The sequence below is a fragment of the Lathyrus oleraceus genome, chromosome 6 (genome assembly GCF_024323335.1).
Source record: "Lathyrus oleraceus cultivar Zhongwan6 chromosome 6, CAAS_Psat_ZW6_1.0, whole genome shotgun sequence".
Lineage (NCBI taxonomy): Eukaryota > Viridiplantae > Streptophyta > Magnoliopsida > Fabales > Fabaceae > Lathyrus > Lathyrus oleraceus.
The window spans coordinates 467949030-468021118 of NC_066584.1; the positions used below are offsets into that span (position 1 = coordinate 467949030).

The 72089-nt window shown below is 35.3% G+C and overlaps 4 protein-coding genes across 5 annotated transcripts in view; 3 read left to right on the forward strand and 1 right to left on the reverse strand.

Moving 5' to 3' along the window:
* Nucleotides 1–7589, reverse strand: part of LOC127096285 (uncharacterized) — an 18174-nt gene extending 10585 nt beyond the window's left edge. Inside the window, exons 1-3 of the mRNA XM_051034873.1 lie at nt 7386–7589; nt 6975–7292; nt 6775–6891 (exon numbers count right to left, since the gene is read on the reverse strand). Of these exons, the coding sequence (XP_050890830.1) occupies nt 6775–6891; nt 6975–7292; nt 7386–7589 (639 nt within the window). The remainder of the gene's footprint in view (nt 1–6774; nt 6892–6974; nt 7293–7385) is intronic.
* Nucleotides 7590–30836: 23247 nt separating this feature from the next.
* LOC127096286 (uncharacterized mitochondrial protein AtMg00810-like) lies at nt 30837–31295 on the forward strand. The gene has a single exon (XM_051034874.1). It carries the CDS (start codon nt 30837–30839, stop codon nt 31293–31295), a length of 459 nt encoding a protein of 152 aa, XP_050890831.1.
* Nucleotides 31296–33158: 1863 nt separating this feature from the next.
* LOC127096287 (uncharacterized) lies at nt 33159–33995 on the forward strand. The gene is made up of 2 exons (XM_051034876.1): nt 33159–33452; nt 33567–33995. The coding sequence occupies exons 1-2, from the start codon at nt 33159–33161 to the stop codon at nt 33993–33995; spliced, it is 723 nt and encodes a 240-aa protein (XP_050890833.1).
* A 7242-nt stretch (nt 33996–41237) lies between these two features.
* LOC127094937 (transcription factor bHLH113) lies at nt 41238–43736 on the forward strand. 2 transcript variants are annotated; one of them, XM_051033694.1, is made up of 5 exons: nt 41238–41820; nt 41939–42055; nt 42186–42248; nt 42348–42461; nt 43108–43736. In XM_051033694.1, exons 1-5 carry the CDS (start codon nt 41473–41475, stop codon nt 43297–43299), a joined length of 834 nt encoding a protein of 277 aa, XP_050889651.1. In that variant the 5' UTR covers nt 41238–41472; the 3' UTR covers nt 43300–43736. The 2 variants fall into 2 exon arrangements, with proteins under 2 accessions (XP_050889651.1, XP_050889650.1); XM_051033693.1 differs by having other exon boundaries at nt 41242–41820; nt 41930–42055.
* Nucleotides 43737–72089: the final 28353 nt, after the last annotated feature.

The following is a 72089-nucleotide window of genomic DNA, read 5'->3' on the forward strand; positions in this document are numbered from 1 at the left end:
TGTATTATCGGATGTGTTTGTATTCTAATGTATTTCCAGAATATCACTTCTAATTCTAATGTATTTCCAGAATTCGTTTCTTTTACTCTCTGATGAATTCCCAGACATGTCATTTTTGTTCTGACACACTTCCAGAACCTCTATGTCATTCCCTGACATTATTTTAAGACTCATTGGTGTCTCCTAAAATTCAGTTGTGACTAGGCATTATTCCAAGCTCAGTGGTCATTAGAACTCATTTTAAACCCAATTTTCATTGACATCACTATCACTCCCTTTACAATTGTAATTGGTATCTGAAGTTTGGTTGTCGCCAACATCATTCAAGTCCAGTTGTTGCTGGTAAACTCCATTGTAGCCGATAATTGTTTTACTAATGACTTCTATCAAGTCCAATTGTTGTTGGCAAAATCCGTTAAAAGTTGGTTGTAATGCATTACTTACGGTCAAAGTCCAATTGTTGTTGGCAAAATCCATTAAAAGCTGGTTGTAATCCATTACTTACGGTCAAGTCCAATCGCTGTTGGCAAAATCTATTAAAAGCTGGTTGTAATCCATTGCTTACGGTCAAAGTCTAATTGTTGTTGGCAAAATTCGTTAAAATCTGGTTGTAATCCATTGCTTATGGTTAAAGTCCAATCGTTGTTGGCACGTACAGAGAGTTTGATTGCCCTGTCTTTCCTGATGGTTCCGTGAAAGTCATGTATGACTCATCATCTTGAGGAATTCCCAGAAGCTTGGAGGTTTTTCGTGTTAGAAAACTCCAATGATGTTGGTTTTGTTTGATTTCTTTGTAAAGAATCATCGTAGCCTTTTGCATGGATGATCTACTTATAAGAAGACTCCCGTTTATCTTTGTTTTGTATAAATTCCCTATTAGGAATCTCCAAAATCTTTGATCGGATGAATTTCTTATGAGAAATCTCTAGAATTATCATATGTATTCTAAAGTGTCAGGTCATGTATGAACCTATTGATGAAACTTGCTTTGTATATTTTCCAATATTCTCAGGTCATGTATGAACTTGTTGTTGAAGTTTTCTTTGGGTGTTCTGGTGTTGTTAGGTCACGTATGAACCTATGGTTAAAATATCCGTGAAACCTCCATAATTGTCAAGGTCATGCATGAACCTATGGATATACTTTCTTTGAATTTTCAAGTGTCGTCAGGTCATGTATGAATCTGTTGATAAAACACCCTTTAATTTTTTTCTCCAAGTGTTGTCAGGTCATGTCTGAACCTGTGGATGAAACTTTCTTTGAATATCCTAATATTGAGGTCATGTATGAACCTATTGGAATTTTCCTTGATTTTACAACATTGTCAGGTCATGTTTGAACCTGTTATTGAAACTCCTTAAATATTTCAATGGTCAGGTCATGTATGAACCTATTGATGAAATTCTTTGATTTTTTCCAGTGTTGTCATGTCATGTATGAACCGGTTGACTAAAATTTCCTTGATATTCAGGCTGTCATCAGATCATGTCTGAATATGTTGTTCAATCATTCTTTGTATGTTCCCTTATGCTTTCAGGTCATGTTTGAACCTGTTAATTGATCACTCTTTGAATATTCTGGTGTTGTTAAGACATGTATGAACCTGTTGTTAAAATCTCTTTGCATATTCCTCAATTGTCTTTTCTCCAGCAGGATTGTTATCCCCGGTGAATTTCTACTCTCATTTTTTGTTTTCTGTGGACTACCTTTGCCATATGTTTCCATCATTATCGCATAGATCTTTGTTTCATTCTGTATCCATTATAAAGAATCATGTTAGGGTTTATCTTATGTCTGATCATATCCCTAGCAAACCAAAAACAAAAACAAGTCATTCATGCATTCATAGCATCTCATATCATATCATATCATTTTCATTTCATGATCAAAATCCGAGTCTTCTTAGTATTTAACTATCTTCCACTATGATCATATGAAAAGTGTACCGCTTCATATTCTCATGTTGAAGATACTTAAATAGGGGCAACTGTCACACCCCAATTTTGACCCTGAATCGCTGATTCAATACATTCATCATAGCTATTGCATCTCTGCATAGCACACCATGCATTCCATACCGCATAGTGCCTAGAATATCAGTCGAAATAATTTTTTCGGATCTACAAGCAAACTGATTGAATTAATCGACGGATGTGCGTCAAATCAGTGGACGAAGAATTTTAAAATCAAGCTTCCAGACATCAGCTTTATTAATCTACGTTTCACGTAGTTTAATCTGGTATGCACGATTTATTTTTCAGCTAATTTTTCAGACACTTTTTGATCAGCTCAAGCCTGTTTAACCGGTCAAAATTTATTTCAAAATTAAAAGAAATGCTGTATTTTTCCAATAAGTTTATTTCACACTGATCATTTTGGTGCATTAAGTTTAATTTTTCAAGCAATTTTGCGTCCGATTTTTATTCATTATAAGTCGGTTTATGTTTATCTTTTTGTTGAAATGTTCAAAATAATTAAATAAAACTAGTTGTAGTCTCACTTTAATTTTATTCTGGTTATTTTGAAAAGTTTGATTTTTTTTGTTTTAATTTGGTTTAAGTCATTTTTGTCACATAAATAAAACTTAAGGGGCATTATGGGAAATTATAGTAACATTTAGAACCCTAATGCATTGTATATATATAACAGCATTGAGAAAAGAGAGAGGGGAGTGCGGCGCATGAAGGTTCTAAGATCTCTCGTTTGAAACCAACACCAATAGAAGAGAAACAAGGGTGTGCCCGAGGGAGTGATTTCTTTTGACTCTAGAAATTTTTCTTTTCAAATAAAGTTAAGAAAAGTTAAGAAATGATAGAAAGTTTCTTTGATTTTTAATTTTAATAAACAATATCTTCTTCTCATGAGCCACCTACCTCTACATCACATGGATTGTCTCTCACCCTAAAATTCATGTGGTTCAGATACATTTCTTCATCAAATTTCATGTTCTCTCATTTCCGGACCATATTTTTTCTTTACAAGATAACCTCCTCAATTTGTATGTTAACATTACTCTTCACAATTCGCGGCCGCCGATAAACCAAATCTCATTGTTCTTTTTCTTATTTGACATTTCCCGTATTATTTTTTATTAGTATTGATTTTTTATATATATTTTTATATATTAGTTTTATCTCAATTTTTATATATCCATATTCATTATTTGTTTTGATACATATATATTGTTTTTTTATACTTACTTGTTGGTGTATATATAGATATATATATATATATATAATATATATATATATAGATATTATATATATATATATATATATATTGATATATATATATATATAGATATAGATATATATATATAGAGATATAATATATATATATAGATAGTCTATTGTATATATATATATATATATATATATATATATATATATATAGATATATCTATATATATATAGATTATTATATATATATATATATATATCTAGATATATATATAATATATGTATATATATAGTATATATATATATAGATATATATATATATATATATATATATATAGATATATATGTATATAGATGTATATATAGATGTAGATATATATATATATAGATATATATATATATATATATATATATATATATATAGTATATCTCTATGTAAAGATATATATATATATAGATATGTATATATATGTATATATAATATATATCTTATAGATATATATATATATAGTATAATAGATCTATATATCTACATATGTCTATAAATGATATATATATATAGACATATATATATATCTATATATATCTAGATATATATATATATATATATATATCTATATCTATATATAGAAGATATATATATATGATATATATATGTATCATATATATATATATACTATATATATATACATATGTGTCTATATATATATATATATATATCTATAGATATATATCTATAATATATCTATATATATATATATATCTATATCTACATATATATATCTATATATATATATGTGTGTATATGTGTGTATATATATATATATATATAGATATATATAATATATATATATAGATATAGAGATATATTATATATTATATATATATATATATGTATATATATATATATATATATAGATATATAGATATATATGTATATATATATATATATATATATATATATAGATATATATATATATAGTATATATATATATATATATATAGATATATATATATATATATATAGATATATTATTTTTACATATTTACTTCATTTATATATAGATATATATATATATATATATATATAATATATTATATATATATATATATATATATATATATATATTATATATATATATATATATATATTATATATACTTCAGTTTTTTTTTATATACACACACTTATATTTATTTATTTCTAGTTTTATGTATATCAATTTTTTATTTTTTATTTTATTTTGTTTTTTATCGATTTTGTACTCGTATTGTGGATAAAATGTGTTTGTAGTGTTTAGCTTTATATTTTTTGATTAATTTGAATTGATGCAAAAAAATATTACAACACTGTTGTAGTAATAATAATATGCTTGATTATTGTCTTGCTTTGATTGTGTTGTTATCTCGATGTTAAAGTTCAATTTAACTTTGAAAATCATTTACACGCATAGATTCAGTTGCCCGACTTCTTATAGAGTGATTCTTACATGAATACACTCTAAGTTAGCTTAGAGCTAGATTCAGTTTGCTCTCGGTTTTGGTTGGCATTCAGTCTCGTGGCTTACTCTTGAGTCTTCTTACAATGAGATCTTAAGCAACATCAACTTAACTTTCAATAATTTCAAACCTTTGTACATTAATCATTTTAATTTAATTTCAATACATTTTCATAATTAAAATTGGAAGAAAAAGATTACCTGGGTGAAAGGTTCAGATGTAGTCCCGAATGTTAAGCCCAAGTTGTAAGAGCTTGTAAGCCATATGTATTCGTCTTCTCTTCAAAATATTTGTAAATATTCAAATGTTTTTTCTCAATAAAATTGAATGAAAAAGATTACCCTGTATGGAATATCCAGTCGTAATCCTGAATATTAGGTCCAAGTTGTAAGAGCTTGTAAGCCATATGTATTCGTTTTCTCTTCAAAATATTTGTAAATATTCAAACGTCTTTTCTCAATAAAATTGAAAGAAAAAGATTACCTGGGTGAAAGGTCCAGACGTAGTCCCGAGTATTAGACCCAAGTTGTAAGAGCTTGCAAGTCATAAATATTCGTCTTTCAAGCCTAAAAAACATTCAACCAATCAAACTCTTTTTTCGTCGTCGTGCGATTGATCAGAAAAACCTTTTCATAAATGAAAGACATCTTGTCTTAAGGTGATGTGAAGCAATGCTTCGTCCATAATTATTGAGTTGAGATAAGTGTCATTTTTCCGAATGTTGATTTGTAAATCCATTCGATGTGTGATATACGTCTGCTCCTCATCTGTTTTGGGTAAAACAATGTTTCTCGTTGATTAACACAAGATAGTTTTTGCTAAAATTGACCAACAAACAAACATTTTCTACCCAGAACTCTACACCAAAAAAGACCTATGAGAGAGCTTTTTTTGGCCTTTAAAAGCGCTTAAAAGCGCTGCCGTAGGTGGCGCTGCTATAGGTTTTAGCAGCGCTTTTTGTTTACTAAAAAGCGCTGCTAAAGGTTGTCAATAGAGAGCGCTTTTTAGTAAAAAGCGCTGCTAAAGGTGGTATATAGACAACCTTTAAGAGCGCTTTTTACTAAAAAGCGCTCTCTATTGACAACCTTTAGCAGCGCTTTTGAGTAAAAAGCGCTCTTAAAGGTTGTCTATATACCACCTATAGCAGCGCTTTTTACTAAAAAGCGCTCTCTATTGACAACCTATAGCAGCGCTTTTTAGTAAAAAGCGCTCTCTATTGACAACCTATAGCAGCGCTTTTTACTAAAAAGCGCTCTCTATTGACAACCTTAGCAGCGCTTTTTAGTAAAAAGCGCTCTCTATTGACAACCTTTAGCAGCGCTTTTTACTAAAAAGCGCTGTCTTTTCCTCTAGTAAAATAACAAAACGCTGCCTTCAGTTTAAGCCTACCATTTCAACCTGTAATATTTTTTGGGAATAATCCCATAAACCTGTAAATCAAGCCTCTCTAATTCAAGCATTTGGAGTCATAATTCAAGCATTTGTAATTTTTTAAACCAACACAAGCAAACCAACACAAGAATGAACACATTTGGAGTCATAATTCAAGCAAACCAACACAAGGATAGATAGGCACTGAACACATTTGGAGTCATAATTCAAGCATTTGTAATTTTTTAAAGCAAACCAACACAAGAATGAACACATTAATCTATCCATGAAATTAAAGATATCACTAAAATTATAAAGAACTATACACAAGTCAAAACTAATATGTTATACGGCCTATTTGGAGTCATAACTAATCTGTTAAAAATATAAAGAACTATACACTTGCCAACCAGAAACCATTCTTCATCAAAGTATTCATGTTATTTTGAAACCATTATATACTAATTAATCTTTTCTCAATAAAATATTGACACAATTCCTCCTTGATTTGTTCCAACTGCAGTCTCGTGTAATGAGCACACTTGTATTCATCAAAGTACTACATAACAAAACATAATATGCATGATTTAGTTAAAAGTAATAAATAATATGAGATAGGGTCTCCTGAAATTCATTTACATATCGGAAATTATTAGTGGAGATAAAAAAATTAATTATATATTATTAAACTTTTGATTTAATTAAAGACACAATGTTCTACTTACACATTCATCATAAATATGTTGAACGTCATCCCTAACAGTTCCATCCTTTCCCACACGAGCTTCTTTCCACAAAACATGTGGCGGAAGTGATGTTGCGTCACTTTTCGTCTCGTCTAACTACGCATTGACACAAATAATAAGATAATCAATTATAACACATTGAGACAATTAATAAGATCGTAGCATTTTTGTATACTTACAATTTTTTCCTCTAAGCGTGCATATCCCAAACGCCCTTTTTTGTATGCATACGTGGGATTTGACGCTCTCTCGCGATTTGTGGCACTCACTTTCTTGAAATTTTCGTCTCTTCTTTGGGCTACAAAAGCAACCCATTCTTCTTCTGTAATGAAGATCGCATACTTCACTGGATATTCCGGATCATATTCAACAAAAAAATTTTCTTTGTCCTTAAGATACTTGTTTGTTAAAAACGTTCTCCACCCTCTGTGTCTTTTTCCGGCCAATTGAAGTATATACTTTTTTCGGATAGTTGTATCTTCAATGTTAAAAGACCTCTACGAAAAAATATTGGAATAGAGTGTGTTAGTATAAGTAATTTAAAACATTATCGTCAATATAAAGAAAATATAAACAATCATATATTGTACCAGTATCTCAGTCCAAATCTTATCTTTAGCGCTACCCAACTCTTTATTACTCCATCTTGTAGCAGTGATTGGAATGTGCATACGAACAAGTGTACCAATGTAGCTTGCCAACTTTGCAGCATTAGACCCAATTAGTTGGTTATCAGCATTCCAATTTACATTATATGTTACTGCTTTATCTCTATCACGAATGATACTCTTCATAATAGTGATGCCTCGTGTAATTTCTTTTCTGAAGTATCATCAGGAGCATTTGCATCTTGTGAGTTTTCTTGATCACTAGCCATTTAACCTGTAATAAAGAAAAATATAAAAATGAAATGAAAAATATAAAAATCCATAATCAATAATCCATATATATATTGAATAATATAAAATGACATAGGCTATAATTAAATTTTCTTGAATGACATAGGCTATAATTATACTATTACCTTTTTCAGTAACGTCTCTTTCTTTTCTGGTAGGAATATGTTCTACTTTTCTTTTAACAACGCGGACGGTTGGATTGATCCAAATACCCTCATTATGATCATTTCTAATACATGATTCATTCTCATTTTGATCATTTATGGTAAAAGATTCAATCTCAACATCAATATCACCTTGATCTCCAATTCTTTCATCAATTACTTTGTTAGATAAAAGCACTATAGACCATTTCGTACTTGTCGGATCAGTGACATAGAATACTTGTTTAGCTTGAGAGGCTAGAATGAAAGGCTCATTTGTGTAACCCACCCTATTAAGATCAACTTGCAAAAATCCTGACTTATCCACTCGTATGTCATTATTATTTTCAACCCACTTGCAACCAAATATAGGAATCTGAAACTTCTCATAATCAAACACCAAAATGCGCTCGATAACCCCAAAATATGACAGATTTGCAAATTTCGGGTTTAAGTCCTTCACACTTGATATGTGCATTGCTTCAGCTACCAAGGTGACACCACTATTTTGCATAGTACTTTTATCATCTTGTTCTTTGGTATAAAATGTGTATCCATTAATTGCGTATGCGCTATAAGAAAACACAACCAAACTTGGACCATATGCTAAACATCTCAACCTTTCTGTTATTGAAGCGGGATCTGAACGATACTTTGAATAAATATGTTCCTTAAACCATGGTATGAAACTTCGATTGTGCTCTCGTACTATCCAATTCTCATTTCTATTCGGATTTAAACCTCGAAGAACACCCTTGTGCATTTCAACATACGGCTCAACCTCAATCTCATTGTGCAGAACATCGAGGAAATGTCTTACATACAAAGACTTCCAATATGGCAGTTCAAAAAAAATTGACCTTTTCTTCCACCCACTCTTGACAAGTGTATGTGCAAAAGGCTTGCCAAACTTAGTACTTACGTCCTTCACCTTTTCAAAAATCTGATCACCTGTCAACATTGTTGGAGCTCTACCTTCTTCTGTATTTCCATTGAATGCTTTTCTCCACCCACGGTAGTGATGATTAGAATTTAAGAATCTACGATGACCGAGAAAGACATTCTTATGACAAAGGTCCAATCGCATCGTATCGGTTCCGTCTTCACAAACAGGACACGCTTTTTCACCTTTAATGCTGTACCCTGATAGATTTCCGTATGCTGGAAAATCATTAATTGTTCCAAACAACATCGCCCTCAAGTTGAAACTTTCTTTCCTATACCCATCATAAACCTCCACACCGTTCTCCCACAAAAACTTTAAATCTTCGATTAAGGGTGTCAAGTATACGTCTATGTCATTCCCTGGTTGTTTAGGCCCAGAAATTAACATAGATAACATCATGTACTTACGCTTCATACATAGCCATGGAGGTAGGTTATAAATCATAAGAATCACAGGCCATGTGCTATGCGAGATACTTTGAATACCATGTGGGTTCATTCCATCAGTAGACAATGCCAAGCGAAGGTTTCTTGCTTCTTTTCCAAATTCAGGATAATCATTATCAATTTTCATCCACTGAGGTGAATCTGCCGGATGTCGAAACTTTCCATCAATAATTCTTTCATCTGCATGCCAAGTCAAGTGTCTTGAATCGGTTTCACTACGATACATGCGTCTAAATCTCGGAATTATAGGAAAATACCATAAGACTTTTGCTGGAGACAACTTTTTCTTATATCGAGGGGCACCACATTTAGGACACTCATTTAACGATGCATACTCGTTTCGAAACAAAACGCAATCGTTTGAACAGGCATGTATCTTATCATAGCTCATGCCAATAGAGCACAACATCTTTTTGGCCTCATACGTTCGATTGGGAAGAACATTATCCTCTGGTAGTATATCTTTCATAAGAGCTAATAACTCTGTGAAACTTTTATCCGACCATCCATTGCCCGCCTTTAAGTTGTACAACTTTAATAACGCAGACAATCTTGTGAATTTTGTACAACCATTATACAACGGTTTCTCTGCATCGCTTACCAACCTCTCGAACATTTTGGGACAGTCCTTAAGATCTTCTTCAAGCGCTTCTGCAATCTCTTTGACTCGATCATAATCATATGTATCTGTGCAATCGTCGTTTGAAGCATAGATCGTATTATACCCCGATTCAACATTCTCGTTACTTTTCTCACCATGCAAATTCCAACATGTATAACTTCTATCAATTCCATACCGTAGTAAATGCGATGCCAACTGAACCGCGTCAACCTGACTCCCATAACAGCAACTCAAGCAAGGACATGTCATTCGATTGGGGTCTTTGGCGTGCGCAATAGCAAACTTAACAAATTTCGATACCCCATTCTCGTACTCTTTCGACAATCGATTGGAATACATCCATGTCTTATCCATGGTTTTAACGCAAAGTAATTAGGGTACAAAACGGTATAACGCGTTTTTGTCAAAACCCAAAGTATACACGGAATGAATACGGAGCAAGAAAACACAACATATTCACGCAATTTCAGACAAATTCATCACAGTGTACCAGTAATTTGAGGAAGAAATTTACCTCGGATTTACCGAACAGCAACGTCGAGAAGGTCAAACTCACGGAAACACAGGGAATGAGCGCTGTACATATAAAACAACATCAAGGATAAGTCATAACGTATAAAACAATTCAAGAAACTTATATGATGCACATGAACAATTCACATATAGTCCATCAGGGTTCATTTTACACTACAGTGACCATCTTAAAAATTCACATAATATTAAAACATCATTTTACAACATTAAATAGGATTGCCAAAATATGACTGTAGCAGACAAAGTTATGCCAAAATATGAATGTACATTTTGAAGTTTAACTGTTCATTCAAACCAACATGTAATAGGATTGCCAAAATATGAGACATTGCTCTAAGTTCTTGAAACCATATCACATATATCACTGTAGCAGACAAAGTTATTCCATTTGAGTATCCAACATTTAACATCAAAATCACTTTCTGAAATTTCAGTAATAGTTAGAATATGAGGATACAATGGTGCAAACATATCAGTTCATTCCTTCCTACTTTCTCAGCAAATTTAAACAAATGTTGAAAAGGCACTGATTCTATTAGAACTCCCAACATTATTTCTAAGTCAATGGCGATGCAAGTTACAGAATATCATTTATATCAGAACAAGATGAAACTTTCGGTAAGTTACAGAATATTAAGCAAACATAGTCACAAACTCTAATAATCGATACTGACAAATAAATAACCCATAATGTAGCAATGCAAGTCCATTCAAACCAAAATCGACCACCTATTCTTTGACTTCTAGGGCAAAACAGAAAGACACGAAAACCTAACCTTAAAACGCAATGAGATTTCCAGGTATTGAATCCTTCTCTTTCGAATGCAGTCTCTTTCAAATTTGCAGTGTTTATCGTTGAGATTTCCAGGTACTCTGTGGAATTTTTTCCAGGGCAGCGAGAGCTTCGAACGAGAGAGAGTGAAAGAGGGATTTCTGAAAGTCAGGGATTTTGTAATATTAGATTTATTATAATTTTTATAAATGACCTATGAGAGTGCTTTTACCATGAAAGCGCTTTCATAGATGTGAGACTGAGACCTATAAGAGCGCTTTTACCTTAAAAGCGCTTTCATAAGTCTGAAACCCATGAGACCTATAAGAGCGCTTTTACCTCAAAAGCGCTTTCATAAGTGTGAAACCATGAGACCTATAAGAGCGCTTTTACCTTAAAAGCGCTTTCATAAGTGTGTGAGACTGAGACCTATAAGAGCGCTTTTACCTTAAAAGCGCTTTCATAAGTGTGAAACCCATGAGACCTATAAGAGCGCTTTTACCTTAAAAGCGCTTTCATAAGTGTGAAACTCATAGATGTGAGACTGAGACCTATAAGAGCGCTTTTACCTTAAAAGCGCTTTCATAAGTGTGAAACCCATGAGATCTATAAGAGCGCTTTTACCTTAAAAGCGCTTTCATAAGTGTGAAACTCATAGATGTGAGACTGAGACCTATAAGAGCGCTTTTACCTTAAAAGCGCTTTCATAAGTGGAGACCTATAAGAGCGCTTTTATCTTAAAAGCGCTTTCTTTACATAGGCGAATTTTTTTTCAAGCTATTACAGCGCTTTTTTTAAAAAGCGCTTTCTTTTTGGTGCTGCCAAAAGCACTTTTTGGCGTAGTACTACGTAAGCCTTGAGTTCTCTATTGCATCCAGAGATACGTAGGAGCAGGATTTGTAAATCTTGTCAAGCACATTAATAAAAAACTTAGGTTTAGTCTCCTTCGTTACAAAATCCAAAAACATTCTTCTCTCTTCTGTTTTTTCTTTCCCACCTAATAACTTGAGAAGCCTAACATTTCAAGCTAACACTAACGCGCACAATTAACCTAATGGTTCTCGTTGAGTACAACGGACGTGAGGGGTGCTAATATCTTCCCCTTGCGTAATCGACTCCCGAACCTTGATTTGGTTGAGACGACCATAATCATTGTCGTTCTTTCTTGGGTTTTATCGATATTTCCCCTTTCCTTTTTAGGAATAAATATATGTTTGATGGCGACTATGTTCAGTCTATCACACGAGCGTGCAATTGCGCCTTGCTAAGTCGTGTTCTCATTTTTCAAGGTGCGACAATAGCGTAATGTCAAACTCTTCTACATAATATTTACTCAATTAATACTTATTTAATCTTTCAATATCTCCAATTTGCTTCAAGCCTTTGTGTGTAGGAATCAACCCTTTGATCATATCAATTCCTTGAGCAATAAATTGTTCGAAGATTTTAGAAGAACTCCGCCTTATCTGTAGCCTTCCACACAAGAATTTCGTGGCAAGAACTTTGAACTTTCAAAATAGAGGAAATTGTTTTTTCACATAATCACAATGTTGATTATGATACTCACTTTAATTTGTTGCATGAGAAATGATGACAAAAAGGTTTTTATATGTGCTTGAGATTAAGCACTGAAAATGGTTGAAAAATTCAATTAGATTCGAATCAATAACATTTCGCGATTTGAATCAAATGAACAAGTGAAGTGGAATAAAAGAAAATTATAGTTTTTACCCATTTTTCATTTGATTCGAATCAAGAAGAAAATGTGATTTGAATCAAACACCTTGTGATTCGAATAATATGTTAAATTTTATTCGAGTCAAACAGGTTATGCTAACTACAAAAATATGGAAAATTTGTATGATTCTAATCATGTGTAAAGTGTGATTCGAATCAATTGAGGTAGAGGTGACCTGGAGTTTGATGATACGAATCACGTGTAAAATGTGATTCCAATCAAATTGTTTTAAAAATTTATGGTTTCTAACTGTCCAAATTATTCGAATAAGGGTTTGTGCTTGATTCGGATCAAACACCCAAAGTCCCAAAATTTCAAAATTTCAATGAGATTTTGAGATTTTTCTTTCCACCTAACTTGAATCAATATCATATATATGTCGCGGTGAAGAATCAGAGATTAAGTTATTGATTAGAGTTGACTCATGAATCAAAATATCACCACCGGACTTTAATTTATCCAAGGGAAGGGGAAAAGATTCGAAAATAACGCAATATGTATATGCAAAGCTAGAAGATTAAACTTAAGCTAAGCAAAAAAATGGGAGATTCTAAGGTACGTGGGTGTGTTATGAAAAGGGAGGGTATTAGCACCTAATCATCTGTAGTACTCTACAGGAACCTTGTAAATATATGTATTTGGTTTTAAATTGTTTGCTATTGATTGGGGAGATGAGAAAAAGAACATCTTTTTATAGTTTGATGATTTGGAAAGACATTGAGTCTTATGCCTACATACCCGTGAAGGATTAATACTTTGAATTCAAAAGTAAGAATGTATTTGTTGGGGTTGATTTTATGAGAAAGAGACAAATTGTCATCTTAAGGAGAAAACTCACTTTTAAACCACCACAAACATGTGGAAGATAGATCTTTGCATCAAATTAAAAGAAGGGCTCTCACTTGGATATAGAATCAACAAGTATGCCACGTACCTCTTTCAAATTGAAAAGAATCAATATCAATCTCAACAATATTATGGGTTAGGAGATTTAAATCTCAACTAGGGATGACTCATGTCTAATCTTTTTATGAAAAAGTTTTAAACATGGAAAAGCCAAAGTGGCAAAAGGGTTTGAATTAAGTGTTTTTTTTTTAGGTCTTATGAAAAGATCTTTGAATATGCTTAAGTGTTTTGAAGCATTTGATTAAGAAATAAAAGGGAAAACAATGACCTAAGTCAAAGTTTATTGTGAAAGTGGTTATAAGAACCAAGCTTCTTCAACTCTGTTAAGTTAGGACTTTTGAAAGTATATTTCTTAGTATTCCTCCTTTCAAGTTCCATTTTACCTATCGATATTTGAAAAAGAAAACTATTGAGTTTCTTGGTTTTTATGCAAAAGGGTTTTATGGATGTATGAATGCATGTTTCACAAATACGAGTTTAGGGTTTTGACATAAAGCATGGAGCCAAGGGTCTAACCATCCCACAATGTATGAACTAATGGGTTTATTTTGTACATGTAGGATAAGGTTTTAAATTGGTCCCCAGAGTCATAGATCCATCTTTTAGATATTATCAGTTTAAAGACTTGCTTGTAGACCAATAATATTCTCAAGAGAAACTCGTCTGAGTGTAGCATCGCGTAACAATTACCTCATATCTTAAACCTGAATAATCTTCGCACTACATCCTAAAAAGTCTTAGAGGGGTTGAAAGGGTTCTAAAGGTCCTAAGTTTCTTAAACTCCCAGGTCGAAGATAATAATGCCATTATAATTTACTCACAACAACAAATATTACCACCAAATGTGTCTCCACTGAGCGGGGTTATATCATATGTTAATCATGCTTAGGATTACTCCAGACATGTAACTTTGATTATACCACCATCCTATCTTATTTGTATTCTCTAATCCGGGTTAGGATTTCTTCACCACTTATAGATCTCCATAATGAAACCCAAGCAAACATAGCAACAAATAATAATAACAATAAATGCATATAAACAAGTTAGGTATCACCCACTTAATATTATGTCCCTAGTGAAGTCGCAATTTCTGTCGCGGTGAAGAATCGGAGACCAGCCTATTGATTAGACTTGAATCATGAATCAAAATATTACCACCGAACTTTAATTTATCCAAGGGAAGGGGAAAATATTTAAAAATAACTCAATATGTATATACAAAGCTATAATATTAAACTTAAGTTAAGCAAAAAAAAAAATTTGGGGGGGGGGGGGGGATTCTAAGGTATGGGGATGTGTTATGAAAAGGGAAGGTATTAGCACCCGCTCTACAGGTACCTTTTAAATATATGTCTTTGGTTTAAAATTGTTTTCTATTTGATTGGGGAGATGAGAAAAAGAACATCTTTTTATTGTTTGATGATTTGGAAAGACATTGAGTCTTATGCCTACGTACCCGTGAAGGATCAAAACCTCGTAGTTCAGGTTCAAAAGTAAGGAGGAATTTGTTGGGGTTAGTTTTATGAGAAAGAGAAAAATTGTCATCTTAAGGAGAAAACTCAATTTTAAACCACCATAAACATGTGGAACATAGATCTTTGCATCAAATTGAAAGAAGGGCTCTCACTTGGATATAGAATCAACATGTATGCCACATGCCTCTTCCAAATGGAAAAGAATCAGTATCAATATCAACAATGTTATGGGGTAGGAGATTTAAATCTCAACTAGGGATGACTCATATCTAATCCTTTTATGAAAAGGTTTTAAACATGGAAAAGGCAAATTGGCAAAAGCGTTTAAATTAAGTTTGTGTTTTTTTAGGTCTTATGAAAAGATCTTTGAATATGCTTAAGTGTTTTGAAGTATTTGATTAAGAAATAAAAGGGGAAACAATGACCTAAGTCAAAGTTTATTATGAAAGTGGTTATAAGAAGGAGAGAGAGAGAGATAGATAGAATCCTAAGGTTTACATTGAGCGGAACCTAAGATTGTATCTAGAAGTTTTGGATTAAGAGGAAGAAAAGTTGTATAGGATGCAGATGAACACACACATGCAAAATGACAAGAATGTCATGATTCCTTTTCCTTCGATATAAACAATAATAAGGTTGAACATGCATTAACATTAAGGCACAAAATATGGCTAAATACAATCGCAATCACAAGGTGAGTGAGGTATGGATGACAATATTGGTCATGGTTTTTAGGCATTGAGATAAACATAAACAAGACATGACGAAGTTTCACATAACATCACAAGACACTACACATTGATGGTGAAGACAAACTCATATTTGACATGGTAAAGGCATTCATTGGTACATGGTAAACACAACATGAATCAATTTAGGTCAAACATGCATCACATTATAAGTCTTTACAAAATAAATATTAAACTTGAATCACAGTTCACGATAAAACCAAGCTTAAGTGGAAACCCTAATCATGAATCAAGAAGCTTCAAAATATTCATCTAAACAAAATCGTAAGTTTCATCTAAATAATCAATCACTAATATTTTAAAATAAGGTCATTTAATCATGTTACAATGCCCAAAATATGATCATGTTTAAACAAACAAAATGCTACCAACATCAAACAAGATCTAAACAAATATACATTGGTCACACAAACATCTATGATCATTTAGAACAAGGAAACAATAAAAGAAAAATCATTAAAAGGCCTAAAAACAACATAAAATGCACTAGTTTTCGATCTAATAAAAATGGTCAAAATAAATATTATTGTTTTGTGGATTCATAAAATAGAGGGGATAAATAAAAAGTATGCAAAAAATCATTCAAAAATAATGGTAAAAAATAAGGAAAGTGTGGCCAAGGGGATTTGAACCCTTGACCTGGTGGTTGCAGGCTAAAACACTAGTCATTGGGTCATGCACTAAGTGGTGCTAGCATGATGAGTATGATACATAATATATTAAGGATGGGTGCAAAATATGTAAAAACATAAAACAAACAAAAGTTTATGGTGAGGAGGATTTGAACCCCATTCTTTATGGGTTCAAGAGACTTAACAAACCAGTGTTTTACCACTAGGGCACAATGCCAATTCATGTATTGAGTTACATCAATTAAAATATATATTAAAGTCATTTTTAAAATTTAAAAAATGACTTCAAACTTCATCTTCCTCATTCATCCCGTAGTCCACCATTTTCATCATTTTCACAACTTCTCAAAACTCTAACTCTCTCAATTCTTAACAAAATCAAAAGTTGTAAAGACCAAAATTGCTTAGAATTTCGCAAGGAATCTAATGGTATTAACCAATTTCATTTATTTTTCATAAATCTCCAGAAATCAAACAAAATGCATATGAACCCTAAAAATTGAATTTAAAACTAAATTCCAAACATCACCGATTAAGACCAATGATCATAGGGGTTTTGTTGCTCACATATTGGCAAGTGAAATGGTAACAATAATGATGAAAAATGGTGCCTTAAATCATAAATTGAATAAATGAATATATACCTCAAAAATGAAAATCGTGTTTTGAATTAGGGGTGTTCCATATGTGATTTTATTATCAGAACAACGTCCTTACACCTCAAGGAAGGTGTTTGAATGCCTAACTTAAGCTGGGAGTTCTTGATTCTTCCTTTCCAAATCAAGTTGCAAGATATGAAAATGTGATTTGGAAGATGATGGTAGGGCTGTTACAGAAGTTGTTCAAGTATTTGGACAACTTCTAATGGATTTTTAGAAGTTGTTTGAAGTGTTGGTTTGGAGAAAACACAAGCACAATAGAATTTGGAAGTTTGAAGTTTGAAGAATTTGCTACAAATGGAGTTTTTGTATCAATTCAGGTGTGTTGAGTTATGAGGTTTGGCTCTATTTTTATAGAGGCTCCATATGGTTCATGTAACTTGCAGAAATCAATCTTGGTTCAATTGGAATGCTAGTTTGGTGACTTGGTTTCATTTTGCACAAAAATGTATAATGGATCATGATGAATAAATGAAGTGAAAGAAAGAGTTTAAAGGTACTGATATTGAGGTTTAGGATGTTTCTTTTTGGTTTATAGTTAAGTGTGATCAGAAGAAACAAGTTGGAAGCTCAATGCAAGAGTGGTTGGAAAAGTTGGCCTTTATCAAAATGGACATGAACCTTTTTGCAAAACCTTCCAAATATGGCATCAAGACTTGGTTAATGGCTCAATCCCTTGTGTAATGCACCAAGGGTTTATGTAATCTTCTGATTAAGGTGATATTTATAAGCAAGATAGTCTGCAAAGTAGGATTATGTAGCTTTGGCTCAAGGTTGCATGATGAACTTGCCATGAAAATGACCCAAAATTCAGATTTGGAGATCCAACTTCATCTCTTCTAAAATCCTAGCTCAAATATGATAATTTCATGCTCTTGGACTTTTTGGAAAGCTAAGACCATCCTATACAACTTTCATGTTGGTAGTTTTCCTTGAATCAATACGGATCATGGTGAAAATGATGATCACGTAAGTCACTTTTTGAAGGTAGATTTGGTTGAAAAAATTTCTAAGTGTTTCAACTTTATGTTACCAACTTCATGGCTTCATAACTTGAAATCCTTGCATTTTTTAGAATCAATCATCAAGTACAAAGTTATATTATGGAAAGATATCTTTCATTTGAGCTTTGGAGAAAATAAAATGGTTGCTTGGATTGGAAGTTATGAACTTGGAAAGTTGGCTCCTTAAACATGTATTTTTTTCATAATTTAGAAAAATTTACAAAACCAAATATTGCCCTTTTTGCAAGTAACCTCCAATTTCTTGTTTTATCTTGATCAAATGCATCTTTCAACCATATTTTCGTGATCCTTGAGTTGAGAAGTCCATGGTTGACCAAAAATGTCAAAAGTCAAACTTTGACTTTGCCTCAGTTGACTTTGCATCAGATGAATCCAATTCTTGCAATCTTTAATGAATGGGATCTCTTGGGCATATTGGATGATGTGAGTGGATCACTTATGATATATTTGAAATCTTTGAGCAATACTTCAAGCTTTGGTATCATGCCTTGGCTAAAAAGTCAACCAGTTGACTTTGGGCCAAAACTCTAGTTGAGGGTATCAGGTAAACTTTGGCCTTGATGAATTTGAGATGGAATGATCTTGAACTTGATTCTTGTTGATGGAAGTCACTTGATCACTTGGTAAGGATGAGGAGTTTGAAATGTTGAAACTCATGCCAAGTCTTGATTGATCAATCTTTGAAAACTCTTGGTGCAAAACCCTAACTTAAGACAAATAAATTTTCTCTTTTTGTATTTTCAATAGGTTAGTAATGCAAAGATGCTAGATGTCATGCAAATGATAAAAATGATGGTGGCATCTTAGGGTTGAAAATTAGGGTATGACAATATGGATCTTATTCCACATACTCATGAAATTGACTAAAAACATCATGATCAAGTTCAAACCTAACCAACGGTTTATGAATGCTAAAAATGAATTTTTTCAAAACATGATTAAGAGACGTACAATCATGAAGGAGACTAAATAATCAATAGTAAATCAAAGATGAAAGCGATAAGATAAACAATAAAATAACTGTATTGGGGTGCTTCTCCTAAATGTATTAGGGACACGCAACCGCATTTTCCCTCTTTTTGATTTTTGGCAAGCTTTCTCTTGGAATTGAGTCGACTTTGAGCATAATGTGAAATACACTTATGCTCCCCCTGAAACATTGCACACAAACCACAACATAAAACACATAAAATAATTTTAGACTCATTATAAATTCTACCCATTTGACAACATCAAAAAGAGATAGATCTAGACGTGTCTAAAACCAAATAAACAACCACCAACAAATAATTCCGATGAACATATGAGCTAAACAACTAAGAAGAATATACAATAACAAAGATTGGATACAAAACACAAAGATGGACGTGTTACAAGAAAAAGATGCAAATAGACATGCAATACCAACATTCAACATCTAACAAGTAAGTGATCAAAACTTGTATGTCAAGGAATGCATTAAGAATCATAAATAATGCATGAACAAGTATACAAATACTCGAACACACATAGTTAGCAACACACATTTAAAAAAATTTAATAAAAATAAGAACAATCAAAACATAAGTTAGAGATGAATGAGTAAGATAAGGATAATATAAGCAAGTCAACACACAACTCTAGAAAAAACACATAAAATGATCTAAGTCGGATACAAGAGTTATAGAGACATACCATCGTAGTTAGGTAAAAGCTATGATTTGCTACAAAATAGTGTTAGTAAAAAATATATATATAAAAAATGAAACTAAACAAAATACTCATTATATTTAAGTCATGAAGAGTCTAAGACTCCCAAATCCCTACAAATCTTATGAAAGGAATCCGGTGACAATGGTTTTGTAAAAATATCAGCAAGTTGACTTTTAGTGTCAACGTATTAAAAGACAACACCCTTTTTCCACACAATCTCTAAGAAAATGGTGTCAGATCTCAATGTGTTTGGCCCATAAGTGAAGTACCATATTCTTGGTGAGTCTTATTGTACTAGTATTATCACACTTAATCGGAAAGCAACTAAGTTTTAAATCATAGTCTAGTAGTTGTTGCTTTATGATAATTAGTTTTCACATTGTTTTTACTAGTTGTTTTACTTGAGTATTTTACCTTTTTTTTTCAATTTGCTTCTGTTTATCGTATTTTATGCTTTGTTATTATTTTTTGGTTGTTTATAGGTTTTAATAAGTATCATAGGCAAAAGCGGAACAAAACGGGAAAAGTGAAAGAAGAAGTCAAAAGTCGAAAAACCCCAGTACATAATCCATAGGGCTGCTACGAGCGGCTGTAGCAGCCAAGCCCTTGGGTTCCAAACATTTAGAAGCTCCAGTACAAAGACCAAAGGCCTGCTATGGCCACCCATAGCAGCTTCTACGGGTTGCAGCAGGAGGGCGCGCCTTTCCTTAAGTTGTTTCCTTTTTTAGATCGATTTCATCTGTTTTGGGATTTTTGCATGTTTAGATTTGATATTTTATGATGTAATGACCATTGATCAATGAGATATTGGTCCAAGTTTAGAATTCTCTATAAAAATCACAATTAGTCTTGAATTTAGGGGATTGTAGTTATAATTTCTAAGTTTCTACGTATTTGGTATTTTCTCTCTGTACTCAAGTCTCCATTGGAGCAATGGATCAAGGTTTATTCAATCGGGTTTTCTTTATTGTTTTCAATATAATTTCTATTCTATTTCAATTATTCACTACAATTTTGATTGGAAATATTGATTTGATTATGTTTTCCCTCGCCATGAGTGACTAGTCCACTAGGGATTAAGGGTCATGAGGCTTATCTCATGACTATTTGTATTTATTTTAATAAATGAGTACATGCATTCCAACCCTTGTACGAAAGTAAATAGTTCTTATTCATAGTCTGAAAGGATATGTATTGGTACCAGAGCGCAGTTTTTTAAACAAACGAGTTCAATATAATGAAAGCGCTTGGATGAGTTTGAGAAAAGTGCCCAATTTTATAGATGAGCAAAAGTAACAAATCCTTGACGAATAATTCGGTTGTGAAAAATCCAACAAATTATTCATCATCGATAAGGAAACACACTGGCGAAAGCAGATGTTGTCCACTTTTATCTATTTTCTATAAATTGTATCATAACTCTTGTAATAGAAGTGACTCAAATCATATGGATGTGTTAGAGTAAGAACCATGACCCTAAGTCATGTTTGTCTCCATTGTGATTTAAGTGATTTTCAATTAAGTTGCTTTTCTGATAAGTGATTTTTATTTAAGTTGTTTTTACAAAATCTCAATATTTGATCTCTCTAGATATACATCTATAGAACATAATTCAGTATTCAATCCATTGGTCCTTGTGGTTCAATAATCTTATACTACTTCACACATTCATGTAGTTGTAGTGTGCCACATTAGCCATAAGACTTGTGCACAACAACTACCAGCAACTACATATTCAACCCCTGTGATAGAAACAACAAGTCTATGATGCTTATTATCGTGCCAAGAAACTAAACAACTTCAAAGTAAGTGATATGTGCCACTAGTACTTTTCCTATCCGACTTGCACCCTGTGAAATTGGAATCAGAAAAACCTACTAAGCTACAAGCACTACCTTTAGGATACCAAAGACTATGATGAGAGGTTTTGTTAAGATACCTCAAAATATGTTTTATGATCTTAAAGTGGGAATCCTTAGGTGATGATTGATATCTAACACACATGCACACATTAAACATGACATCTGGCCTACTTGCGGTTAAATAGAGTAAGGATCTGGTTATACCTATATACCTGGTTACATTGAAATCCACTCCTTTATCATCTTTGTCAATAAGCATGTTTGAGGCCATGTGTGTTGATATACTCTTCGAATCTTTCAAATAGAACTTCTTGAGAAGCTATGACAAATATTTTGTTTGACTTATAAAAGTTCCTTCTTTGGATTGCTTGATTTGAAATCCTCAGAAGTATGTTAACTCTCCCATAACTGACAACTCAAATTCTCCCTGCATCAAACTTGCAAATTCTTGACAAAGATTCATTAGTAGACCTGAAAATAATATCATATACATAAATTTGAACTAAGAGAATATTTTTTTCCTTATGTCTTATAAATAAAATGGTGTCGACTTTACCATGATTGAATCCTTATTTGATCAAAAATTCACTCAATCGCTCATACCAAGCTCTAGAAGCTTATTTGAGACTATAGAGGCTTATATTCAATTTAGAAATATGATTAGGATTATCATGATCCGCAAAACTCAGGGGTTGTGAGACATACACATCTTTGTTTATATGGCTATTAAGAAAATCATATTTAATGTCCATTTGGTAATGCTTAAATTCCAGGAAGCAAGTGAATGCCAAAAGGAGTCTAATAACTTCAAGATGAGCTACATGAGCTTAAGTCTCTTTGTAGTCTATTCCTTGAGCTTGACTATATCCTTTTGCCATTAATCTTGCTTTACTTATAGTAATTACACCATTTTCATCCATCTTGTTCCTAAATACCCATCTTGTGCCAATGACGATTTTGTCAACCGGACGCGAAATAAGGTCCCAAACATCGTTAGACTTAAATTGGATTAGTTCTTCTTACATAGAAATTAACTATCCCTCTTCAAGTAAAGCATCAAATATTGATTTAAGTTTAATTTGAGAAGCAAAAGCAGAGTACTTATAAAAATTATTAACCAGTGACCTAGTGATCCTTTTTTATTGATCTAATGGATGATCCTGTGTGATTGTCCAATCTTGAGGAAGCTTATTCGAGGTCTCTTGTTTTGCATCCTTATGTAAGCTTTCCTCTTTATCTTCCATAATGTCCTCATCCTTTATTAAAGTAGTAGGATCATCTTTGGAACTTTTATCGTCAATCAATCTTTCTGGTATCACACCTGAAACATCAGAACAAATAATCTTCCCTGTCTTTTGGGGTGAGGACTCATCAAAAGCAACATGAATTGACTCTTGTACATAAGCAGTCATATGATTGTAAACTCTATAAGCCTTACTTATAGATGAGTACCCTAAGAATATATCTTCATCAGATTTAGCATCGAATTTACCAAGATTTTCCTTTCCGTAATTTAAAATAAAGCATTTGCAACCAAAAACACGAAAAATAAGAAATACTAGGTTTTCTACCCTTAAATATCTCATAGGGTGTCTTCTCTAGGATGGATCAAATGATCACCCTATTTAAGACATGGCATACGATATTAGTCGCATCAGCCCAAAAATACTTAGGTAGGCTAATTTCATTTATCATAGTCCAGGCAATTCTTCCAAAACACGCTTTTATGCTCTAAAACATAATTTTCTTATTTAGTTCTCGGGCATGAAAATTATGAGCAATTCCATTTTTGGTGCAAATTTTTTGAAATTGATCGTTAACAAATTCAACACCATGATCACTACGGAGAGTGATGATTTTAAAACCAAAAACATTTTGGACAAGCTTATCAAAACCAACGAAAGCCTTAAAAGTTTCATCCTTATGGGCTAAAAATAACGTCCAAGTAAATCTAGAGTAGTCATCAAAAATCACAAATCCGTAATAGTTGTCTCCTAAACTTCTTGTCCGTGAAGGGCCAAACAAGTCTAAGTGGAGATGCTCGAAAGGTTTTGATGTCGAAATAACCTTCTTAATTTTAAACGAAACTCTACTTTTCTTTCCCATTTGGTAAGAATCATATTATTTATCTATTAAAAACTTTATTTTAGGAAGACCAACAACAAGATTTCCATATGCTATTTTATTTAACAAGTCAAAATGCATGTGACTTAAGCGTCTACGACATAACCAAGAATCTTAACTCTTGGCTACCAAACACTTAGTTTCATGCATTGACATATCATCTAGATCAAGCATATAAACATTTTCAATCCTAGAACCCTTAAACACAAGATTCTTACTAGTCGTATGCTCAATTACACAACGAAGAGTATAAAAAACTACGGAATACCCTTTGTCACATATTTGGCTAATACTAAGTAAGTTGTGTTTAATCCCTCTGACTAAAAGCACATTTTCAATTCCAATTGTTAGGTGTGAATATGGGAGTAGAAAAACGGTCTAGGCGAGGGTGAATAGACCCAAATAAAAATCAATTGACTTTTAAAAAGTTATCAGAGTGTTCTCAAAAATTGCAAGCGGAAGGTTTGATGCAAAATAATGAAAATTATACTATTCAAAATTTCGATCACGTTAACACTAAATCGTTTCAAAAACACCAAAAATGAATAGGATGAAACACATGATATTTAATTGATTCGATTGTATAATATACGAGGTATATTTACATAATGATTCAGTATAGAAAATTCTAACCTCAATTGTTTCTCAGAATTTTAATCATGAATTCAACTCAATAAGGCATCTAATTCCAACAAAACCTAATGCTTACGTAATAAATCATTATCAATTAATTCAACAATAAACTAAGTTAGAATTTAAATACCTAAGCATGCAAATACTACAAAATTAAATGCAAGAGTAAGAGAGAGAGAGAGAGAGAGAGAGAGAGAGAGAGAGAGAGAGAGAGAGAGAGAGAAAGAGAGATGAGACTGAGATTTATAGTGCTTCGACGTTCCTCGTTGCTTTTCCTATGTCCACTCTTCAATGGTTTCCCATTGGAACCTGCATTGTTCCTTTTATTTGACAAATATTTCCAAGAGTTTATAAAATCACCAATCCACAATACAATTGAGAAAACTAAAATCTCTTACCTGGATCTTGACTTGTATATAGCATAATGCCAAACTCTTATACATAATCTTTACTCGATTAACACTTCTTTAATCTTACAATATCATCAATCTGCTTCAAGCCATCATGTGTAGCAATCAACCCCGTGATCCATCCAATTCCTTGAGCAATGAATTGTCTGAAGACTCGAGAAGAACTCCGCCTTATCTGTAACCTTTCACACAGTCACTACTAAGGCAATTATGGAGAGAAAAACCTACTTCTTTTTAATGGAATTTTTCATCACCATTGATAATCACCTCAATCTTGCAAACAACCTGGAAATCTCAACTAAATCTTCAAGAACGATTAGTTTCAAGATCGTGCCTCCTTCAATCAATTACAAATCTCTTGTTTTCAAGATCTAAATCAAATTGAAGTTGAAGATGCAAGAACTTTGAACTTTCAAAACAAAGGAAATTGATTTTTCACAGAATTGCAATGTTGGTTATGCTACTCACTATGATTCATTGCATGGGAAAGGATGACAAAAAGGTTTTATATGTGTCATACCTCAAAATTTACCATACCCTTCTTATAATTTTCATCTGATCCATGACCTCAATTCATGTGCATAATTCATACTTAACCATCTCATTTGCATTAGCATGGTTCAAACAAGGAGACATGCATCATGGGTTCAAGGTATGCTGTTTGTACCTGAGGAACGCTAAGGTATATCAAGGCGTGCTCAACTAGGTCAAAACCCTAATCCTTTATCTTGGAATTTGGGGTTAAGGATTCATCAATATCACTTGGTCAATCTTGAGTTTCATTTGTTTGAGTAAGTCTCTTCGTGGAGTGACTGTGGGCCTTTTATTTTACTTGACCAAGTTCATACTTTCATCATCTTGATTATGGCATTTGTTTGATCTAGATTGAGGTTCATACATTCATATCATTATAGTTCATGTTATCATTTTGTTTCATCCACAAGTTACCTTAGGGTTTGCTTTTCACTGATACAATTCATCTTAAGATATGGCATAGTTCACGAATACAAGGTGCATATTTTAAAATTCAAGTCACGTGGTTGATTAGACTACAAGTTTGTCTAACATTTAGATTTGTTTACACATCACATTTCATTTTTAGTTTTGTTAGGTCTGGTATGTAATAATTGGCTGCATTTTGGAAAAACAAGTATTCTAGTCAGATGTTGAATAAGATGTCCTGACATGTTGGTTCAACATTGGAGTGTGACCTGTTTTAGTGTCTTGTAAGATTGTTTTCCTTTTATGAGATATTTGAAGATACACTAAAGATTTGTTCATGGGATATGTAAGTCAAGTAGTGCATTTTCTAAAAATAAAATGATTGTTTTACCTTGACTTGTTTTTGAAGTAAAGATGTCAAAACATTTTAGGAAACATCTGATCTGATTGAAATCAAATCTACAGAAGATTATGCAGAGTCCTTGGATCTGCTATGAATTAAGCCTGAAGCTCATGTCTTTCAAATGCTATTTATAGATCGTTTCTAAACTAAGAAGGTATCTAAGCAACACTGAATATTGTATGTGTTATGGTTTAGTTATCTTTGCTTGTGAGCCATTTGAGTATCTCCTCGATACTTGAATTGGACTTGTTTTATTGAGTTGTTATTATCAATCCCTCAGAAGCTTTTAAGCAAGAGTGGATTGTGTTTTCTGATATAAGTTGTTGTTATTATTTTGTGATCAAAGGGAAGTGAGAGAGGTCTTATATCTAGGAGTGTCTTAGATAGAAACGTCCACGGGTAGATATTAGGTGAGAAGGTTGTAAAACCTGAGGTTGTTTAGAACTTTGAACTAATTCTGTGAAAATGGATTTCCTTCTTGTCTGGGTAGCCCCCAAATGTAGATGAAATTGAACCGAACTTGGTTAACAACTACTTGTGTTATTTACTTACGTGCTATTATTTAAATCATGATATTGATTGTGGTGTGACAATGTGCTGACCCTGGTGCCGTGACATCGTGTAAGACATCTGGGATTTGTATACCAGAATTTCAATTGGTATCAGAATGGGCGTCCTGCTCTATTTCTGGGTGAGATCCATGGAAGATACTTTCTGGTACCATGGACAAGGAATGAGGATTTATTAACAGACCCCCCATTTTAGATGGCTCCAACTATGACTATTGGAAGGCAAAGATGGTGGTATTACTAAAACCTATGGATATTAAGACATGGAAAGTCGTCATTAAGGGTTGGGAATATGCTGTCGTGAATGACAGAGATGAGAAGGCTACTGCTAATCTGAAGCCTGAAGAGGACTTGTATAAGGAAGAAGACAAATTTCCTCTTGGAAACTTCAAAGCTTTGAATGCTCTATTCAATGGAGTCGACAAAAACATATTAAGGTTGATAAACACATGTACCGTGGCTAAAGATGCACTAGAGATCCTCAGAACTACTCATGAAGGCACATCTAAAGTGAAGATGTCTAGACTTCATCTCATCACTACCAGATTTGAGAATCTAAAGATGAAAGATGATGAGAATATTCATGAGTTTCACATGAGTACTATTGAAATAGAAAATGCATCTAGAGCCTTGGGAGAAAAAATGTCATAAGAAAAGCTGGTTAGAAAAATTCTCAAGTCCCTACCTAAGAAATTTGATATGAAGGTCACAACCATTGAAGAAGCTCAAGACATCAGCAACATGAGAGTAGATGAACTTGTTGGGTCACTCCAAACTTTTGAATTGGGTATTAGTGACAGATTTGCAAATAAGAACAAGAGCATAGCCTTTGTATCCAACACTGAAGATGAAGAGGACCAATGTGACTTGGATACTGATGAAGGAATGATTAATTCTATTGTTCTACTTGGAAGACAATTCAACAAGGTGCTAAAGAGAATCGACAGGATGTCAAGAACATTCCATCTGACATCAGGAATAACAATGACTTTCAGAAAAGAACAAGAATAAAAGAGAGATACAATCAAGGTAAAAGTATTCAGTGTCATGGGTGTGAAGGATTTGGACACATTAGAGCAGAATGTCCTACATATCTCAAGAAACAAAAAAAAAAGGTAGTTTGTCTCTTGGTCTGATGATGATAAATCTGAAAGTGATCCTAAGAATGAAGCTACAAAACATGTAATTGCTTTAACTGGAAGACATGAATCTTATGAAGATTCTTGTGATAAAAAAGTTTCCTATGAAGGATTGGTTGCCTCCTACAGATAATTGTGCATCAAAAGTGAAAAAGTGTGTCAGCTGGGAGAAAAATAGAAGAAAATTATATCTCAGCTGCAGGTTGACAAATAAAAATATCTATCTACCATCTCTGATCTTCAAGGTGATGTGGTGCTGCTGAATTCCAAACTTGATAACATGACAAAGAATGTAAGAATGTTGAATAAGGGTTTTGATGTGTTAGATGAAGTTTTGCAAGTTGGGAAAGTGGCTGGAGATCTGAGGGGGATAGGCTTTAATTATCAATCTCTGGATAAACAAGGAGAAAGCCATATGACAAATTTTTTTCTTCCTAAAAGGGAGCCTGAGCCTGTAATATCTAATCATTTGACTCAACATTGTGCCAGACATCAGAATACTCAAACTGGAGGCAATTTATTTCGTTGGAAATGTCATTATTGTGGAAAGTATGGTCATATAAAGCCTTTTTGCTTCAAATTGTATGGCTATCCCAGGTATCCAACACATACCAGAGCTAATCAACTAGTAACTAACACTAGAAATGAGTGGATACCCAAGCCTGTTAACACTAGTTTCATAGTTCACACCTCTCTTAGAGCTTCAACTAGAGAAGACTGGTATTTTGATAGTGGATGTTATAAACACATGACAGGTGTCAAGAAGTTCTTAGAGAACATCAAGCCCCACTCAACTGGTTATGTCACATTTGGAGATGGGGCTAAACATGAAACTAAAGGAGTTGGAAGACTAGCTTGTATAAGACTCCCGAGTCTTGATAATGTCTTATTGGTAAAAGGTTTGACTGCTAATCTGATTAGTATCAGTCAGCTATTTGATGAGGGTCTTAAAGTTAATTTCACAAAATCTGAGTGGTTGGTCACTAATGAGAAAAATGAAGCTCTGATGAGGGGAGTCAGGTCTAAGGACAACTGTTACTTATGGGCATCTCAAGAAATAAATTCCTCTTCCACATGCTTGATATCCAAAGAAGATGAAGTCAACCTGTGGTACCAAATACTTGGACATCTACATTTGAAAGGCATGAAAAAGATTGTGTCAAAAGAAGCCATCAGAGGTATTCCTAAGCTCAAGATTAAAGAAGGTAAAATTTGTGGTGAGTGTCAAATTAGGAAGCAAACCAAGATGTCACATCCAAAGTTACAATATCAGACCATTTCAACGATTCTGGAACTTCTTCATATGGACTTAATAGGGTCTATGCAGGTCGAGAGCCTTGGTGGGAAAATTTATGTCTATATTTTTTTTGATGATTTCTTAAGATTCACTTGGGTAAACTTCATCAAGGAAAAATAAGATGTCTTTGAGGTCTTCAAAGATTTATGTGAAAGGCTTCAAAGAGAGAAGGAATATGGAATTGTCAGGATTAGAAGTAACCATGGGAAGGAATTTGAAAATAGAAAATTTGCTGAATTTTGCTCCTCTAAAGGCATTGGTCATAAGTTCTCTTCTCCCATCACCCCCAACAAAACGGAGTTGTTAAACGCAAGAATAGGACTCTACAAGAATCGGCTAGAGTCATGCTTCATGCCAAGCAACTACCTTACCATTTTTGGGCTGAAGCAATGAACACTACTTGCTATATTCATAATAGGGTCACTCTAAGATATGGTACTTTAGCTACTCTTTATGAACTATGGAAAGGAAGGAAGCCTACTGTCAAATACTTCCATGTATTTGGAAGCAAATGTTATATTTTGGCTAATCGTGAACAAAGAAGAAAGATGGATCCTGAGAGTGATGAAGGAATTTTTCTGGGGTACTCTACAAACAATAGAGCTTATAGAGTTTTTAGCTCCAGAACCAAAGTCATGATGGAGTCCATCAATGTTGTAGTGGATGATAATATCACATAGAAATGTACTGATGTTGAAGAAGATGTTGGCACATCATTTCAGCAGATTGACACTTCTGAAAATGAGGGGGTTATTGAGTCAGACAAGTGAACCAGAAGGCACTGGACCAGACAACCATCAAGTCAACAAAGGTCCCTCTATCAGAATTCTGAAATATCATCCAACATAACTCATTATTGGAAATCTTAATGAAGGGATCACCACTAGATCTAGAGATATGATATACAAAAACTAATCTGACGAAAAAGGAACTGTAACCAGAAACAAGGCTAGACTTGTTGCTCAAGGATACACTCAAATTGAAGGGATTGATTTTGATGAGACTTTTGCTCATGTTGCTCGCCTTGAGTCAATAAGACTACTTTTAGGAGTGACTTGTTTGCTTAAATTTAAGCTATTTCAAATGGATGTTAAAAATGCCTTCTTAAATGGGTACTTGAATGAAGAAGTCTATGTTGAAAAACCCAAGGGGTCCATAGATCCAAACTTTCTAGATCATGTATACAAACTAAGGAAAGCTTTGTATGGATTGAACCAAGCACCTAGGGCTTGGTATGAAAGGCTCATTGAGTTTCTTATCAATAATAGATACAGGAAAGGAGGGACAAACAAGAAATGTTCGTTAAATAAGAGCATGGTAAACTCATGATAGCTCAAATATATGTTGATGACATTGTGTTTGAAGGGATGTCGAACCAGATGTTCCAACATTTTGTCAGGAAAATGTAATCTGAATTTGAAATGAGTCTTATTGGTGAATTAACTTACTTTCTTGGTTTCCAAGTCAAACAAATGGATGACACTATCTTTATCTCTCAAAGAAAGTATGCTAAGAGTATAGTAAAGAAGTTTGGCATGGAAAATGCTAGTCATAAAAGGACACATGCCCCAACCCACTTGAAGTTGACTAAAGATGAAAAAGGTGTAAATGTGGATCAAAATCTGTACAGGAGTATGATTGGTAGTTTGTTGTATCTTACAGCTAGCAAACCTGACATTACATTTTTTGTAGGAGTTTGTGCAAGGTATCAGTCTGAACCAAAAATGAGTCATATTACTCAAGTGAAAAGGATTTTGAAATACATCAATGGGACTAGTGACTATGGAATATTGTATTCTCATAATGAAAATTCCTTGCTTATAGGATACCGTGATGCAGATTGGGCAAGTCGTGCTGATGATAGAAAGAGCATTTCTTGAAGGTGTTTCTTCTTGGGAAATAATCTAATATCTTGGTTCAACAAGAAGCAAAATTACGTGTCATTATCTACGACTGAGGCTGAATATATTACACCAGGAAGCAATTGCTCTCAATTAATTTGGATGAAACAAATGTTAGAGGAATACAATATCCAGCAAGATGTCATGATATTATATTGTGACAACCTAAGTGCTATTAACATATCTAAGAATCCTATTCCGCACAGCAGAACTAAGCATATCTATATTCATCATCATTTTATCAGGGATCTTATTGAAGATAAAATTGTTACTCTTGAGCATGTAACCAATGAGAAGCAACTGAAAGATATTTTCGCTAAAGCTTTGGATGAAAGTTAGTTTGAAAAGTTAATGGGGAAATTGGGCATTTGCATGCTTGAAGAGTTATAACAATTACTGATATGGAGATATGGGAATCAAATTTTCTCTCCCCTCCATTTAATGGTGCACAAAACTCAAGAAAAATTATTACAAACCTTCCTTATTTTCCCAACACGCCATCCTAGCTACTCTATCAACATCATTCACGCTACCTCCCTTACTCTCTCTCTCTCTCTCAACTTTATTCTCAGTCACCCTCATCTCTTTATCTCCTCTTTGAAGTCCATACCTCAAAACTCCAAAATGTCTCAATCTTCTGTCTCAACTCCTAGCAAGCACACCAAGGAGAAATTGAACCCTAAGAATGTCAGTAATGAGATATCTCTCTCTGAAGTTATTACTGATGTCGTTCCCCTCTCTATGGTTCCTAGCCATGAAACTCTTATAAGGAAGCCTAGAATTTTGGCTTCGAGAAAAGGCAGACCCTATAAAGTAAATACCTCTTCCTCTCCATCTATAGCTGCTAGAAATGTAAAAATCTATGAACCTTCTACAGCTATAAAGAAACCTTATTTGATGACAAGCCTGTACCTTAATCCCGTTAATGTTGAACCTAACGTTGGTGCTTTTGAAGAAAGTCATGTTATGTCAAATGTTATAAAAAATGTTAAAACCTCTGAAACCAGTAACAGACCTAGATATGTTACTACCTTGAGTAAATCTAGCATGATTGTTGCGAATAAAGACGACATAGATAAGAATATTTTTGTGTTGATCTCTTAAGTTTTGGGTATTGAACCTAAGACTAGTGTTGTGTCGGATGTCTCCATATCCTTGGACCAACCTAATAACACTACTGAAATCCCTCTGGATAAATATGAAGTCAATGTGTCTACTCAGTCTCCTGAAAAATAGAAAGACGAAGAGGATTCTGATGGGAGGTCAAGTGATCCAGCTAACAAAGAAGAAAATTCTATAGAGAAAAAGGATCAATCTACTGACATAGTGAATGTAGATGATCTGAACTTTGATGATGTGCCCATTGGTCAAATATTGGCTCCAGGAATATCTAAAAGGTTAAAGAATATAAAAGGTAAAATCGTTGAATCCTCCAGCTCGCCCTCTAAATCTCTTAGGAGAAGAACTAGTGTTGGCCCTACAAAAAGATGGAGCAAGGTGGTTACTCCTGTTTCCAAGAAGAAATCTCTTAAGAGGAAGGAAGTCCCTTCCAAGTCTAGTGAATATGACCATGATGTTGAACAAAATGTTTAAGACATCTTTTCTACTACAAGAAAGCAAGCTTCTGGGAAGAAGATTCCAACAAATATTCCCGAAGTCCCTATTGACAACATCTCCTTTCACTCTGTGGAGAATGTAGAAAAATGGAAATTTATTTACCAACAAAGACTTGCGTTGGAAAGAGAGCTTGGCAAAGATGAATTTGAATGCAAAGAAGTAATGAGTCTGATTCAAGAAGTTGGATTAATGAAGACTATGACTGGCTTTGGCTAGTGTTATGAAATGCTTGTTAAAGAATTCATTGTGAATATCTCCAAGGAATGTGACAATAAAAGGAGTAAGGAGTTTAGAAAAGTGTATGCAAGAGGAAGGTGTGTGGACTTCTCTCTTGAAATCATTAATAGGTTTTTGGGCAGAAATGAAGAAGAACAAGCTGAAGTGGAAGTTTCTGACAATGTCATTTGCAGAGAGATTACTTCTAAGCAAGTGAAGGAATGGCCAAGGAAAGGGAACTTGTCAGCAAGTTACTTGAGTGTGAAGTATGCAGTACTTCACAGAATTAGAGCTGCTAATTGGGTACCAACTAATCAAACTTAAAACATTGCTACTGGATTAGGTAAATTCATCTATATTGTAGGAACCAAGACAAAGTTTAACTTTGGATCCTATGTCTTTGATCAAACTATGAAGCATGTTGTCTCCTTTGTTGTGAAGATGCCAATAGCCTTTCCCTCATTGATCTGTAGTGTTATACTGAGTCAACACCCAAGTATTTTGATCAGTTCTAATAGTATCTGCAAAAGAGAACCTCATATATCATTACATTATATGCTTTTCACTGTGAAATATGTTCCAAATATTATCGTGACATCTGGCCAGAAATCTTCCAGGCTTACTACTAGAACATGCATCCTTGATGATCTAAAAGATGCATGCCTGACCTTGGATGAAACTATAAAAATTTATACTGAGAGGAAGAGTAGGCTTGAGATTTTGATAAAATCCTTGTTTGAAGAAGAAGTAAATTTTAAAGGTGATGAAGCAGGTGAAGAAGATGCTAATGAAGAAGGTACTGATGCAAGTGATGATAAAGAAACTACCAGCAGTGATGAGGACTGAAGCACTCTGGCTCTGGTTCTTTTGTGTGTTGTTTGTCCTTCTGTTTTTTATGGGCTATACCCTGAATATTTATGCACTTTAAAGTGCTCTTGGTCTGTAACCTATCCTTTGATTGCTCTGCTGCTTTTAATGTTTGTTTGTGTTTGTCAATTTTTTTGTTAAAAAGGGGGAGTAGTTGTGTTTGTGATTAATTAGTTATGTAGTTATGATTGATTGGGTATATGTTTGATTTTTTGTTATCCATGCCTTGTCTCTTTCCCCATGAGGGGGAGCAAGTATGGAGGGGGAGTAGCTCTTGCCCCTGGATCTTCTACTCAAAGGGAGCATTTTTTTTAGCTTATGGTGATAAATGTGTTTCGAGTGGGCTGTCGGTGCTAATAAAGTCAGGAAAAATATCTTGACATCCTGAATAAAGAGAATTTATTTTTCTCTTAAGCATGTTCTTTGTGTGAGAGTTTATCTATCTCAGTTGTGAGGCTATGTTCTTTTCTGTTGTGCCTGCCTCTGTTGTTTTGGGTGGAAAAGGATTTTTTTTGTATGGTGGTTTGTCGTTGTGATCCTTACCCTCATTTTGTTGGTCTATGCAAAGGTTGTTTTAGCCAAATTTTGCCAAATGGGGAGATTGTTAGGTCTGGTATGTATTGATTGGATGCATTTTGAAAAAACAAGTATACTAGTCAGATGTTGAACAAGATGTCCTGACATGTTGGTTCAACATTAGAGTGTGACCTGTTTTAGTGTCTTATAAGATTTGATTCCTTTTATGAGATATATGAAGATACATTGAAGATTTGTTCAAGAGATATGTGAGTCAAGTAACAAGTTTTCTAAAAAGCAAACGACTATTTTTCCTTGAATTATTTTCGAAGTAAAGATGTCAAAACATTTTAGGAAACATTAGATCTGATTGAAATAAAATCTGCAGAAGATTGTATAGAGTCCTTGGATTTGTTGTGAATCAAGTCTGAAGCCCATGTCTTTCAAACGATATTTATAAATCGTTTCTAAACCTAAGAAGGTATCGAAGCAACGCTAAATATTGTCTATGTTAGGGTTTAGTTGTCTTTGCTTGTGAGCCATTCGAGTATCTCCTCGATACTTGAATTGGACTTGTTTTATTGAGTTGTAAGTATCCTTGGAAGCTTTTAAGCAAGACTGGATTGTGTTTTCTGATATAAGTTGTTGTCATTGTTGTGTGATCAAAGGAAAGTGAGAAAGGTCTCATATCTAGGAGTGTCTTGGATAGAAATGTCCACGGGTAGAGATTAGGTGAAAAGTTTGTAAAACCTGAGGTTGTTTAAAACTTCGAACTAATTCAGTGATAATGGATTTCCTTCCTGGCTTGGTAGCCCCTAGATGATAGGTGACGTTGCATCGAACTCGGTTAACAACTACTTCTGTTATTTACTTATGTGCTCTTATTTAAATCCTGATATTGTTTGTGGTGTGACATTGTGTTGACCCTGGTGTCGTGACATCATGTCTGACATTCGGGATCTACATACCAGAATTTCAAGATTCATTAGAAGCATTGTATATTGAATTGCATCATTGGTATTTAAGTTGACTTTTGGTCAACTATTGACTTTTTGGTCAATCAATTGACCAAAGTCAACAAACCAATTGGTATCCATTTCATCCATTTTCTTGCAAACATTCCATACGTGGCAAAACAAGTGTAAGTGATTTGAATGTGGAATCATATCTTGAATTAACAATCATGACTATAAGTCTTTCCATTTTCATTACATGTTAACATGTTCATCATAAATAGGTTTTTTCATTTACAATTGGAACATCTTACATAACCACCACAAGTGTTCATTACATAAACATAGTTTCCATTTGCATTTGCATCGTAAAAGCATTGTAGATAATCCTAACCTAAATGCATATCATTACAAACTTTCAAGCAAAATGAAAAAAAGAGAGAGAGCCATGGAAGCCCTTGTTTTTGCGCCTCTCATGCTCTAGTTCCACTTGCAGCCTACATTAATTAACAGAGCAATCATCAGTTCATTTAACAACAAGCTATCCATCAAAATTTCATAACAACAACATCATATGAACAAGAAGAAGTGGTTACCTGGCGGCGTTTATCAATCATGGTGTCTTTGATCAATGCGGTGATGGTGTTTTTCAACATAAGTGTTCAAAGTTGACGTTAATAGTATCACTCAATGAACGTAATCATGGAACCTCTTAGAAGTTTAAAGTGATAAATTTGTAATAGATTTATCAGTCCTAGGTTTAGACCAACCTCGAATCAAACGATCTGTAGAGAAGTGAAATCACCGGTAGTTTGTCGTTCCCTCAAAAGTAAGAGTTTTTCTCGAGTTATTTTGAGGATTTGAGGTAGTACACTCAATAAAGATTGAAAAATCATAAAACTCAGTTTGACTCTCTAGTAAGTGGTTTATTAATTACTTAGTCAATTAAAATTATTTTTCCTAACCTTTGGTTGAGTCTTATGTGCTTACTTGAGAATAGGGGTGCCAAAAGCAGTATTCCTAAAACAAAATATCAATTAAGGGCCCAAAAGACCAAGGAGGCTAAAAAGTGACTGTCCAAATATCTCCTAAGGGGAAATTATTATTTCTTTAAAGGAATTTCAATATGAAAGACGTAATGCCTCTCGATTTAGAAAGCTTTAAAAAATAATTGAGCTTTCTTCAAGAAAAGTTCAAGGTAATGAAGACTTCTAAAAGCATACCTACCATTTGATCTCAAAGCTAGATGTTTCCATTTGTGGGGAGTAGTGTGATCTCATGCCATGCTTGTATTTGCCTCAATCGGTAATAGTCTTGCTCATCTTTTTATCCGGCAACTCGTTCCTTTTACCTAAGACAAAAGGTGATCCATGTGCTTTATTTGTTTTCCCGCATTTTTTATTATGACAAAGATGGGGTAAAGTATAATTTCAAAGGGAGTAAAGTATACTCTCTACTCATGTGAGGGGGAGTTTAAGCAGTCCAAATCTTATCTATCTTTTTTTTGGCAAAACCTTTTTTGGTCCTTTATCTTTACTTCGGGGCCCATTTTGGTCCTTTAACTTTTAAAAGGACCGATTAGATCCTTTATGTCTTCAAACAGGGTCACGTTAGTTCTTTCTGCATCAGTTTTCACACTCCGACTGTTGTTGTCTTGTAACCTTTTGTTGTTGCATTATCCCTTTATGATCATGACCAAGAGCGTGTTTTCCCTATCAAACACTTGGCGTCTAACTCTAGCTTCGTCTTCTTGGGTTTTATTTTTGTTGGAAATGCATTGTCTTGCAAAATGGTCAAGCTTTTGACAATTATAACACTAAACGTTGCTCTTGTCAACCATTCTTCTTCCACCCCTATCCCTTGGATTTTTACCTATATATTTGTTTGATCCAACAACTCTATTGCCACTGTTTTCACCCTTTTGGAATGCGAGTTCTTGGAATTTTAGGACTCTCTTTCACCAAAATTATGAAAGTTCCCTCTACATTTACTCATGGGTAACTTTCCCTTTGTCTTCTTGTCTCTCTCATTGAAACGGTCATGCAAAGCGATCTCCTCCTTTGTCTTATCAACATTTCTTTCCTCCATTTTCTGGTCATGTGCCTCAAGAGATCTCCGCAAATCCTATTTTCTCACCTTCGCGAGATCTTCGTTTCCTCTATCGCAACCAGTGCATTGTCAAATCTTGACGCCAAAGAACGCATGATTTTTGCGATAACATACTGCTCTGTGATTGTTTCTTCACGCGCCTTTACTTGGTTCACCAACCAAGTAATTCTCGTCGTGAAATCGTTGATGATCTCCTTCTCCTCCATTTGAACCAACTCAAGCTGACATTTGCGATTTTGTAACCTCACCACCTTTGCCTTGTTAGATCCGATATATGCCTTCTCCAAGATTTCCCATGCTTGATTCAATGATTTATAGTCACCAACTTTCTCAAAGTTGTCCATATCCACACATTTATGAATAAAAAACAATGCCTTGAAATCTTTCGTCTCCTCCTCCTTATGCTTAGATCGACGTGAATCAGTTGCACCTTCTACAAGTGTAGCTACCCCGTTCTTGATCACTTCAAGAACATCTTAATAGTCAAACAACACATTCGTTTGTTTGCACCACTTGTCGTAATTCTTCGCATCGAGAATTGGGAGATTTGCAGGGAATCTTACATTAGAGACATATGTCATGTTTGAACACTAGGTGTTTGATGGATCGAACCAGACTCTTGATGTCAAATGATAGAACTTGAGAACCACAAAGTTGGTGAAAATTTGTGAATAATTGAGTGTGGAGAGGGAGGGGGAGAGAGAATGAGAGAAAGTGATAATTGAGGGTGAAAATGTGAGCATTATTATCCATTTATAAGATACCTCAAGGATATTTATACAATTACACGATGGAGTACAATTAACTAACAAATAAAACTGAAACAAATCTCAGGTGTAATCCATTGACATTTTATGTCAACCGATTACACTTCACTCCTGACTCAATTTTACACAAAAGTTGTGGTATGTAACCGATTGACATATTACATCAACTAGTTACATTTTACCATTGTAAATTCTATTAATCAATTTACAAAGGGTATAACCGATTACACCAATATATCAACCGATTAGAGCAAGTGAATTACTTTTTTTTTCTCTTAAGAATTATTGACCAAGTGGTCAAATCAATGAAAAACCAATATATATATATATATATATATATATATATATATATATATATATATATATATATATATAATATATATATAATATATATATATATATATATATATATATATATATATATATATATATATATATATATATATATAAGGGATTATTACTATGCACTGTCAGTATACAAAATTTTACACGGTTGATTCATCATCATCATCCGTTTGGGTTACTTTATAGATTTTTAAAATAAAAATCAAATTTATTTTAATATTCGACGTCTAAGATTAAATGACGGTGTAAAATATCTTTACGCTGTCAGTGTTTTTCAATTAAATCCTATATAAAATATAAAATAGTGAGATTCACATAATTTCATATAAAAAATTAAAATGAACACTATTAATACTTTCTTTTATGTATTTGCATCGACTATGATGAGTTTTTTTAGAATTACAACGTGACATCATGATTCCGGGAAAATTGTTTTTAAAGTTTCAATAATCTTACACTATTAACATAATTTAGAAAAAAAATGTTTTTACATGTTACTCCCTCAGTTTTTTATTATAAGTCGTTTTTGACTTTTCACACGTATTAAGAAATGTAATAATTATGGTATGAAAAAGATAAATTATGAATGGTTTTACAAAATTATCCTTCATTAATTGTATTGGAAAGACAAATTGATATAATTGAAAGGAGAGGGAATAATAAATATTTAAGGGTAAAATAGAAAAAATAACATTAATGATTCATTGATATTATAAAACGAATTATATTGTGGTACAAAATAATTTTTCAAAGTGACATATAATAAGAAACTGAGATAGTACTATTCTTAATCTTCATTAACATGTTATTCTTAACTTTCATTAATTGGTTCATAATATTTAGCTATGTTTATACATGGTATTTCTTAACCTTCATTGTAATTCAAATACTACATTTTATTTTATTTATATCGTTTTGGAAAAATATTTTATATTATAATATCAATGATTCATTAATGTTATTTTTTCTGTTATATAAATAAATATTTATTATTTTTTCTCATTTTAATTATATTAATTTGTTTTTTTAATATCATTAATAAAGAACAATTTTATAAAATCTTTATAAATTTTCTTTTTCACAGCATAATTATTATATTTTTTAATACGTGTGAAAAACCAAAAGTAACTTATAATAAAACACGGAGGGAATATAAGCTAATTTTATATACTCCCTGTGTCTCAAAACGTATGGCTCAAAACATAAGAGAGAAAAAACAAATAAAAAACACTTATTAAAAAATAAAAAATATGTTAATTTGACTAAGATTTTGTTAAAATAAATTACTTTGAAAAATATAAAAAATAATTCTTTTTGATTGTTAGTTATCGAAAAGATGAAAGAGAAATTAAATTAAATATCATTTGTATTTAATTTTACCTTATAAAATGAAAATTAATTTTTTTCTTATATATTAGAAAAAAAATACATTTTTTCTCTTATATTATTTTATGAGGAGGGAGTATAAGCCAAGGAATAAACAATAGTGACTCGCAAGGAGTTACTTGATAGATTTTGAATTTAACTATGATGATGACTCTCATCAATTCAAGAAGTCCAATTTATTTAAACTTTTATTATATAAAAATATATTTATTTTTAAAAAATAAATCCTAATTGAAAAATGATAAGTTATAGATTCAAAAGTTTTAAGTAAGAAACCAAAAAATTAATAAAAATCATGCCAAAAAACTACTCAAATATGAATTTATTTTATTGATGTGTACTTATAAAATAAAATTTTAAAACAGAAAACAAGGTTACTGATTTGATGTGTCTAAAGAAAATAATATTTTTCCCCTTCTAACTTTAAAAAAATGATATACTTTGTATATATTTATACATTTTTTATTTTAAAATAATTATTACTTTAAAATATTATTATTATTATTAAACATTAAATATATTTGTGTTCCTCTTAAATATATTAAAATTTTACTTTTAATTTCTTAATTTTTTTTTAAATAATGGTTTTTCTAAAAAAAATTAATTCACACTTTTGATTTTTCATATTAAAACCGTCGTTAAATAAAAACTCATCGTTAAAATTATAATTAATTGTAAAAACCCCGTTGAGAATTGATTAAAAATGTAGATTATAAATTTCACGAAGATCATTTTTAAAAAAATATTTTAAAAAATTAAATAAATAATATAATATATATGAATACGATGAATATATCCTATTATTAATTAATAACATATTTTTTTTATAGTACTAACATTTGATTCTCTTTATAAAAATATTTATATTTTTTAAAATATATTAAATAATTAATGTATCTAAATCATATATGAATCAAATAGATTAATTATTTAATATATTTTAAAAAATAAACTTCTCTTATAAATTAGAACGAGAAAATATATTGGAAGAATTGAAATGATGCATTGGATAGCTCAAACACGGTTTTCTCGGGCCAGGTAGGTTTGACCATTGGTTACCAAAAACCGAAGCCATCCTTGGAAATAGCCCACTCAGCCCAACTCTTGTAACTCTTACTTCTCATTTTCTTTTCTTTTTTTTTTCTTTTTTCACTTTGATTCTTCTACTTTCACACACACACAAAGAACAACAGTCACACAAACCTCATTACAACAAATGTCTCTTACCATCACTGCCACTTGACATTTGTTTTTTTCTCTCTCTTTTAAACAACCCCTCATCCCCCAAAATGCTTCCACATTTTTTCCATTTTAATCTTTGAAAAATCAACCCAACAACAACAACAACATCAACAACACCTTTCTCTATCTTTGTCTTTAATGGACACCACCAAAGATGAATTCCAAGTAGTGGACCATTTGACCACACCAACAACCACCACTGGGACCAGTTTCTCTCAGTTACTATTAGCAGATGACGATGTTGTTGTTGTTGATAATCAAAATCAGAATCAGAATCATAACCCATTGGTGGGTCTTCTTCATGGGGACCAAACCTTTTCAAATACTTCTCTTTTCTCTCTTCATAACACACCCAAAATGCTTTGTTTTGGTGGTAACTACCAAAATGAAATTGAAATTATAACTCCTCCTCAGAAATCTGTCGTCACTTCTAGTGATTCTTCTTCTGCTTCTTCATGCAACCACACCAACACTGCTTTCAATAATGTCTCTGTTTGTTTGTTTAAGAATGATGTTGTTTTCATTGTTTTTTATTTTTTTTTATATTTTTTTTATTTTTATTTTTATCTCTCTAAAATTTTCTTGTTTATTAAAGAGTTTGCAGAAAAAGCGGAATGGGTCAGGAGGACAAGAAATGGGGACCAGGCCAGGTGTTGGAGGGCAGAAAGGTCCTAAGAAGACCAAAGCAGACAACCACCCCACTTCAACTGGACATGCAAAGGTAACCAAGAAAAAACCAACTATGAAACATTGCATGTCATTCTCTTGAACAAACCTAACCTGTCATTTTCTATGATAAAAATATATGTAACATGATTTCTTTTTTCTATAATTTTTGTTTGCAATTGCAGAAAAAAGAGAAACTTGGTGAACGAATTGCAGCATTACAACAACTTGTTTCTCCCTTTGGAAAGGTATACTTATTAAATTACTAGAATTTGGGAATTTGTGAATTGAATTTAGGTTTTGGAAATTGAAAATTGAAAACTGAAAACTGAAAACTGCATGTGTAGACTGATACTGCTTCGGTGCTTCACGAGGCAACTGGTTACATAAGATTCTTACATGATCAAGTTCAGGTTCTGTGCTCTCCATACCTCCAACCTTCACAAATTCAATTTCAAAATGTAAGTCTCATAGTAAAATATCCAATACTATTCCAAACATTTATTTATTTTTTATGTTTTGAAATTGTTCTGGGTCGGTCAAAATAGTCCACAAGGGTGTGGGGTTCTTATACACAAATTAGACAATACCTCGTAGCAGTCGTAGCAGAAAATACTTCACCGCAGTTGCATGAACTTTAGGTCGATCAAAATAGTACACATGTGAGAGTATGGTTTCTCCGGTCGTTTTAAAATATGGTTTAAGAATTTTGTCATAAAATATTACATTTTTATTAAATTAGAGTTATTAATGTGTTGTAAGAAGTGTACTGAATGATATAAAAGAAAAAATAACAATAAGTGAGAATAACATTCATTTTGAAATAATTTTTTTCTCTTAAAATTACAATCATTTTAAATCGGAGGGAGTATTTCGTAGCTGCAGTTGCGTGAACTTGAAATCGATGGGAACCCAAAAAAACAAAAAAAAATACAGCTAGTGAGAGGGAAAGTTGAAGGTGGGGTCCATTTGATGGGGACAATACTGAAAATGTGTGACTGATAGTATGTTCACATTGAGCAAAGTCTTGTTGTGACAGTTTATCCATTTAAGGTAAACTCTTGATGACATCAAGATTCCTGATTATGTGTGTACGCGTTATTTCAGGGGGACGGAGATAACAATGGAAGAGAAGAAAACACAGAAGTGAACAAAGATTTAACTAGCAGAGGTTTATGTTTGATCCCTGTTGGAAACACCTTACACGTGGCAGGCAGTAACGGGGCTGATTTTTGGTCACCAGCAACGACAGACAACAATGTTGTTTCACCTTCAACTACTATTCCTAAGCAGTACTAGTAGGAGTGATAAAAATGAATTAATGGAATTGAAAAAAAAAGTTGCATCTTTTGAGAAATGGGTTTCTATGTCTGCTCAAAATGGAGATGTACTCAATATGATGGTGACAGGTTATTTGGAGAAGGAAAAGAAGGATGAGAAGGTAAACTTTTGGAAAAGGGAAAGAGGAATTAACAATTAACAAGATTAGATTAAAGTTTACACATGGGGTACAAATGAAATGTCATGATTTTGTCCTTAATTATGTAACATGTGTTTTTGGGGGGTCACTTTGTTTTTCTATAGAAAGAAGGAAATATTTTAAGTAGGATTTTGATGTGTGTGGCCTTGAACTAGGAGTTTAGGATGCCAACATATTTTATTATATATATTTTGTCTATGTAAATTTTGGGAGACAATACATGAATCATGAAGTCTTGAAAATGTTGAAAATTTTACTCATGAATTTACAGTGAATTAGATTGTCTAAAAAAGTAACTTTGATTCTTATATTTGAGCGCTATTTTTAATCAAAATTTCAAATATAATAAAATAATATTTGAGGACCATAATGACTAATTAAGACGCCAATTGAAAGTGTGTTTGTAATTTTGATAGAAAAAGGATCATACAAATAATATTTTAAATTATTAAAATTAAATAAAAAACATTGAACATATAAATAATATTTTAATTATCAAAATAAAATAATAAAATATATATTAAATAAATGAGGTGGTTCAAGGTTGGATTTGGGGTGAATACTAGTATTCTTATTATCTTATTTGTCTCTATATTTGGTGTAGTGATATATTTATAGAAAGACAAGACATGTTAAAGGGAGTGAGGCTCTCTCGGAGAAGATATGTAAAATAAGTATTGGCCATGAATGTGTGTTATCCTCGAGATTCTCTGAGGCGGGTCAGGGAGAGATGTGTGTTATCCTCGAGATTCTCTGAGGCGGGTCAGGGAGAGACATAAGCAAACATCACTTTCTCTAGCAACGACATCTTCGGAATCTTCCCTCACAATAATGATCATATGGTCATCACTGTGCAACACAGAAATTGGAAAATCCAACGAGTCTTATTAGATCCTGAAAGCTTAAATGTCATTCTATCATGGGATTCTTATCATAAAACATGTCTCGATCCTAGTGACATCCAGAGGTTTCAAGGATCATTAGTAGGATTATCAGGCGAACAAGTGCAAGTAAGGGGTCACATAGCCCTCAAAACAACCTCGTGGTGTGGGACCAGACTCCAAGGCGATTGAAGTCAACCACCTCATAGTGGACGCCTTATCGTCCTATAACATAATTTTGTACTCATCTGCCATTAACGCGTTATGGGCGATTATTTCCACCTATTACATGGATCAGAAGTACCCGCTTTATAATGGGTGAGTTGGGACTATTCAAGGTAACCAATAAAGCGCCAAAGAATGTTATTAGAGCAGACTGGCGGAATAAATGGAAGAGCTCTCCTTTGTGGGCATCACCCTCCCCGAGGCACTAGATGCAGACACTAATAGTAGGGATCTAAGACTGGGAGGAGATGATGAGATGCTCACACCCGCTGAGGACCTAAAGGATGCACGAATAGGCTCTTCACCCCAACAGGTGACGAAGATAGGTAACTCTCTCATCAAGGAAAAATAGCGCGAGCTAGTCGACCAACTCACCAGAAACGTCGACTTGTTCGCCAGGGCTCCCTTTAACGTGCCATGAATAGACATAAGAGTGGTGTGTTGTCGTATCTTCGTTAACCCTTCTTTCAAGCCAATGGCGAGGAGAAGAAGGCAGTCATCGATGAAGAAGTAGGCAAGTTATCTAGTGTAACAACCCGTATAATATATATCTAGGATAATATCATACAAGCGTTAATTTTTTGGTACTGACACAACATAAGAGCCTAATGGCATCATTTATATACATATGACCAAACTAAAATACATTTATGGTACATGTTATACAATAGTGCCTAAAGATAAAAACTAAGAACTATGTGCAATATCATAATTGTACACCAATCCACAATGGAAGATCACAATAATCAGCATTTCTTGAAATATCAATGTAGTTTTTCTCTTGTATATAATCTGCAAACAACACCTGAAAAGCAACAATATTGGGGTGAGATAATAATCTTAGTGAATTCTCCTATCATATGGGTCCACTCGGCTCTACAGGATTTATATCCTAACTCAAGTCTTCAAAAGGTAAACACTTAAGCAACTAGGGGATTTTCACATTGTATAGAAACATGTACGCTTGAGTTCACCAACTCAAAACAATCATTATTCATAAACCTACCAAGACATCTTTCCCCAGCCAACCTTACGTCTAGGATTCTCGACACGGGTCACCGATCCTTGCATCATGCTTCGACTTTCTTGTGGATTTCAGATTCTTTCATGGGACTCGTACCCAATATAAGAATCTTCCCTCCCTATGGGAACTCAACACCCATTTTGAGCCTTACTCCTCGTATGGGTTTCTATCCCACTTTGAGGTCAACGTCTTCTATGAAACTCTAACCCATTTAGTTGCACTATGGGACTCTAACCCATTTGGTTGATCATATGGGACTCTAACCCATTTGGTTGAACATGCGAAGCAATAGTCCATATATCTCAATTCTTACTTTTCATAAGCATCGAACTTTGGGACATCACAATAATGGGGTTGTTTTCGAATACATGACTAGTTTTTTAAAAACAACGTGATTAACTACTAATCACTAGGTGATTACTTCCACCCTCACACAAACATCATGTTCCATGCAAAGCACATTATTTCATGATTTGATTTCTTGGTAGCAACTATCCATCCATGATACACACCAAGGTATCCTTTTGTCCGAATATCACCAACTAAGTCTCTTATCCTAGACTAAGTTATGTTACTAATTCATTCACCTAGATGTCATCCTAATTATGCTCACTTATTAATATTTTAGATTATTAAGCACAAACAAACAATTATCAAACATACACAATAACACATGTAAGACCAATAACAATTATCATTATTCACCAAGCATCCTTGGTTTAAGAATCATGTTTTCTCATTACCATGCAATTTCCTATTGGATTAGCCTTCTAATGGCTCTAGTCTCATATCCATCGGAGTCTCGATTCTCGAATTATGGTGGAAACAAGAACCATAATATTCACATTTATTTCAATTTCATAAATATCCTACCACTCAATGGCATAACACCATGTTTCTACCTCACTATCAATTAGAGTATTGAAATATCTTTCCAGCTCTTTCGACCATGCCTCATTCCGATTTACGGTTCTTGAGTTATGGGGAAAACAAGAATCAAGCATTTTTCTCAATGCAGTCAAGTTTGCTTAGCGAGCTTCAGCAAACTTCCAGCGAACTCCTAGTGAACCAAGTTAGTAGCAAACTTCCTGTGACTTCGCTTAGCGAACCGTAGCGAACATAACAACACCAGAACAATATATGACGTATTTGGATGAGAAAAATACCAAAAATCATCATTTTGATGCATCCAATGACCCAAAACAATATGTAATCATAGACAACAACAATAAAAACAATAGGAAACAAGACTAAAAACCATTTCATAATATCAATACCAACCAACAGAATATCATGGTTTCAACATAACAACACAATCATAGCAAGCTTTGACACCATCAACATGATAAGATCATGAAATAACACATAATGAAAACATGAAAATCAACAAAAATCATGCATAGAACAACAACTTAAAACCCTAGTTCCCAATCTCATGAATTTCCTTCCCTCCCTAAGGCTACTCTATATAAGAACTCACTTCTTGAATAATGAAAATGTTGAAGAAAATGAGATGAAAAGATGATGATCCAAGCTTCTTTTTCTTCTTCCCAAGTTCTTCCTCTTCTTTCTTCTTCCTTCTCTTTTCTCTCATATCCCTCTTTCTTCTTTCCTCGCATTTCTTCTTCTTTTTCTTTCTTGTTTTTCTTTCCTTTTCTTCTTTTCTGACACTTATTTCCTCCCTTATCTACCTTTTTTCTTTCTCTTTAATTCTCTACCACACAATTGTATACTATATAATATGTAATATTAAGTAGTGATAACAAATATCTCAATTTCTATTTTATCTTCCAGTACCAAATATTAATGTTATCAAAATATCCCCTATTGTACTTATTAATAATGGTCATTCTCTTTTAATAAGGATTAATCTCTTCAGAATTGATTGGTTACTCTATTGGTCCCGACTGACAATATTTAGAGCACATAGGAGCTCTAATTGTTCCAAATGGCAAGAGATAGAGTAAATAGGAACTCAATCGATCTCAACTGACAACTAATTAAGCATTTAAGGATATATGGGATATTACATCCAACGTTTGGTTCATCAAGGAGACAAAATACCCAACGTGGTTAGCCAACGTAGTACTGGTGAGGAAAGTGACAAACAAGTGGCGCACGTGTGTGGATTTTACCGACCTTAACACGGCTTGCCCTAAGGACCATTATCTCTTATCGTATATTGACATCCTGATCGATGAGTTATCAGGCTATCACATCTTGAGCTTTATGGATACCTACTCAGGGTATAACCGTATCCGAATGGATCCCTTAGACACACCCAAGACGACGTTCATGTCGAATCATGGAAACTACTACTACAATGTCATGCTCTTCGACCTCAAGAATGTTGCAGCCACCTACCAGCGACTCAAGGACACCGTACTCCCACCAAATAAGGCAGAAGATAGAGGTCTATGTTGACGATAACATAGTGAAAATTGTCGAAGGGTGCAGTCAATCGCAACGACAGACTGTTGGTGTAAGCCCTAGAGGCCAATACTTTTGGTACTTGTATCTAATTATTTATTAATAATAAAAGGTTTTTTCTTTATTATGTTTGTTTAATAAAGTCCCTAAAATAGCTAGTCCGTTTGATGTATCAAGTATGACTTAATCATGAGATCTCATTAAACATAAGGACATTGTTCTTAAAGTATTTGTAGTCGAGCTTTGTTGTGAAGTGGGATAACATTAAAGAATTAAGACTATTATGTATATAGACTGATGATCACATCTCATGGATCTGGATAAGAAGTTATCAAGTCTTAAACATAAGTATCAATATTAGGAGTTATTTATACTAGATTAACCCGCTATGAGAATACTACATAGAATGTTATGCAAAGTATCATAAGTCATTCTCATGGTGATAGTGGTGTATACCACCCTTCAACCTGAAACCATTATGGACCTTAGATGTAAAGTTGAATGCTTTATTACTGATCAAACATTGTCCATAATTGGATGACCATAAAGACAGTTGATGGATACTCCACGAAGCATGCTGAGGGACATGAGTGACCTAGATAGAATTTGTCAATCCTACATAACAAGATAAATGTCTAAGGGCCCAATATTGAACTGGACAAGGATGACACAGTCTATGCCTTGTGTTCAATATAGACATAAGGGCAAAAAGGGTATTTGTACACACAAGTATTATCACAAAAATGTATTTGTCATATCACATGATATTTTTGTGTCTTGGGTAGCAGTGATGTGTTGCTAGGTACCGCTCACTGTTTATTATGTTAAATACGTGATTTAATATAATTGTCAATGTCGCGAAAATCTACAGGGTCACACACAAAAGGATGGATTGATGAGAGATAGAGTAAATAAGGAACACTGTAAGGTACGGTGCACTTAAGTGAATTGTAGAACATCATAAGGTACGGTGCACTTAAGTAGAATATGAAATATGGTAAGGTACCACGCGCTTAAGTGATTTTAGGTATACAATAAGATATGGGCCACATACACTTAAGTGGGCTTTTTAGCTTGCAGCCCACACAAGTGGTTCTATAAATAGAACCCGTGTGCAAAAGCATTTTTTCATGATAAAATTTAGTCTCTCTCTATCTATCTATCTATCTATCTATCTACCTATCTATCTATCTATCTATCTATCTATCTATCTATCTATTCTCTCTCTCTCTCTCTCTCTCTCTCTCTCCCTCTCTCTCTCTCTCTCTCTCTCTCTCTCTCTCTCTCTCTCTCTCTCTCTCTCTCTCTCTCTCTCTCTCTCTCTCTCTCTTCTCTCTTCTCTCTCTCTCTCTCTCTATCTATCTATCTATCTATCTATCTATCTATCTATCTATATTATCTATCTATCTATCTATCTATCTATCTATCTATCTATCTATCTATCTATCTATCTATCTATCTATCTATCTATCTATCTATCTATCTATCTATCTATCTATCTATCTATCTATTATCTATCTATCTATCTATCTATCTATCTATCTATCTATTTCTTTCTCTCACTTAAAGCCTTCATTCGCAACAGCTAGCATTTAGACTGAAAGAATCTGTTCGTGTGGACTGAGTAGAGGCGTTGTCACCATTCAACGCTCGTGATCACTCCTTAGATCCGCATCAAAGGTTTCAATTGCCACAAGAGGTAACAGTTTCTATCACTGATCATGCCCATTCGTAAGGATCACTTAAGGAAAAAGTTTAATTTCCACTGCGTTTTGGAACACAATTTTCCTACAGTGGTATCAGAGCCTCTTACGAAACCATGCATCTGATAGTTGTTTATTTTCTGTATTAATACGATTAAAAGACATAATGAATTAAATAATAAACGAGTAATTAAATTCGGCATCATGTGTGTACGATTTGGATGATTGATGTTGTTTATGCTTCGGAATCCGACATTAGTATGGTGAAGCAGTGATACATCGGTCGTCTATAGGTTACACAAATGAGATCGGTCAATTTATATATATATATATATATGATATTAGTATGGTGAAGCAATGACGTGTTGATCAATCATACTGAATTATCAATCGAGGTGTGTTTGACGGTATGAAATTACTGCATTAGGGTTCATGATGATATAAAGGTTGTGTTATCAAAGAGTTATGCGATTAAGATGGTGACTGCATAAGAGTTGTGCTTTAAAGTATCAAGTGTTGATGCAGAAAAAACGTCGGTTTCAAATGAATTATTCATTAAAATTTTACGCCAGGGAGCTGCCCCTGACAACCACCGTCCGCTAACCGGGCAACGAAACCCCCGGCTAACTCCGCGTAGTGTGATCAATCACCGAAATTTAATTTGGTTTATTTAATTAACAGAATTTAAATTAATAATAATAATGTGTTTACTATTATTGTCTTATGGTGATCAGTTATGGCATTAGTTTTCCTTTATTTTGATTTTGGGATTTTAAAATACGGCTTGCGTGTCGTGCCTCTCTCTTAATCTCTTAATGTAACTTCTTTTCTCATCTCACTCCCTCGTATGTAAAACGAGTTTTTTATGTGTGTTATGTTATGGAGAAAGAGAAGAATATAATATCAAAGGAGGACAACCTTGAAGATCTTGCTTGGAGAAGCTTACATCGTTATTAGGTTAGCTTAGGTTCTCTCATTGGCTTGGGAGAACAATTGTGCTAGGGAACATAACTGTTTCATTTTGTATGTATGTTGATGCATGTGAATGTATGTTGATGCATGTGAATGTATGTTGATGCATGTGAATGTATGTTGATGCATGTGAGAGACGATTTATATGATAAATAAGCCGGTGAGATCAAAATAATTGCAGATTCCCTCAAATTAAATATTAAGTTTATGCTTTCCAAGTTTTAGCACTCATCAAGACTAGTATCGAATAATGTAGGTTTCGCCTATGCGAGGTGCATGTTTAATATTAGTAGGGCACGATGGGATAATTGTAATATCCAATTGCTAAAACAATGGGTCAAACTTAATTAAACAAATTATAATAAGATTATATACGTTTAGAAGCAAGAGTTGGAAATGATCCATATGATGGATTAAAATAAGGAGTTATTCACCCAACTAAAATATTCAAGAGTTGTATTAGATACAATTGGAAGGAGTTCCTACCTAAATAACCTAGTTTTGCGTAATCCGCCTACGCGGACTTAAAACAAAGTGAAATGTGGATCTCGGTCAACTAGAAAATCTTCCAACGGGATTTTCCAAATCAAATGGTGAGGGTCATTTGTTTTGAGTAAAATAGTAGGAGCATATTTAATTAAAGGCCTAATTAAATATATTATTTTAATGATACTTATATTTTCATATTTTTCATGTAGATTACCATGACAACAAACACCTCTAACAACATCTTGCGATCAATCCTTGATAAGGAAAAATTGTTTGGGACAAATTTTATGGATTGACACCGAAATCTGAGGATTATCCTTAAGCATGATAAAAAATGTATGTCTTGGAGGAACTTGTTCCTAAAGAGGAACCTCCTAGTTCTGCATCTAAGGCAGAAAGAGGTGCTTATAAGAAGTATGTTGATGATGCCAATAATCTGCTTGCCTCATGCTAGCTACCATGAACTTGGAGTTGCAAAAGTAACATGAGAACATGACAGCGTTCGATATGATCGGACACCTGAAGATGCTCTATCAAGAGCAGGCAAGGCATGAAAAGTTTGAAGTTTCAAAATCCCTCTTTCAAGGCAGGTTATCTGAGGGAGCCCATGTAGTTCCCCATGTGCTCAAGATGATTGGGTATGTGGAGACCCTTGAGAGGTTGGGTTTTCCCCTCGGAAAGGAACTTGCGAATGATTTGATCTTGCAATCGTTGCTAGAGAGCTTTGGTCAATTTGTCCTTAATTTCAAATGGAATAATATGGATAAAACTTTTCTTGAACTGCTAGGCATGTTAAGAACTACTGAGCAGAATCTGAAGTCAAAAAGGAAGTCCATTCTGATGATCGGAAATGGAAAGAAGTAGAACAAAAGGCCCACCAAGCAGGGTGGTAAAAGGAAAGGCAAGGAAGTTTCTGAACCCAAACCTATTGCTCCTGCTTTGAAGCCTAGTGGAGGCATAGCAAAGGATAACACCTGCTTCCATTGTGGTAAGACCGGACACTGAAAGAGAAACTGCTCAAAGTACTTGGAAGATAAGAAGAATGTAGTAGAGATTTGAACTTCAGGTATTTTTGTTATTGAAATTAATCTATCTACTTCTGCATCATGGGTATTAGATACTGGATGCAGTTCTCACATTTGTACCAATGTGCAAGGGCTAAAAAGGAGTAGGGATTTGGAAAAAGGTGAAGTTGACCTACGAGTTGGCAATGAAGCAAAGGTTGTTGCTTTAGCCATGGGAACTTATGTATTGACTTTACCTAGTGGTTTAATAATTCAGTTAGAGAATTGTTATTATCTACCTGCAATTAGCAGGAATGTTATTTCCGTTTCTTGTTTGGACAAGTTTGGTTTTTCATTCATAATAAAGAACAATTGTTGCTCCATTTATTTGAATGATATATTTTATGCTATTGCACAAATGAACAATGGACTATATGTCCTTGATATTGAAATGCCTATTTATAACATTAATATTAAAAGGATGAAACCTAATGAGTTAAATCCAACATACCTTTGGCATTGTCGATTAGGCCACATAAATGAGAAACGAATTTCCAAACTCCATAAAGATGAACTCTTGGACTCTTTTGATTATGAATCATATGACGCATGCATATCTTGTTTAATTGGAAAGATGACAAAGTCTTCATTCACAGGAAAAGGTGAAAGAGCTAATGATCTTTTAGCTCTCATACATACTGATGTATGTGGACCATTGAACATACCAACCAAAGGGGGTTTTCAGTACTTTATCACATTTACTGATGATTTCAGTAGATATGGTTATGTGTATTTAATGAAACACAAATCAGAGTCCTTTGAAAAATTCAAGGAATTCAAAAATGAAGTACAAAACCAACTAGGTAAGAATATTAAAACTCTTCGATCAAATCGAGGTGGTGAATATTTAAGCCTAGAGTTTGATGACCATCTAAAAGAGTGTGGCATTCTATCCCAACTTACTCCTCCTGGAACACCCCAATGGAATGGTTATGTGAGAGAAGGAATTGAAACTTGTTAGATATGGTCCGATCCATGATGAGTCATGCCGATCTTCCAAACTCCTTTTGGGGACATGCGCTATTATCAATAGCTTATACACTTAACCGTGTTCCATCCAAAAAGGTTAAGAAGACACCATATGAGATATAGAGTCGTAAGAAACCACACATGTCTTACATGAAGATTTGAGGTTGCGAAGTTTATGTGAAACGACAAATTTCAACTAAGCTTGAGCCCAAATCTGATAAATGCTTATTTGTAGGTTATCCTAAAGAAACAAGAAGGTATTGAAGGAGAATTGCGATCCAAAACGCAACGGAATTTAAAAAATTTCTCCATTAGTGATCCTTACGAATGGGCATGATCAGTGATAGAATCGTTACCTCTTGTGGCGATTGAAAACTTTGATGCAGATCTACGGAGCGATCACGAACGTTGAACGGTGACAACGCCTCTACTCAGTCCACACGAACTGATTCCTTCAATCTCAGTGCTAGCTGCTACGAATGAAGGCTTTGAGTGAGAGAGAGAGAGAGAGAAACGAAATTACAACTGCACAAATGCTTCTGCACAAGGGTTCTATTTATAGAACCGCTTGTGTGGGATGCAAGCTAAAAAGCCCACTTAAGTGTATGTGGCCCATATCTTATAATATGCCAAAATCACTTAAACGCGTGGTATCTTACCATATTTCATATTCTACTTAAGTACACAGTACCTTACGATGTTCTTCAATTCACTTAAGTGCACCGTACTGTAGCGGTGTATTCGTCGCTATATGATCTATCGATTAAATCATAAGCTAAGAGATACATTGAAATTTTCGAGTCGCCACCGCACTTTTATTTATCCAAAGGACTGGCTAAAAAGCGAACAAAAGCCTAAGAAGTTTTACACGTAGAAAACTAATAAAAAGATCAGAGATTCTGGGTAAGGGGTAAATTACGCAATGGGAAGGTGTTAGGCACCCACTACGTCCTAGGTACTCCTAGGGAGCCCTTTTCACACTTGTTGTATAAAATTATTATTCGTTATGACATAAACATTGTGCAAACATGATTGGGATGGTGAGAAAAGAATATACAAGTTTTATTATTATTGGGTATTGGGTTCGAACGGATGAACCCGTTGCCTACGTACCTTCCATCAAAGGTAAGGATCAGAACGCCGTAGTTCGGCTAAAAGATTTCCAAAAGTGAGTTAGGTTCAATTTTAAACACAAACCCTAGGTCTTACGTTATCCACGGGAGAAAACTCAACCTTATACAGACAACAACGTCCACCATGTGAGAACAGCTTCAACTGGCCAGGGAGGGGTTAACCCTATAATAGGTGAGGAAGACTTACAATTCAATCACTAAAGACAGAAGGTGAGATTAACATCAACCACTAAGATAAATCAAACCTATAGCTCATGTATGAAAACATTAATGGACAAAGCCAAAACAAGTGAATGAGTGGAGTTACTGATTATGATTATGAAAATGAAGTCAAAATATGATTAAGATCAATTCAAATAAGTATTATGAAATGAAGTTTGGAAAAAGGTCGAGGACTTGAGTCCAGGTTTTTAGTTAGAAAAACATGAAGATGTTTGCACAACACTTATGTCACGTTTAAAAGATAAAGTGTGAAAAGTCTAGGACGTAATGAATGATGAATGGATGAAGGATGGATAGTAAAACTTCTTAGAAGGTTCACCTCTTGAAATCGTATAGCAGATGATTCAAGTGTGTCCTTTGGAATGGCAATTAATAATAACAAACAAGCAAAAGTAAAAGCGGATATCGGATGCCAATCAATGGTCTTATACCAATCTCCTAAAACAAAACGGGATATCAGAAGCCACTCAATGGTCTTACACTAATCTCCACAGGAAAAGAAATAAAAGCGGATACCGGATACCAATATATGGATTTACACCAGTCTCCTAAAATAGAACAGGATATCAGATGCCACTCAATGGACTTACACCAATCTCCTCAGAAGAAAATGAAACAGGGAAGTCAACTGCCAATCTATCTGGACTTAGGTTAACTCCACAGTATGCTCACAGGAAATCCAATGCCACATCACAGGGACTTACAATGGATCCTCACATACAAGAACAAAAGCAACAATATGATCACAGGTATGCAAATGCCAACTTACAGGGACTTATAATTGCAACCTCACATACAACAGATAAACAAATCAAAATATGATCACAGGATAACAGATGCCAACTTACAGGGACTTATAACTGTATCCTCACATACAAACAGATAAACAGAAGATATGAGTGACCAATGAGGTCTTACACTCCATCCTTCCATATCATAGGAGCAAAGGCCAAAAGAGATGGACTTACAATTGTCCTCAATGGGCAAACAACAATGATAACATCACAAAACAAATGAGATGATCATGCACTAATGGCAATTGATGATGATGATAAATGCATAGCATATGGGCAAGCAAGTACATGAGGCAAGCAATCAATCAATGAATAGCAAACAGCACACTCTATAGCCAAACAATGGGGGCTCACACAAGAGGGTTTGACTTTAAAAGTCCACTGTAATGGGTAAAGGTTGCTCTTAACCTGGCCATTGAGGGACTCAGGTGAAGCAGATGAAAAGGAGATGAGGGGTGTGCCTCATTGCTTCTATCTCAAATCAGAGAGAGCATCAAAGAAAGTGTGGGAGTTCAGAAAGTAGGAACTCTCTCCACATTATTGACTCGATTAGATCTTGGTTTTTATCTCATTGCTTCAACCAGGTACTGGGAGCAAAGAGAGGACACACTGACTAGTGGGGGATAGATTGCTTATCCCTACCTTCCACCAATTGCCTTACTTGAAGGACTTTTCCTGCTTAGGACAAATTTAAACAAACACAGGCATTGCCTCTTAAGGAGGACTTCAGACAGTTTGCCCGGTCAAATAACAGACCGGGTCTCCAGACTACATGAAGAAGAAGTATTTATACCTCAAAGCAAATGCTAAAAAGCAAAGCAAGCAAGCAAGTTCAAAGAACTTAAGCAACTAAAGCACCTGCAAAAGTCAAACTTATTAGCAAACAGGTCAACAGTCAAAAGCAAAAGAAAATGAACCAGTGGTCACACAGAGGGACCAATTGTGCAAGGCACAAAGACTCAAGTATGAGTCACCTACAAAACAAATTGTTAGCACATGATAAACAAACCAACTCAATCAAAATTGAAAGGTCTTTGGGGCATTGGTGCTCAACCTGAAACAAACAGCTCAATTGTAAGCTTACAAGACCACTAGGACTAGCCTAGGGTCAAAGATGAAAGAAAAAGTCAAGGCAGCAAGCAATGTTCAATCAAAGTCAAATTCAATCATGTAGGAATCAAACACAATTGGATTCAAACTTATATCATGCATCAAGATCATTTCATAAGCAAAAGGATGCAAAGCATGGCAAGAGAAGCATACAAAAGTCAACAGCAAAGACTTCAATCAAAAGTCAACTCAAACATTTTCAAAAATCATGAAATAAATCACACTCAATCCTAACATCTAACATGGTATACATGTCAAATTTCATGGCATTTGGATGAGAGGAAGGCAGTCAACAAAAATCATGGAGTTGAATCAAATTCAAGTAAGCATGGTGAAAGGCAACAAGCATGGGTCAACTTCAAAAAATCATATCAATCTGAAAACAGAAGATAAATGAATGAGATTAACACCAATGCAAAGCTTGAGATGTCTAGTTATCACATATGAAATTTCATGGTCATACAATATGATTTGAGAATTTCACAAAGGATATGGCAATGTATAGCACAGAAAGTCAACAAATGAACAAGTATGGAAGAAAATTCTCAATCAAATGGAAAACAGCAAGATTAATTCCAAGAAAATTCATACATGAAATAGACATACAAAGGATGATTCATGCAAAATTTGGGGTCAATTGGATAAGAGTAAGTATGTGAACAAAAATTGGGAAAATACATGATCATGGCATAGCACCAAATTCAACACATAACTTCAGAAAATCATAACTCTCAATCCACAAATGATAAATGCACAAACTTTATATGGAAATGAGGGTCAATGTGTGTAGAACAACCACAAAAAATTTCAAGCTCATTGGATGCAACATGAGAATTTCACAATTGGAATGGTACAATGTGTCATTTGAGCATACATGTGAAGAAAATAATTATCATTAAAAATCCAGCCAATGGAAAAATAATTAAAGTTCACCATAAAATTCTAGACACATTCATGAGTATGAGGAAAAAATTTCACAATTTTTGGAGTTAAAATGAATAAAAAATGAATTATGGAAACTTGATGAATAATTGAATGAAGTATGAACAAACAACATGAACTATTGGTCAAACCAAGGTCAGCGCATGGCATTCTAGTAATTTCTGCCAACTTAAATGAAACGACACAGCATTGGCAAACAAAATGAAATGTTCTCATTGGCTGGAACCAATGGAACAGTAGCACGACCAATAGCACTTCATGCTTATGAGTTCTCATGCACTTAAGATTTGTAAATCAACAACATGGCAATCTCATGGTATCTCCAACACTCATCAATCAACCATCAACATGAACAATATATATTCAGCATCCAGGAACAAACACAGCCATGCAACATCACTATCATACAACACTAACTAACATAATCAATGGAGAATTCTAGGCAATGTTCAATGTTTAAAACAACAGCAGCAGGGTTCTACCACAGCAATGGTCATGGTATCAAGTTCATCATCAATTGAAATCAAAACAACATGGCAACCACAAATGTAACACAACCATGATGCTCATATAACAAACAGCAGACGACATACAGGATTTATCATGGCAAGTTTCAGCAGCACGGTTCATGAGGTTTCAAACAGCCATGGTTCATGCCGACAACATCTAAACCAGCTTTTATCAGACAATCACAACAGCAAGGCAATTAAGAGTACTCTTCATGCAAACACATCATGAGCAACAAACCAAGACAAGCAAGGGAATTTCTGGACAGGGTTCCCTAAACTGCAGTAAGGTTTAAACAGCATGGCAGCACATGTTTTGGCAATGTTCTAGCAAGCAGTCAAAAGCATTAATCGATTAATCATGGCAGGGAAAGTACTGTCATCATGCAGCATCCAACAGCACAAACTAATACAGCAGGGCATAGCATAGTATCATGTGTTCATCAACCAATCAAAATCAAACAACAGCAACAGGGTTTGAATTTCATGTTCATCAAAATCAACATCAATTCACAGCATGGCTGGCAGTATAACAGTAACGACATGTTCATGCAAATACAACAGTGTTCATGATTATCATGCATTCAGAATTTTCACAAAAATCCCAAAGACCAAAACAAAATATGTACCAATGTTCAGCATGGCAAATGAAGTGAGAAATCATGCAACATCCACACACCCATACATCAAACACAAATCATGCAAGTTGCTGACCAAGTTCATAAAGTTTAAGAAACAGCAGGGCATATGCAGCAAGGCAACATCAGTGGTAGGTTTTTAGACATGGGGCAATTGCAGCTAATACCAACAAATAGGCAGCAAGGTTTAGCATGGTATCAAGGTAGGTTCATGAAATAACATGCAACATTGAACAACCAAACATAAGCAGAACCAACAATGATCATGACCTATGAAACACCATTAACATGTGCATTAGCTAGCAACACACATAATCCTGAGTTCATGTACTGGGCAGAGTTATGATTGTGTAACAGCAGCAGGCATTAACAGCATGGCAGCACATTCATGCTCATTATCATCATGTAATCATCATCATAAAACATTTAAGTAAACAGCATGGTATTCTATCATGGCAATCCTCATGGTAGCTAAACAATCATCACTATACATCGTTAACAACAAACCAACCGAAATCCTGAGAAAAAAAAAAACTGGACAGGGCATGAGTTTGGGCAGCAGTATCATTGAGGTTTTGGCAATGCTCTAGCAAGCACTTAACAAGCATACAACACAGTCATATGGATTTTCCAAACATGTTTCTAAAGTTTTCAAATACTGCAGCAGGGTAATAGCAACATGGTATAGCAGGACATTGGTACAGGAGCATCAATCAATACCAACCAAAACATGAAATTCAAATTTCTGGAAATTAAAACATGTAAAGCTCATGAACAGCAGGGTTCTATGGTTTTGGAAACAACAACATCATGGAATTTCAAGCAAATTTTATGGTTGATCAAAAACAGCACAGTATACATCCAGTTCATGTTTCATCATCATCAAAACAACACACAATGACAATAGCATTAGCACTTATGTAGCATCATGACACTAACACACACAACCTATTTCATGAGGATTTCTTGGCAAACTAAAAAAAGCAAAACAGCAGCATTCATCATCATGTTCAAGAATCAACTATGAACAAAAATCTCAGAAACAACAGTCAAGCATACAAATAGCAACATCAAACATCACATAATATAGATATGGTATCCTTTTCTCTAATTCGTCATGATCACACCAAATCGATGGAAAATGCTATTGGACATAAAAAAGGAAAACCAGATTTCTCTCCATATAATTGATCACTTAGCATGATTTAAGTTGTAACATGTTCAGCATACATCTATCTACCCTAAGCATATCATGGCATGGAGAAAAAAAAGTGATTAGAGGGTTTACTTGGTTTTGAAGAACTTATGATGCAGTGCTGTTTTGGTGACTATGAGTGCAAGCAGTTGGAAATCGTGCTTGGTAGTGAAGGATGATGAGAAGCCTTCAGCTCAAGAGTGCTTGGAAGCTTCCAAATCTCATCTTGCCATGACTGGTCCTTCAAAGAGCAGAGTTAGAAAATGACAATCCAGTTGTGATTTGGTGGTTGGAACAAGCTCAATGTTGGTGATAGATGATGGAACAACCAAAGGTAGCTTGAGGGTTTGGAGGATTTGACAGAATTTTGATATCTGGCCAAAATGCAAGAAGAGAGAATATCTGTTTTTCTGTGTGGTAGGCTGCAAGAACTAGGGTTGGAAACAGAAAATGAAGGCTTAAATATCATCTGTTAATCATCATTTAATCATGTGGTAAATTGGTTTTGTGTGTAATGATCATTTTGCAAATTGCTAATTGTGGAACAAGTGAAAATGGTGGGTGTGTTGTCTGCACAAATGGGCTGGAAAGGCTGCTAGCAGGCCAAACACAATGCTGTTTGTGGTTGTACAGAAAATGCTGTACTATATTTGCTTTCGTGAAGCCAATTGCCAATTTTGTCAATTTTGCAATTTGATTCAAAATGATGGGAAAATGGTGGTATGATGATGGTTTTAAGCTTTGAGCAAGTTTCAAATATGGTTTAAACATTTCCCAATTGGCAAAATGATGAAAAAGTCCATAAATCAAAAAGTCAAAGTTTGGTCAAACTTTGATTTTAAATGCAAAAGGTCCAAAAATGCCATTTTGATTGGCAAGGTTTTAGGTCATGAAATTTATATTTTTGGAAAGAGGATGAAAAATGTGGTTTGTAGGAAAAAACCCCACCAAATTTGGCCTTATGGTTTGAGAGTTATGGCTTGTTGAAGTTCAAGAATTGGTGAAAATGATTTGATCATATCTTGACAACCACACATGGGATTTTGATGTTCTAGGACTTTTTGAAAATGGGAAGACAAGATCTTCAACTTTCATGTTGGGCAAAAATTCATTTGAAGCTTGTATCATGATGTAAGTTTAAGATCAAGAAGTTTCCATTTTTGGCAGTTGAAATTACAGGTCCACTTGCTATTTCTGGAAAATTTCTGATTGACTTGATTTTCTTCCATGATGAGGTTGAACATGATAGATGAGATTTATACAAGCATGAATGAACTCCTTCAGATCAATTCTATCCATCAAATCTCTGATTAAATCAACTGTTGACCAAGTTTGACTTTTCTAGGGTTTTGAGTGACTGAACTTCTTCTGATGATTTCAAACCCTAATTCTTTGAGAACTTGATTTCAAATGATGTCCCAAGATGTATGAACTTTTGATTATGATCATGGTGCCCAAATTCTGCAAGAATGGCCACCATCCATTGCTTTGACTGACTGTTGACCATCTTTGACCTAATTTCTGATGATTGCTTCCACTGCAAGCAACAAGGTTAGACTGACAATATTTTTGTACTTTTTGAATGATAAACATATGACAGCAAGAATATACAAATGCAAAGTATGCTCGGTGATCAAGAAACAAACCTACAAGGCAATCTACCCACTAGGAGGGGACAAAGACATGCAATGATCCTTGAGGCCATGATATGAATGATATGGGCCATGAGGGATCTTAGGGCCCAAAATTGGGGTCTTACAGATGCCCCTATTTAAGGTCATTCTAGCCGGAGAAGTGAAGTTTAGAAATCTTCATCTCGACGTGGTAGAATGGACTTAAATAACAGTAATGAGACAAATTTTGGTCCCTAAGAGACCTCATGATGCAAATGTATGCGTGCAAAAGACACAAATTCTGTGGGGAATATAATTCACACAGAAGAAAAGACGATCCATCGGAGTAATACACTCACCAGGAACAGAGACTCTAACAAGACTCTATGGGGATAATAAAGGAAATGAGATGTGTGAACAAGACACGACTCTAAACTGGGGAAAAACAAAACTGACATAACGTGATTAAAACACGACTCTGATTAAGGAAAACAGAAAAACAGACTGGAGAAATCACTGGGGAGTGAAGAACTCACACTGGGAAGAGAATTCCGAATGGAAAATAAATCCATTGGAGAGACACAGGCTGACTCCTGGGGAGAAGCGACAAAAAGTTCCACTGGGGAAGTAACAAAGAAATGAGATGTTACCAGGCATACGGGTAACAAACTCAGGAAAATCTGACTCCACAGGGGGACCGAGGTCATAATAGGGAGCAGAAAGGAGGGAACACCAAGGATACCGGTTACTGGGTATATAATAGATGACCGACCAAAGCGTGAAATGGATTTCACTTCCAAAACACTCATCATCCTGAAGAGAGCTAGAAAAGCAAACTTGTTTAAAGGATGGACATTCAATTCCACAAGGAATGAATCTTACTCTGAGGGGAAAACAATCAAAAGATTGACTCAAGAGCGCACGAGATATAATATCCATTACCGTCAGAACGTGGATAGAATACTCAGATGAGACATATTATTCATTACCGGCAGACCGTGAATAATATACTCGAAAGGAAAATTATCCTGAACCGGTTACTGGGTTGTTTATAGGATAAAATCCGAAGACGTGAATTGGTTTTCACTTCCAAAACACTCATCATCCGAAAGGAGGGCTTGAAAAAGCAAATCGACTTACAGGATGGGCATTCGAATCCACAACGGGAAAACGAATCTTACTCAAATGGGGACACAAACCCAAAGAGTGCATGAGATATAATATCCATTACCGGCAGACCGTGGATAAGAAACTCGCATGAGATATATTATCTATTACCGTCAGAACGTAGATAATAAACTCGCATGGTAAGAAGCACCAGAGATACCGGTTACTGGGTATATAATAGGTGATCTACCGAAAACGTGAATTGGTTTTCACTTCCAAAACACTCATCATCCAAAACACGAATTGGTTAAAGGATGGCTATTCGATTCTACAAAGAATACGAATCTTGCTCAGTTGGGGAAAATCAACAAAGGATTCCAACCAAAGAGCGCATGAGAAATATTATTCATTACCGGCAGACCGTGAATAATACACTCGAAAGGAAAAGACACCAGAGATACCGGTTACTGGGTATATAATAGGTGACTAACCAAAAAGAGAGACAATCGATACCAAGCATACGGGTAAACGAAAGACAACTCAAAGGGATAAATTGCAAGCATCCGACAATTATCCAACAACAAGAATATTCGACTCCACAAAGGGAAATAACGAATCTTACTCGACTGGGGAAACACAAAAGGCTTCGACTGAAGAGTGCATGAGATATACTATTCATTACCGGCAGACCGTGAATAATATACTCGCATGGAAGATTATCCACAACCGGTTACTGGGTTAACAAAGGATAAATCAACCGAACAGAAAGGCATCGGGATACCAAATTAGGTATATAATGATGACCAATCAAAAAAGAGCAACAGACATTACCGACAAAAGGGTAAATGAAAGGCGAACTGCTGAGGATAAATTGCAAGCATCCGGCAATTATCGACAGAAGACTAGCTGGGGATGCACTGGTAAACAACCAATGATCCGGGGAACAAATCACTAGCATACGGTGAAAAGACCCACTGGGGATAAAATTGCTAGCATATGGCAATTATCCACAAAAGACTTGCTGAGGATATAAGTGCTGATCTGAGCAACTTATACAAGCAAAAGGAAAATCATCATCAAATATTGAATGAAGATAACCGCAAAATTAGGGTTTACATCTACCGAATACGGGGTAGAAGACCAACAACTCCACGTGGGGATAGAACAAATCACAAATCCGCACGGGAAACCAAAATAGGGTTTATAACAAACCACAAACTGCTGAAGAGCAGGAAAATAGGATTTACAACTACCGAGTAGGGTAGAAAACCAAAACTCTGGCTGGAGAATAAAAGGTGTATAACCACAAATTCTGTCAAGAAAGCCAGGAAAAGTAGGACTTACAACTACCGGTTACTGGGTAGAGGCCCAAAAACATTCCGCTGGGGAACAACCCACTGGGAAGTACAAGATATTTGACAAATAGCCAATTCGGGAATAATCCGAAAAGACAGACTTAATCAAGACACGTCCTAATGAGGATATAACTCAAATAGGAAAATCCATCCCAATATATGTGTCGGGAGGAAACGGAAGAAACCGTCATCCACGAGGATATATCTCGGTGGGGAACTGCAGAAGGAAAGACAACATTTTCTGCTTATGGGGTTGACTCTATATGGAGAGATTTTAAACACCCAACATCTGCTTGGGGAGATCTGTAAAGAGATCTATATCACCATAGCAGGAGACACGACAAACAAAAGATACATGGCAAGAAATGCAACATGAATATCTGAATGTTTATGAATATGCGTGAATATGCGTGGTTTATGTTTGATGAATGCTGACAAAACAGACAATTCTAATACAAACAGGTTCAGGAACAAACGTCCGGTATTATACTTCCAGGGGAAAAACCAACTGGAGAGCCAATCTGCGGAGATCCACATGCTGTAAAGCAAAGATCTGCAGGTACTGCTGAAGAAGTAGAGAATCATAGATATCAGGAAACAACCCAATCAGGGTACAGAAAGTCACAACGGGCAAAACAGCCACCAAGACGAATCTGTAGGGGAACAAGAGAAGTCCCAAAGTATATCTGCAGGGGATCCCAGTGTCAACTGAGAAACAAAGAGTGCGTTGCACAAGCACGAACTGCTGTAGAAGCAAATCCAAACAACTCCACTGGGGAACAACCCACTGAGGGAGAAGGATATCATCCAAATAGAATCTAACTGCATAAGCAACTCTACTGGGGAAAACTGTCGGCTATTCTCTTGGGAACAAACCACTGAGGGAGGACAGATCAAACAAATATATTCTGCAACGAACCACTCCACTTGGGGAGAATACACAGCAAACTGATCACAACAAGTAGATTCTGCAATACAAGCCACTCTACTGGGGATCACAAACAGTCAGGAAATCAAATCCGTTCACTGGAGGCTAGAGCCATCATCCGACCATATCGGGGATTGAAAGAGTATTCAACTGGCGAAACTGCCACAACAAACACTCTGCAGACTAAGCTGAGGAAAAGATGATTGCAATACTGGGATGTCAACCCAAACAACCAATGAGTAGGAAAATAAATCCTGCTCTGCTGGAGAGAATAAACTCTGATGGAGAGATAACAACAATTCCACAGACGACTTTGCCGGGGAAAAGGTAAAGTACCGGGTATCAAACCACTGACTTACCGAGTTTTCAAAAGAAAACAAACGTGCTGAGGAAACAGACAACTCCCGCTGGCACACTGCATGGGGAAAAGCGGCAACAACTCCACTTACAACCCTGGTGGGGATATTAATAACAGCTCTACTCGTGACTCCGAGGGGAGTATCAATCAATCAGCCATACTCATGACTGTGCTGAGGAGACAAATAAAGTCTGGGGCATACGACCCACTGAAGGAAAGTGACGGGGCACCAAGATAAACAAACCATCAACCGCCGAAACTTCTCAACAAAACACCCATGCTAGGGAAAAACTGCTGCTGGAGAGAACAAAGTCTTCAACAACAAAACACTTGCGACTGTACTAGGGAACAACCCCAACAAGGATTTGAAGAAAGAAGATACCACCAAACCAGGAATATGAACCAATGTCTTACCTGTTGGGAATCATGCCACCCTTGGGAGAGCACTGAGATATTCTTGAGTATCCTTTCAATCTTGTGAATGTTCACTTTGTTTAAAACAAAAATTTTGAAAAATTTAATTTGTTTAAAACAATGACATTTTATCAATTTAAAACATGCAAAACATTTGTTGAATTGAAACAAATAAGAGTGCAAATAAATGGATAAAAGCTCGAATTGATTTGATAGAATGGTAGCCTGCAAATGGCAAGACTCCATAGATCTGTACAAATTTGAAATCAGTGATATATATTGGAAGAGGGCTACATTGAACATAATGATCCTTTCTCTACCAATTTGAATCTCGATGTATCCGAAGCTTCGGTTGACGACGAATCGAGGATCCTCTGACGAAATGACGACTGGTGAACAGAAAGTCTTGTCAGGATGCAGTTACTTGCCAAATCCCTAATTTTTGCCTAGATTGCCCCAGAGTGAGGTACTCAATCTAGCGGGATGCAAATATATCTCTTGTTTTCAAGTCTCTAATTTTTGCCTGGATTACCCTTGCGGGTTCTCCACCGAGACGCTCATTTTTGCCTAAGCCGCCCTTTCGGGTTTTCAACTTAGCGAGCTATTTTTTTTTTCATTTGTTTTTTCATTTGCATATACTTTTTTTTTTTTTTTTTTTTTTTTTTTTTTTTTTTTTTTTTTTTTTTTTTTTTTTAGGCAAAGTATCTCTTAACTGCATCTGAATTCACAGGACGAGTGAAATCCTCCCCATCCATTGTTGTAAGCATCAAAGCTCCGCCTGAAAAGGCTCTCTTAACAACATATGGACCCTCGTAGTTTGGAGTCCACTTGCCCCTGGAATCGGGCGCGAAAGACAAAACTTTCTTGAGCACAAGGTCACCTTCTCGGAACACACGAGGCTTGACCTTCTTGTCGAATGCTTTCTTCATTCTCTGCTGATATAACTGACCATGGCACATGGCAGTTAAACGCTTCTCTTCAATTAAATTCAACTGGTCATACGACTCTGAACCCATTCAGCGTCAGTCAACTTGGCTTCCATCAAGACTCGCATTGATGGGATCTCCACCTCTACTGGGAGAACGGCTTCCATGCCATAAACAAGAGAGAAAGGGGTTGCCCCTGTTGAAGTGCGTACAGACGTACGATATCCATGCAAAGCAAATGGCAGCATCTCATGCCAATCTTTGTAAGTGACAGTCATCTTCTGGATAATTCTCTTGATATTCTTGTTAGCAGCTTCAACAGCCCCATTCATCTTAGGTCTGTAAGGAGAGGAATTATGGTGTGCAATCTTAAATTCAGCGCACAACTCATCCATCATCTTGTTGTTCAGATTGGATCCATTATCAGTAATGATCCTCTCTGGCACACCATAACGGCAAATCAGCTGGTTCTTGATAAACTTCACAACCACCTGCCTGGTTACATTCGCGTACGAAGCGGCTTCAACCCACTTGGTGAAGTAATCAATTGCTACGAGAATAAACCGATGTCCATTGGACGCTTTCGGCTCAATCATGCCGATCATGTCGATTCCCCACATAGAGAAAGGCCATGGTGATGAAATCACATTCAGGAGTGTCGGAGGAATATGAATCTTATCCGCATAAATTTGACACTTGTGACATTTCTTCACATACTTGCAACAGTCAGACTCCATTGTCAGCCAATAGTAGCCTGCTCTCAACATTTTCTTAGCCATGGCATGTCCATTGGAATGAGTACCAAATGAACCCTCATGGACCTCAGTCATCAACAGGTTTGCTTCGTGTCTATCCACGCATCTGAGCAAAACCATATCAAAATTTCTCTTGTACAGCACTTCACCACTGAGGTAGAAACTGCCTGACAACCTTCTCAAAGTTTTCCTATCTTTCACAGATGCCCCAGGCGGGTAGACCTGGTTCTGGAGGAAATTCTTGATATCAAAATACCAAGGCTTGTCATCTTTCACTTCTTCAATTGCAAATATGTGAGCGGGTCTGTCCAAGCGCATCACAGTAATGTTGGGGACATCATTCCACCATCTGACAAAATCATGGAAGCAAGCGTAGCAAGGGCATCTGCCATCCGATTATCCTCTCGAGGAGGGATATGATAAAATTCAACTTCTGTAAAGAAAGTTGAAATTCTCCTTGCATAATCTCTGTATGGGATGAGACCTGGTTGATTTGTCTCCCATTCACCTTTGATCTGATTGACAACCAAAGCTGAATCACCATAGACATCAAGATACTTGATTCTCAAATCAATGCATTCTTCAAGTCCCATAATACAGGCTTCATACTCCGCCATATTATTCGTGCATTTGAAAGTTAGCCTTGCTGTAAATGGAATGTGCGATCCCTGGGGATTAACAATTACTGCCCCAATTCCATTTCCATATTGATTAACAGCGCCATCAAACACCATCGTCCATCTGGAACCAGGTTCTGGACCTTCATCAAGTGTAGGCTCATCGCAATCTTTCATCTTCAAATACAGAATTTCTTCATCGGGGAAGTCATACTGAACAGACTGATGATCTTCAATCGGCTGGTGCGCTAGATGGTCAGCCAAGATACTACCTTTGATAGCTTTCTGAGCTCGATACTCGATATCATACTCAGACAATAACATCTGCCAACGGGCAATCCTCCCAGTTAAAGCAGGCTTCTCGAAGATATACTTAATTGGATCCATTCTGGATATCAACCAAGTTGTATGATTAATCATGTACTGGCGCAAACGCTTAGCTGCCCAAGCTAAAGCACAGCACGTCTTCTCAAGCATAGAGTACCGAGACTCACAATCGGTAAACTTCTTACTGAGGTAGTAGATAGCAAACTCCTTCTTCCCTGATTCATCTTGTTGACCGAGTACACAACCCATCGAGTCTTCAAGAACTGTCAAGTACATAATCAGAGGTCTTCCTTCCACAGGCGGAGACAAAATCGGAGGTTCGGACAGATAATCTTTGATACTGTCGAAAGCTTTCTGGCAATCCTCGGTCCAATCATGAGACTGATCTTTCCGAAGGAGCTTGAATATCGGCGCACATGTGGCAGTCATGTGGGATATAAATCTGGAAATGTAATTCAAGCGGCCAAGAAAACCTCGGACTTGCTTCTCAGTTTTGGGTGCAGGCATCTCTTGTATTGCTTTGACCTTTGCAGGATCAACCTCAATACCTCTTTCACTTACCACAAAACCCAACAACTTGCCGGAACGGACTCCAAAAGTACATTTGTTCGGATTCAGACGAAGCTGGAATTTCCTCAAACGCTGAAAAAGCTTCAACAAATGCTCAATATGCTCACCTTCCGTTCGGGACTTAGCAATCATATCATCAACATAGACTTCTATCTCCTTGTGCATCATGTCATGAAACAAGGTAGTCATAGCTCGTTGATACGTGGCTCCGGCGTTCTTCAAACCGAAGGGCATCACTCGATAACAGAATGTTCCCCAAGGTGTGATGAATGTTGTCTTCTCCATATCCTCTGGTGCCATCTTGATTTGATTATATCCGGAAAATCCGTCCATAAAGGAAAAGACTTTGAATTTAGCTGTATTGTCTACCAACATGTCAATGTGTGGTAGGGGAAAATCGTCTTTTGGACTAGCTTTATTCAAATCTCTGTAATCAACGCACATACGGACTTTTCCGTCCTTCTTAGGAACAGGCACAATGTTGGCCACCCATAGAGGATATGTCGAAGTCACCAGAAACCCCGCATCAATTTGCTTCTGAACTTCCTCTTTGATTTCACTGCCATATCTGGATGAGTTCTTCTGAGCTTCTGCTTCACAGGCACGCACTCAGGCTTCAAAGGCAGGAAATGTTGCACAATATCTGTATCTAAACCCGGCATATCTTCATAGGACCAAGCAAAGATATCTGAATATTCTCGTAGCAAGCTGATCAAATCTTCCTTAACAGACTCTTCAAGAAGTGCCCCAATCTTCACCAGGCGCTCACAATCTTCAGATCCCAAGTTGACTGTTTCCAAGTCTTCGAGATGCGGCTGAATGATCTTCTTTTCGTGCTCAAGGAGACGGGTGATCTCATCAGGGATCTCTTCAACATCATCTTCCTCTGCCTCAAATACAGGGAATTCAAAGTTGGGAGATGGCGTTGGATCATTATGTTCAATGGGTTTTAGGATCAACCTGCATAATGATTTTGGTTAAGAAAACTTCATAATTTTAAGCAAACAAATCATTATGCAGATGAAAGAATGTTGCTTTTACAGCTTTTATTTTTGTTTTTATGGTTTTTTGTGATCACTGATTTCATAAAGAAAAGCAAAAAGTGAAAACAAAGGAAAAACAAATGTTTTGACAATGCAAAAAATTGAATGAAAATATCATTGTATATATGCTTTGCCAACAATGTCATCACTTCTCCTTTTGGCATGGGAGAAGGGTTTTAAACAAAATGAACAATTACTCTGATCTATGGATAACTGTAGGAACATCCACAGCGACCCAATTGTGGCAGACACCACCAGGAATGATAAAATTGTTCAAATCTTCTGCATCTTCTTCTTCAATGACAGCAGCAGCTTCCTCTTCTGCAGGTTGATCAGCATGGATGAATCCTCCACTGGTGAACAGACCTTGCTCGTTGCATGCCCCAGAACCATAGCCAATGCCAGCCCGGGATCGATTATCTTCAAGTTCGAGCACTTTCCCTAATCCAGCGACTGCACCACATTCAATGGCCAGTTTAGCATCACGGTAGGAAGTGAATGAAGGAGACTTCTTCTCGATTGGCTTATCAATAGATAAAGCTTGAAACTGAGTTCCAACTTCATCCCCTGCGTCAATGTACGAGAAGGAAGACAGATTACTGACCAGGAGAGCCTTTTCTCCCCCTACTACAACCAATTTCTTGTTTTTCACAAACTTCAACTTTTGGTGTAGGGTGGATGTCACGGCGCCAGCCTCGTGAATCCATGGTCTGCCCAAGAGACAGCTGTATGATGGGTGAATATCCATAACTTGAAAAGTGATCTGGAAATCACTTGGTCCAATCTTGATTGGGAGGTCCACTTCCCCAATCACGGTCTTGCGCGACCCATCAAAAGCTTTAACAACAACCCCACTCTGCCTCATAGGAGGACCTTGATATGACAATCGTGAGAGTGTGGATTTCGGCAATACATTAAGGGACGATCCAGTGTCCACCAGTACATTGGACATTGCATCAGATTTGCAATTCATAGATATATGTAAAGCCATGTTGTGGTCTCTTCCCTCCTCAGGGAGATCAGCGTCACAAAAGCTCAGAGTGTTGCAAGCGGTAATGTTTGCAACAATGCTATCAAATTGTTCCAAGGTGACGTCGTGATCAACGTACGCCAGGTCCAAGACTTTCTGCAGAGACTCCCTATGAGGCTCTGAATTCAGCAAAAGAGAAAGAATGGAGATCTTGGAGGGCGTGTGTAGAAGCTGGTCTACAATATTGTACTCACTCTTTCTGATGAGCCTCAGCATCTCATCAGATTCTTCATCAACAATGCCACTCGGGCCATCTGAAGAAACAGGAGTCTTTGGTACGGAGGAGGAAGGCTGGGCAACAGCAAGTGCCGGATTCTGAACATTCACAGCAGTCCCCACAGGACGTTCAACAGATTCAGAAGAAACAGCCTTGGCTGGCGCAGAAAATACACGACCACTGCGGGTCAACCCACTAACATCAGCGATAGTGGTCACGGAAGTTGACGGCAGAGGAACCTCGACCCCATCCTGGACAGCAACAGGATTGTATCTGAAAGGTACAGCTTTATCAGATGAATACGGCACAGGGCCAGCTGGTTTGATAATCAGAGAAGGCGAAGCTTTAGGCTTGTCGCTATTGTAACGAATAACAACGGGCTCTGGAAGCTTGAACACCGGGGAGATGACACTCACTTCGGGCTCAACAACATCCACATTGCGATTCTGGAGAATCTCAATGGTACCTTCATTCAACATCATCTGCAGTTCTCGACGAACCTGATCACAACCCAAGCGGTTAACAGAACAGACACGGCACTTATCGTGGTTATGCTCCAAATGACTGTGCTGACACAGCATCTTATGTAAATCAACCAACGATTGCCGGATATGACTGACATACTTCACCTTGTACTTCCCAAGGTCTTCCTGAATCATATTCACAGATTTCCCATGCGAAGGCAATGGGTTCCTGGTGACATTCGGGTTAGAGTCTTCAAAACTCAAAATTCCACTTCTCATAAGGTCTTGAACCTTATTCTTCAGCGGGAAACAGTTCTCAACGTTGTGGCCCGGAGCACCAGAATGGTAGACACAATGCTGGTCTGGTTTGTACCACCATTGCGGGTTGGCAGGAATAGCAGGAGGATCCCTGGGAGAAACCAACTTCCTCTCCAACAAGGAGGGATAGAGCTCTGTATATGTCATCGGAATAGGGTCGAAACTGACCTTCTTCCTATCATAGTTCATGTTAGCCTGATTAGTTGTACTTCCACGAGGCTGGTAAGCCTGTTGCTGTGGACGCTGCTGTTGCTGTTGATATTGCGGTTG

What these genes read in the sequence shown, in the direction of transcription:
- LOC127096286 (XM_051034874.1), top strand. Translation starts at nt 30,837, where the DNA reads ATGAGTCTTATTGGTGAATTAACTTACTTTCTTGGTTTCCAAGTCAAA.
- LOC127096287 (XM_051034876.1), top strand. Translation starts at nt 33,159, where the DNA reads ATGCTTGTTAAAGAATTCATTGTGAATATCTCCAAGGAATGTGACAAT. An exon ending in GAATTAGAGCTGCTAATTGG is followed by an intron (nt 33,453 to 33,566) that starts GTACCAACTAAT and finishes CAAACTATGAAG; the next exon opens with CATGTTGTCTCCTTTGTTGT.
- LOC127094937 (XM_051033693.1), top strand. Translation starts at nt 41,473, where the DNA reads ATGGACACCACCAAAGATGAATTCCAAGTAGTGGACCATTTGACCACA. An exon ending in TTGTTTCTCCCTTTGGAAAG is followed by an intron (nt 42,249 to 42,347) that starts GTATACTTATTA and finishes CTGCATGTGTAG; the next exon opens with ACTGATACTGCTTCGGTGCT. An exon ending in CACAAATTCAATTTCAAAAT is followed by an intron (nt 42,462 to 43,107) that starts GTAAGTCTCATA and finishes GCGTTATTTCAG; the next exon opens with GGGGACGGAGATAACAATGG.